The sequence below is a fragment of the Sphaeramia orbicularis genome, chromosome 5 (assembly GCF_902148855.1).
Source record: "Sphaeramia orbicularis chromosome 5, fSphaOr1.1, whole genome shotgun sequence".
NCBI classification, from domain to species: Eukaryota; Metazoa; Chordata; class Actinopteri; order Kurtiformes; family Apogonidae; genus Sphaeramia; species Sphaeramia orbicularis.
In genome coordinates this window covers 4180067-4252155 of record NC_043961.1, presented here as the reverse complement: position 1 = coordinate 4252155, position 72089 = coordinate 4180067, and the positions used below count along the sequence as shown (strand labels likewise).

Here is a 72089-nt window from a genome sequence, read left to right as displayed (position 1 = left end):
TATATGAAGGGTGGCTGTGGCTCAGCTGGTAGAGGTCCAATGACCAAAGGGTTGGCGGTTCAAATCCTGGCTCTGTCCACATGTTGAAGTGTCCTTGAGCAAGACACTGATGTCACTGTGTGTGTGTGTGTGTGTGTGTGTGTGTGTGTGTGTGTGTGTGTGTGTGTGTGTGTGTGTGAGGAGTTGTAAAGCACTTTGGGCACCATGAAAGTGTAGAAAATACACTATATAAGTTCAGTCCATTTACCATTTTTGAACTCTTGTGAGTGTTGGTAGTTAAATCAGTCAGTGTTAAGTTAACTCAGGTTTCTGAGTTAAAAAGGCAACTCTGGCATGGTGTTAAATAATTAACTCCAATGAAAATGTTAATTTAACTCTGTAAAGTGTGGACCTATAGAAACTCTGAAAAAGTTAAAATCAACTCTGTGGGAGTTGATTCAACTCTCCAGTTTTTGCTGTGCAGCATTTAGTAAATAGTGTAAATTACTGATAAAAATAATAAAATAATAAAATACTGATATAAAAAACAAAAGTACATAAGTGTGACAAACTGCAGGAGTCAGCTCTTTCTGAATTTTGTGTGATGCCCAAGATACATAAGATAGAAAACACAAGATAAAAGAGAAACTATTATTCAGATAAAACACATTTTTATATTATTTTTACATGATTTTTTAAAACTCTTTTTACTGAAATTAGAACAATGACAATATAGAAAAAGGTCCTATATAGTATCCAATATATGTGATGTCAGAACAAGAACACTACACCTGCACTCACATGTATACACACACACACACACACACACGCACACGCACACGCACACACACACACACACACACACACACGCACACGCACACGCACACACACACACACACACACACACACACACACACACACACACACACACACACAGAGTCCATTTCACTTTTAAAATATAAAACTGATATGATGTGCAGTTATGGACAAAAGTTTCAGCAGTAACTAACTAACTTTTTGAGATTTTTTTTCTCCACATGTTGCTGTGGCAATGACGACTAATTTTATGTATTTTCTAAGTCTCAAAGATCTTTATTGGCAAATATGTTTGTGTTTATGTTTATGCATTTGGCAGACGCTTTTTTCCAAAGCGACTTACAGGGGAAAACCAATCAAATCACTCAATCAATCAAATTTTATTTATATAGCACCAGATCGCAACAAAAAAGTTCTCTCATGACACTTTATATATAGAGTTGGTCAAAACCAGACTCTAAGCCAATTTACAGAAACCCAACAGAATCCTCCAGGAGTAAACACTAGTGATGGTGACAGTGGAGGGAAAACTTCCCTTTAACAGCAGAAACCTGGAGCAGAGCCAGACTGAGGAGGATGGACGTCTGCCTGGACCAGTTGGGGTTTAAGAGAGAGAGTAAAGAAGGAGAAAAGAGAGAGCGATAGAGATAGAGACTGGGGGAGAGGAAGAGAAGGGGGAGTAGGGGGAGACACATGGAGGCAGTTGAGGATAAGTGAGTGATGATGATGAAGGCAGGAGAGAGGCAGGACCACCGCAGCAGGTCCAGAGATAATCCTGGGAAAATCTGTTATAAGCCTGGGAAGAACTTTATTAAAATATTTAAAATGGAATGTCTGCCAGTGCTAGGACAGGAGGTAAATCACAGTTCTGTTAAAAGCCAAATGTCATGTTCCAAATGAACAGGAGGCGTCCAGGTCCAGTTCTGTCAGACTGTAAATACAAGTAATACTGGATCAAATGTCAGATGAACGATGGTATTGTGACTGCTTCCAGAGTCAAACCGAGGCGACTAACCAGGTTAACGGCGTCGTTCATGGGACTGACTCAGTCACACTGTACTCAGCACATGGTACTGTATGGAAATACGGCTTTCCGGGACACGCTGAGCATACAGATGCATGCATAAGTGGATTATGCTGCAGGAGTGCTTTGAGGAGTTCTTATGAGTGCTTTGATACACTTTTCTACCATGAAATGATTTTGAAATCCAGAGGTTTAGAGTGGCGTACGTTTATGTTACAGGAATGAAGCGTCACAAATCATGTCACTGTGACACAGATGAGAAGGACATTTTTAATCGTTTGCTTGTTTGATATTTTTGCTCTAATCACCTTTTAGATATGGTTTCTTCTCCATCTTTTAGTACAGTCAGGTTTAATCCAGTAAGTACAGTTTATTTAGTGTGGCTTATTTTAGAGGACAAAATCTCAAAGTGCCTGTTAAAGAGTAAAACAGACAAAATTTAGTGGAAAAAATTATATAAGCTCAACACTCATAAATACCAAGAGTCAAAAGGTCAATTACAACAGACAATTAGGGCAAAAAATGTCACTTTTGGAGCAAAAAGGTCAGAATATTAACCCATAAAGACCCAAACATCCACCAGTGACCAAAATCATTCACACATAAAAAATGTTTAATACCTGCTGATCCACTTATTCTGTTAATCCATGTAAATAATTGGTGTAAAATACAGTTCTTCATCTTTTCATGGTCATCAGATATGACCCATTTGGACGTTCAGAGGCTCTGTAGTTACCATAGAAACACCGTCATCTTCTACAACATTGATTCAACAGTAAACCCGTGGAGTTGGATCAATGACAGTGGATGGACACACTTATTTTTACATTCATTTATTAACATCTTTGCTGAAAGTCACTTTTCCTTCAGTTTTCTCTGATTTGTGATATAATAACCCTCAACTTTAATCTGAGCTTTAATGAACATCTACATGATCAGTAAATCAAACATAAGAAAATACTTGATTTACACTGAAAAATGTGAAATACACAGGATAGTGTTCTAATAAATGGTGATAAATCCATTAAGAAAGGTTAATAATCGAGAAAAGTTCATTTGGGAACTGCCACAAAAGTAGCACTGGGTCTTTATGGGTTAATGCAATATACAGTCGTGGAAAAAATTATTAGACCACCCCTTGTTTTCTTCAGTTTCTTGTTCATTTTAATGCCTGGTCCAACTAAAGGTCCATTTGTTTGGACAAATATAATGATAACAACAAAAATAGCTCATAGTAGTTTAATTTCAGAGCTGATATCGATCCATTTAACATGTTTTCTTGATAAAAACCAAAATCACTTCAGTTCTTCCATCAATATCTGTCACTGTACTGACAAAAACAGTGATTTTAGACATTCCATGTTTTCTTTTCTGTCTGTTTTAGTCACATGATACACACAGGAGTTAGGACTGGATTGCAGAACCATTGTTTTTGATGACTTTTGATGGTCTAATAATTTTTTCTGCGACTGTAAGTTCTTATATCTCACTGAAAAGTTATTATTTAGGTGATTCTGTCTTATTTTAAGTGTGATGAGATATTTTGACAAGAAATGAGAAAAATACAGGGTGGGGAAGCAAAATGTACAATGAACATTTAGTTGTTTTTTCTCAGCAGGCACTACGTCAGTTGTTTTGAACCCAAACATATACTGATGTCATAATCATACCTAACACTATTATCCATACCTTTTCACAAACTTTGGCCCATATGAGTAATCAGGAAAGCAAACGTCAAAGAGTGTGTGATTTGCTGAATGCACTCGTCACACCAAAGGAGATTTCAAAAATAGTTGGAGTGTCCATAAAGACTGTTTATAATGGAAAGAAGAGAATGACTATGAGCAAAACTATTACCAGAAAGTCTGGAAGATACTATTAAAGAAGAATGGGAGAAGATGTCACCCCAATATTTGAGGAACACTTGCGCAAGTTTCAGGAAGCGTGTGAAGGCAGTTATTGAGAAAGAAGGAGGACACATAGAATAAAAACATTTTCTATTATGGACATTTTCTTGTGGCAAATAAATTCTCATGACTTTCAATAAACTCATTGATCATACACTGTCTTTCAATCCCTGCCTCAAAATATTATAAATTTTGCTTCCCCACCCTGTACACTTGGTCAGATTTTGAGTTTTGCAGTGAAATTGTTTTAATTGGGAGAGCGCCACCAGAAAAATTATATAATTAATTAAATATAATAATTATTATTACAGAAAAAAAATATTAGACCCCTTGTTTTCTTCAATTTCATGTTCATTTCAATCCCTGGTCCAACTAAAGGTCCATTTGTTTGGACAGATATAATGATACCAACAAAAATAGCTCATAGTAGTTTAATTTCAGAGCTGATATCGATCCATTTAACATGTTTTCTTGATAAAAACCAAAATCACTTCAGTTCTTCCATCAATATCTATGTCATAGTACTGACAAAAACAGTGCTTTTAGACATTCCATGTTCTCTTTTCTGTCTGTTTTAGTCACATGATACACACAGGAGTTAGGACTGGACCATTGTTTTTGAGGACTTTTGATGGTCGAAAAAATTTTTTCCGGGACTGTATGACTGTGCTGCTGCTTTAGAGATAAGATATATAAGGGGAAATTTTCACTTACTCCAAAGAAACAGAAAAGAAAACACTCATTAGAGGTGTGATTACAAGAAAATTGCTTTAGAGTTCCGGACATAAAATAAAAGGTAGTTTTGTGTTTGAGCAGAAAGGAAAATATCACAAATGACAGCCTGAAAATAAATAAATAAATAAATAAAAATCAGTAAGTCTTGGATATTTTTCAACTACCCACTAATAATTCTACTGAAAAACTAAAACTGTGATATGTAATAAAAAAAACCACACTCTTCCTCTGACGTTTAACCCTTTCATGCATAGAGGTCACTCCAGTGGACAGTTCTTCTCCAGCTGTTCTCTTGTATATTCATGGGTTTTGTTGTTTCAGTTCCATATCAGCCAACACAGTGGATTCTTATGCATCATCCCAAACACTGCAATTCATACCATTACTGTAACACTGCTGTTCTTGATAAACTTGATCTGCAGTAACATTTCTGAAACAAAAAGGTTTTTTTTTGGTTGTTGTTTTTTGCATGTCCTCCTGAGACCCAGTAATGCATTTTGTCCTCTGTAGGGGACAAAAGTTTGACAGTTTAACTTAAAAAAAAATACTGTCCATTACAAAGGACATTCCATTAAAAAAATCAATCTATAAATAAATATCATTTTAAAATGTATCTGAAAAAAACTGTTGCATTATGCAGTTTCCAGTCAAGACAATTTTTAATGTAGAAAAGCTAAAACTGACAATTTTCTGGGTCTCAGGAAGATCTTATCTCCATGAAATGAGTAATAACTAGTATTTGAGTATGATAAAATGTGAGAAAACATCAGATTAGCTGCATTAAAAATGTTTTTGTTTCATAAATTTCCACACAGTATCACTTTCTGATGATGAGTTTTAAATACATGTTTCTTTGCTTCAAAAATTAAATGCATGGTGTCCAGCTGAGAGGACATTTTTGTAACTCTGTGAAAAATAGGTTCATAAAGAAATTTCAATTGCATTGCTTTTTTCATGCCTAAAGAGGAATAAAAACACTCAAGAAAAAAAATATTGACTAAGGTTCTCATAATTCATGCATGAAAGGGTTAATGAATTCATGATCAAGTACAGTAGATTAGTACTTTAAAACTGTACTAATTTAACCATTGTCTTTGATTACTTTTGATGGGCTAATAATTTTTTCCACGACTGTATCACAAACAGGCTACATGTTGTGTCCAAAAACTTTTTTCCACCACTGTACTGTATTTCTCTGCTGTGTTGCAGTTTCACATATTCACCACACGGTGGCAGTACTACACAGTTCAATGACCATGTGGCTGCCAGCTGGATATGACTGAATCTAACTTCACATTTTATTAGATGGGAGATGGTTTTAATCCTTCATCTTCTCATATTGTACATGTAACTGAGTGAAAAACAAACATTTACCCTTGATCTCAGTACATCTCCACTGTCCGTAACCTGAGTTTTTTTCCTTGCCGTCGTCAGGTGTGACGTTGTTATAAGATGGTGTTCGTCATCAGACGCAAAGGTGTGATGTAAACATGTCCATGAGGTTCAAGGACTCGTGCTGCTGCAGGATCCAGAATGCAGAGCCTGGACTCAAGGCTGATCCAGAAGCAAATGGTGAAGAAGAAAGGTGAGAGTCACTTCCCCGGTTACCATGGCAACATACCTGCTCCTCACTATAGCTTCATCCCTGAACACAGAAAGAGAAGTCTGTGTGATGTGAGAAACACAGAGAGAGAGAAAGAGAGTAAGAAAGAGCGAAGCATGGCATGCATTTCAACACAACAACTCCCAAACCTGATCAGAATCTGTGGTTCTGATCAGGACCTGTTCCTCCTGTTTCTCCAAATGAGACTCTGCATCTCGCTCACGAATCACCATCGAATAACTGGGATTCCAAACAAGCCCTCAGTACAAGCTACAATTTGACAGAACCATCTCGAACTCAGCACATATGTGGGTGGACCTGAAATTCAATGAGCCAAAAGTTACCCAGAGCCTCCAGAAATGAGCTGAGGTTTTCTCCAGCATATTGTTGCAATAGAAATGTGAAATATTCAAATGTAATTTCAGCTCTTCTCCGATGTTAAATATTCAGTTTGGACCTAAAAAACAAATTAAAACAAAAACAAAAAAAAAACAACACAAAACACCAAACAGCAGTCATCTGATGCTATTTTATGCTGCTCTGTTTAACACAAATAGCACATATGAATCAACAGTTTTCTTTTTTAATATAATTTAACACTTTAATAAATGAAAGTAAGCCAGATTACTTCATGATCATTTTATTATTGTTATGATTATGATTATGATTATTATTATTATCATCATCATCATCATCATCATTATTATTATCATCTGTCTATCTATCTATCTATGGAATGTGTGTTCTTTAAAGCACAGTTTTACATTACGGTACAGTCACTTATGTCTTCTATTCATAGATATAATACAGGTGTAAATGATTTTGGCATCATCACAAGGTAAAATAGATACAGGATGAAAACATTAATACGAATCATTTATACATAAGTAAGGAAGAGGTTGAAAATGAACAATGATTTACGTTAAACAGAAAACCTAACGTCACGAATACTCTCTAATTAGTTTTTTTTATTGTGATTTTCTTCTCATGCTATTTTTTAAAAATATTTTTCTGTTTCTATTCTGTAGATAAACCCTTGAAATGAAACCTACATATGTGCGCATTACTGAACCGAAATGCTGATGAGTGTCAGGACAACACAGACAATAAAAAAACAATCACTGCAGTAAAATGAGAAAGAGAAGTTGGTTTTAGGTATGTGGGTGCTTCAGTGAAACTGGGTACATTTTGGTATTTGGCACTTTTCCAGCTTTTTAGACCCAATAATAAAAAGAAATTTAGACATGTTTCCTCCCAAGATGTACCTAATGATGACCTCAGATAAATGCAAAAAAAATTATACTCTTGTTCTGAGCCATCCCAAAATTAATGAATTTTTAATCAAATATTGGGGCCAAAAATAGGACCCAAATATGGACATTAAATCTCCCTAGGTGTCAGTGCATTAGATGTGAAAACATGTCTGTAAATGGTCTTCTATAGACTCTAAAGACACTATGTTAAATGTGTCGATCCTAGTGGTTTTTCTAATCCAGACTTGTGGATGTGTCCACATGTTACACGCAGAACCTGCCCATTTAAACACAAATAAATCATGAGTGATTTTGCAACAGTGGTCATTTTTGTGAAACACTCTGCTTTATATAATTAGTTCAATTCCCAAAATGCACCTGTGAGAGAATAAAAAGATATTTTAAAAAAAATAGTAGAGCATTATTTTCGTGTCCTTTTGACCATGTTACATGCAGATTTTTGTATAAAATAATGCAAAATAACATGAATGTGTTTTATCTGAAAAATAGTTTCTCTTTTATCTCAGTAAATATTTATTTTTAAAATAGACCCAGAGTGCTTCCAAACTTGCTTCATAACATTCGTCTACATGTGGTTTGAATTTTCAGCCCGTCTGTCCTGTTTTTAGGACCAGTTTCATAGAAACACCCAAATGTACTTGGATAAAAGTGGAAACAATGAAATGTAGGCAAACGGAAAAGAAAAAGACAACCAAAAACAGTGTAATATGTCCTTTTGATCATGTCTTAATAAGTCTTCGTCGTTATGAATTATAAATAAAAACTCCTCATGCCTGATGGATAGAACATGATGCTTTCCATTCTCTTCTGAAATCACACATCTGCACAAAACATTAAGGAAAGAAATCCCTTAAATAGTGTTGAAATGCATAACTGGAGGCATTTGCATGTGTGACAATGTCAAAGGTTTGGTTCAGTTTAGACATAAAGAACTTTTTCAGCGTTAGAAAAAATCAGGAAAAGGCTGAAATAAGAAGCTGAAAATAGAAGTGTGAGTTTGTTGTTCTGTCTTATTTAACTTTATGTTTTTTTTCCTGTTTAATTTTTAATTTTCTTTCTTTCTGGAGTTATTTATACCAGTGATTCTCAACTGGTCTGATTTCAGGACCCATTATCAGCCCTCAATGACAAGACAAAACCCAAATTGATAACAGTTAAACTCAAATTTATCTAATGAATATCTACAGATGGTGTGTTTTGAACCTGAGATCAGACAGAATATCACACTATGAAAACACACAAAAGAAATTTAATGATAAAACAAACTGACCAGCAGGTGGTGATGCTGACGAGGGAAATATTCCAGACTGATCTCATGAAATCCCATTGTATGTCACGCCAGTTCTTATGGGATTTGGCGTGCTGTGCATACGCATTTTCATCCTTTCGCATGTTACTCAACGCCATTTGATTGCGTGTCAATTTACGCCAAGATCTCCAGTTCACAGATCCGTAACCGCTAACCCTAAACCTAACAATAACTGCTAATCGTTTGATATTTGACGTAGCACAAACATATGCACAGAAAGCTTATAATGCGTACAGATAACACGCCAATTAAAAGTAGCATGTGGGGCATGTGTATTTACGCATTTCATGATATCACGTTGAAATGACAGATCTTTGTTTGCAGTATTACAGAGGCGATACGCTAGCAGTTAGCATTAGCTCAACCATGACCCCTTGTGCTCATGTAGCTCTACCCATTTGTCCAAATATGGTCATTACTGCCTCCAAAAAGCTAACATGGCAGCAGGCGAAACACAAACTACTGGCTTCACTACAACAGAAACCAATGGATGACATCACAGTTCTACTGTTTAAATGTTTTACTAAATAAGGTCAGAAGTGATGATTCAGAAAAATGATTATTGTAAAAGTTGTACTCTTTTACGGACTTATTTTATTTTTCTTTTAATATGAGGATGTAGACTAGAATTACCAATTTTTGGGGAAATTTTAATTGAATGTGCAATAACCTGTTCTACCTCCCAGTACTTTCATTATTATTTTCTTTTTTTCTGATACAGTACTCTATTTTACAAGTGTGTATTTATGTCTGTCTGTGCAATAAATTTTCTTACATGTTTTAGCTTTGTTTATGTTTTGTTTCTGTTTTTGTTCGTCTTTTTTTTTTTTTTTTTAAATTCAGTTTAACACTAAATTAGGTACATTTAACCAAAAAAATGTGCACTCAGTTTAAAATTAAAGGTGCATTCAGTCACTTATTCAAGAATTCAACACACTGAGGTTTTTGCAAATGACGTTCATTTTGTCTTCTGTTTATGTAATTATACTTTTCTTTTTACCTCCGCCAGAGAGGTTCTGTTTTTGCCGGCGGTGGTTTGTCTGTCTGTCTGTCTGTCTGTCTGGGGGGGGCACTGATCTGCCTTGACAAATCTACCCACGGTTTTTGATGTTACCTGCTTGACAGTTTCGACTGTGACTCCAGTCTTCCTCAGAAGCGCCATCCGATGTGCTGCTGCAAAAAACTATACCTTGTCTGAACAAAAGGAAAAAAACAGGAAAGTATTATTACCTCCACCAAGGAGGTTATATTTTTGCCGGCGTTGGTTTATCTGTTTGTCTGTCTGTCTGTGTGCAAGATAACTCAAAAAGTTATGGACAGATTTGAATGAAAATTTCAGGAAATGTTGATACTGGCACAAGGAACACATGATTAAATTTTGATGGTGATTGGGGTGGGGGGGGGGGTGGGGGGTGGCACTGATCTGCCATGGCGGAGGTCTGCGCTCTCCGAGTGCTTTTCTAGTTATCCTGAGGTTTTTGTCCAATGGAGGTAAAACCAGATCTGATGTAGTCGTCGTCATACCTGAGTTTCACCATGATATGAGTAGAAACTTTTGGTTCTTTTTTATGCTGTGAAATGTCTGGTGTTAATTAGCATTACAGCGTGTTACCACCACCTAGTGTTGGGGAAGTGTGCATGGACAGTGCTCAGCTCCATAAAAAATAAAACACAGGATTTATTTCTCAACATTTTTTTTTCCTAGACAAAGGCCCACGACTAGGGGTGGGCAATAATGGGAATTTTGATATTGATCCGATACCAAGTTAATACAGGGCTAGTATCGCCGACACAAGTCTTTTTTTTTTTTTTTTTTTTTTGCAATTTTTATTTCTCATTTTTATCAACACAATACAGTCTCCTTAAGTTGAGGAGCAGGAAAAGAGCAAAAGAACAGAAAAACAAACAGATGAGAAGAACAGCCTGTGTTGGTGTCAGAATATTTAAGGTCCCTTAATAGATACATTTGTCTCTGAATGTCAGCCATTTTCCCCAGTTTTTTATAAAGAGATTTTCTTTTAACTTCAGCTTATATGTCAGATGTTCCATAACTAGTATATCATCTATGACTGAAGTCCATTGTTTATCAGACGGAGCATCAGTCTTAAGCCAGTCCTTTGTTATGGCCTTTTTCCTGACCACCAGGAGGATCTTAACAAGATATCTGTCTTCTTTATGCACTGATTCTTCCAAACGTCTGAGGTAAAGAACAGGACAAGAATTTGGGACTGCATATCCAAACACATCACAGAGAGCTGAGTGAACCTTCCCCCAGAAGGGTTGGATATTTGAGCATTTCCAAAACATGTGTGTGTGATCTGGATCCATGTGATTAGAAAGTCTCCAACACGGCTGTTGAGTATTCCTTTGTTTACTTTTAATTTTAGGTGTGATGAAATTATGAGACACAATACTTTTTATTTGAAATGTCAGTGGGCGGTGACGCAGCGTATGGTGTGACGTATAACTTGTGCGTCAGAAATACCCCTAGGATAGCAGCGTTGCTAACCTCTCCAGTCTTTCATCGCTCTGCAAATGTTAACACAGATAGAGTCCTCCACCCAAAGTGACAGCAGCTGGTGGATCTCAGCGTCTCCCCAGTTCCACATCTTCCTGGTGGCATTGATATGTTTGTTTACTGTACACAACCCACACTCATTTTTAAATCCCCGTGGCGTGGGGGTCGCACATGCAATACGTCATCAAAACGTCACTCCTTGGTTCCAGAATGACAGGTGTTCCTTTAACATGGCGTTCTGGAATCATGATCCCACCTTTATCAGGGCTCTGTTACTACCTCCAGAGGCGTTACAGAGGTGGAACCAAATCATCTACCATTTCTTATCCACTGACGTTGTTTTGGAGTAAAGGTGAAATATTCCCATAACAGAAGTGCTGTAGAAAAGAGGCTACAACCTGCACAATGGAATACATCTACAGTCTACTCTCGTTAAACCGCCTGCCGTTATACCGCCATTTTCGCTCACCGCCGACCAAAACCATTGCACAAAAATCCCCAATGTATTATTCCATTAGCTACCGCCATTTCCGCCTATCGCCATCCGCCAGCCCAGTTCCATGCACAAACAACACTTATACCATTGATTTCCCGACCGTTATACCGCCAGCGTGATTGCCATCGAGTACACATAAATTTTAACAATGCACTGAAACAAACGCGCCAGACGCTGATCGCGACAAGCTACGAGTAGGTCTACGGAACGGGCACCGTTCATTTATGGCAGAACACTCAGTAGGTCAGGATGTCGGGAAGAGGACGTGGGATTAAGCCAAAGCCTCAAGATGATGGGGTGTCATTTTCCGATACGGTATAATAATGCTTAAAATGTTTCCCCACTTTAAATGATCCCTTACAACATAACAGAATCAAGATTTATTTAGAAACGCAATTAGAACGGGTTAACGGAGGCAGCATAGACACCATATAGTAAAGACATGCACATTATGGACGCAACCCGTTGTAACGCCATTTTCGCTATACCGCCAATTTGGCCGTGACCGGAAGTTGGCGGTATAACGAGAGTAGACTGTACTATTCAGACTCCTACTGTACAAGGAATAAATCTGTTAACTAAATGTACTGAAATGTATGTATACGGGTCAAAACACAGTATTCGAAATCTCTCTGACAGGACATTTTAGAGACAATTTGACAGATCAGTGTTGCTAAATGACCCACATTTTTACTTCTAAATTGATTTTTGCTTCAGCTGGTCCATAAGGGATTATCCAAAACAAGGAGCTACTTAATATTGAAATAAAAGTGGGAATGGAAATCAAAGTTGGCTCTCTGATGGAATATTACTGTGTTTTGACCCAAACAAGGTGTACAATAAAACTTTAAAACATCACCCAACCACCACTTCTGTCAGTCGTTTTCTAATTTATCTGTCAGTTTGTAAGATTTAACATATTTTATCGCTGTAGCAGATAATTATTAAAAAGGGGGGAAAAAAGTAGACCGATGGAATTTCTTTTTCTACAGTGACCTGGCCAGTCGTCAGTTTCTCTAAACAGGAAATGTCTTTGGATTATAATCATATCCATGCAGTATAGATACAGTTTCAGTCTTTAAAATACCAGTGATAGTTTCATATTTACTCAGTGTAAGTAGTGCATGTTCTGAAACTCAGTTGAACAGCAGCAGATACATTCAATGATATACATTTGTTACAGCCTCAGAAAAAATACTGGGTATAAAATGTGGTGATTTATGCATGTGTCCAGGACAAAACCTGTAACTAAATGGAAACATCTCCAAATAAATAGTTAATTTGCAGTTGATGCACACAGTTTCTTCTCTTTCACTGCAAAAAGGAATATCTGACGTAGATAAACTGACTTGAATTTGGAATATTAATCTTGAAAGATACATTTTTAGATTTATTTACTTAATGAGACTTAATCTTGTTAAGATTATTTTACTTGTTCCAAGAATTTTCATCTGGAGCTACCCCACTAAGATACCGTAATTACCTGTCTATAAGCCGCTGCTTTTTTCCACACACTGTAAACCCGCGGCTCTGAAATGATGCGGCTAATTTATGTTTTCTGGGCTAACGATCGATACGGCTGACGAAGAAGGAAATGGAGCTGCTGCACGTAAGTCTGGCATCAGTGAAGCGATGGTGAGACGTTGGAGACCGGGTGAGTGCGTCTTATAGTCAGGTGCGGCTTATAGTCCGGAAAGTACGGTATTACAAGTAATTTTAAGCAATATTTATAATAAAACAAGCTCCAATTGTTTGAGGAGGAGTATAGAGGACACAAGAACTGTTTACCCTCAAGAAATTATACATATCTATTGAGTCATTACATCTTCATAAGACCATATATATTATATACCATAGTGTTATGACCCTGGGTCATAATTTATCTATTTATATGTATATGTATGTGTTTTCTGTTTAGTGTGTGTGTTCTCCCCCATCCTGTAGGTGTGCTGTGCCCTTTTGTGTCTGTCTATTGCAGGTTTCTGATTGGTGGAGCATGATTGCCCGGCCCTTTAAAGATGGCCCTGGAGCTCCCATCCTTGCTCGCTCTTGCCTCCTGTCAGCTCCCAACCCTGTGTTGGTGTGTGTGACCATCAGTCTTCGATCCTGGAAAAATCTGATTGTTTGTAGTTGTAAATAGTTTTGTTAAATTGAACCTTTTTCTGGTAGGGGAGGTCGGCTCTTTTGTTTTCACCTTTTCTCCTGTTTTTCTTAGGTAGTAGGTAAGTTTCCTGTATTTTATTTCCTGCATTTATTTTGGTTAGGTAAGTTAGTAAATTGTAAAAGAAGATATTTTGTTTGTTGTTTTAGCCGCTCCCTCCCCTAACCCTTCCTTAGTTGAACAAAATACTGATAATAAATATTGTGAATCTTAGTTTTTGACTGACGTGTGTGCTTGGGAGCTGGGAGGGGACAAAAGTTGAGCCTATTATGTTCGCCCTGGTGAACCCCTAGGCCGGGGCGTAACAATAGATTAAAAAAAAAAAAAAAAAATCTAACCCTAACCTTGTCATCATGCATGCACAACGAAGGTGGAACTGATAAGCAGAATCGTTAAGTAAGTAAGTACCGTACTTTCCGGTCTATAAGCCGCTACATTTTTCCACACATTGTGAACCTGCGGCTCTAAAATGATGCGGCTAATTTATGTTTTCTGGGCTAACTATCAATCCGGCTGACGAAGAAGGAAACAGAGCTGCTGCACGTAAGCTTGGCATCAATGAATCAATGGTGAGACGTTGGAGACAGGGTGGGTGCGGCTTATAGTCAGGTGCGGCTTATAGTCCGGAAAGTACGGTAAGTAAGTAAATTTTATTTATTGAGCACTTTTCACAGACAGGGTCACAAAGTGCTTTAACAAATAAAATCAAGTTTACAGAAACCCAACAGAATCCTTCAGGAGCAAACACTTGTGACTGGTGACAGTGGAAGGAAAAACTACCTTTAACAGCAGAAACCTGGAGCAGACCCAGATGCCTGAAGGATGGCCGTCTGCCTTGACCAGTTGGGGTTAAAGAGTGAGAATAAAGGAGAAAAGAGAGAGCGATAGAGATATAGAGAGACTGGGGGAGAGGGGAAGAGGGGAAGAGGGGGGAGATAGGGGGAGACACATGGAGTATGTGTGACACTGTAAAGTAGCAACTTTACATTGTGAAAAACGAATAAAACAGTGCAAGTAGAATACAATAGGAATACCCGTAAAACCCAGTAAAGTACCATTAAGACAGTTTAAAATATGATGAATACATGAAGTGTAATCAGTTCGTGGTGGCCCTGAGTCAGGGTTTGAACAGGAGGGTTTTGAGGTGTTTTTTAAAACTCTCTACAGAGTCCATGGACTGTAGGTGTAGAGGTAGGTCATTCCAGAGACGTGGTGCCACAGCTTTAAAGGACCTGTCACCGCAGGTGCTACAACAGCAGGCAAACGATTCCAAGGAATAGAGCTACTGTGAACCAGTTCTCAAAAAGAACCGGTTCTCGATTCCCATCCCTAGTCCTGACTTAAGAGTTCAAAAACCTGCCTGGAACACAACATAGAACCCGTCATTCCCCACAGGTCAATGCGCTAGTTTTTTTATGATAATGATAATGACCTACACGTAGTAATGTGATCACAGACTAAGCGTGTGGCCTCTTAAAGTGCAGATTAAATGGTTCAAATTACTCTGTGTACCTTTTTAACTGAGTATGTTTTAATGGACCCGTTGGAATCCCAGCTCAATAGGACGCCGTTTGATTACCGAGAAGTAATGGTTGACCACAAGTCCCATGTGGACCACGGTTCAGCGTACGATACGGAACTAAACACACCTAAACGCAGCCCGGTGGACACTCACCCACTCAACGGATTTACAGGACAAAACCTGCTGAAACATTAATGCTGCATCATTGTAAATGTTAAGTGCAACATTTAGCCTGTGATGCAGATTCAGCATGTTTGTGCAGATGGAGTGATGCTTTTTATAGCCTGTTCTCCACTGATACATAATGATTCTGTAGCGACTGCACCACTGTCACAAGCAATAAAATCCTGCCTTTAATTTGGATTTGAATATCGTTTTCTGGTTGAATGAGCCTTTAACAAACAGAAAAGAAGATTAAGTAAACACAGTACACTTATATCCATAGCATCTCATTACTACCATATATTTATTTGCATTACAGACTAAAAAATGCCATTTTTAAAAAAAGACAAGTATAGTATACCATCAATCAATCAGTCTTTTTCAGTCTCTTTTTAAGCTACTTTCATGCCCTTTTTAAATTGCCCCTTGGGGATAAATAAAGTGTGTTGAAGAGTGATGGTCGAGCGAGCAATCGACCAACTGGGGAGAGCGGCTTAGCAAGAAAAAAAGCTGTGAAATAAAAAATGTCTATATTTCCTGGTTCTATCATGACACTTTGGAAAATAAGAAATGAACACTCCCATACCTTTGCAAAACTCTACATCAGAAAAGATTGACTTGACTCACATGACTTAAATGAGCTACATGTAATATTTCTACTTTTAAAGGAGCAATATTTTGCTTTTTTAAATGGAATTATGTTTTTTCAAACATTTCTCTATGGTTTCCATAAACTGTAAATACTCTGCTCGGGTCTGAATTCTTCATTAATTCAACTCCACAGGTTCATCTTCAACACTATTTCTGAGTAATGACACCAGAAAGGTGGTTTGGAGTGCTGGCCCAGAAGTCTGGACCTTATATGTGCAAATGTCACGACGTAACTAGTTATAGACCGTAACAAATTAAGAAGGAATTGAAACAGGTTGTAGAAATCCACTTGATTTTTGCCGAAATTAATATAAAGATAGCTTTGCAGCATCTGGAGGGTTCAAATTAAACTATTAGAGTCCAAATACTCAAATAAATGACCCAAAGACTAATAAAAGTGGGTTTAGATAAACATGAGACCTTTAAACATTAAAAGAATGGCCTAAAATGATCATTATAGTGCCAAGAATAAAGAGATGTGATGTATTGCCAAAGATGCCGATGTATTGGATCATAGAGCTATGAAGTGAGTTTATTTACATTGACGGGCCAGGGGATTTATGTGACCACTAGAGGGAGTAGTGAGTCACCCTGCTGGTCTCCCATGGTGACAAAAACTAACACCACGGGGCATTTGACCAAAGCATCAGAAAGTTACCAAATGATGGTTTAGAATTTAAGAAAAAAAAAATGTCAAGGACCTCGTCTCCAAGTCATTGTGGAAGTGCCCCTTCAGGCCCCGCCCCCTCCAGGTTATTGGCTGTGCTGCTCTGTCCTGTTCAACCAACAACTGAACATTTTAGGTAATGGGCTCCAAATTTGGACATATTTAAACATTACATTTCAGTATGGACTACAACCACTGCTGCTGATAAACAATTATGTCGAACTAGACAAATGTTTGTCTGAAATCTTGACCTTATATGTGCAAATGTTGTGACGCAGCTAGTTATAAAACATAACAAATTAAGCAGGAATTCAAACAGGTTGTAGAAATCCACTCAATTTTTGCCAGAATGAATATAAAGATAGTTTTGCAGCAGCTGGAGGGTTCAAATTCAAACTGTCTGAACTATTAGGGTCCAAATCCACAAATAAATGAACCACAGACTAATAAAAGTGGGTTTAGAGAAATATGAGCCCTTTAATAGATTACACTGTCAAGACTGTAAAGTGACTTTGTGTAACAGACCTCGAGGACATTTACAGCAAAGTCTGTTGATGGAATCAAGACATTGGATCACTGTCACCAGTCAGAAGTGTTTGCTCCTGGAGGATTCTGTTGGGTTTCTGTAAATTGGCTTAAAATTTGATTTGATTTGATCTATCTCTTCTTTATGTGAAGCACTTTGTAACATGTTATTTTAAAAAGTGCTATATAAATAAACTTTACCTACTTACATTTAAGTGGAGAATCATTTCCTGTATCAGTGTCATACACACTGTTTCACAATACGCGTTCTTTCGTTCTCATGTGTTCATGAAATGTAATAAGTCACAGCCCAAGTTCTGTTCCAACTGAAAGTTCGCATAAAACCACAAACACATGGAATACCTGGATGTTGTTCTTGTCTGCTAGCTTAAACCAAGGATGCACTGGTTGGTGATTCGTGTAGACTTGGTAGGGAAAATATCCCAAGATGCACTTCGTGGTACTCTTAAATGCTACGGCGGCTTCTGTGAAAACTTAATTCAGAAATGTATTTTGACTAGATGACCTTAACGAGATGATGCGATTAGGGATCCAAATTATTGATTAATCCATTAATCATTAGTTGGTTGACCTTATCGATCGATTAATGATTACTTGATAAACGGTGATTTTCCTGAGAACCTGAATTTCTTTTTCAATACGGTCTATAAGAATAAAAGCTGCATATTGTTTCTATACTTCATGAAAAAAAGCATGTCATATTCCTTAATGATTGATGTATTGAACCACTGGATACAGTCAATGTTTCCTGTGGAATTCATCTGTTGGTGTGGCGGTGTTTAATGGGGGGGTGCACGCGAGTGCGTTTGGTCGGGGGGGGGGGGTTACTCGCCCATACGCGCACAGTTCGGCTGGGGGATGCGTGCATGTTGGTTGGTAACCATGCGCTTACATGCGTCCCTTTCCGTCCTTCTTCTAATACTATAGGGGTATGGGGCGGTGCAGTCCGTGCCACCACAGAAGTGAAAGTGAAACTTTTCGCTCATTTATCTTTTCTCCACCTCCTGAAGCTTCACAAACCTGTGGCCCGCATCAGGAGCCTGGAGGATGTTTTCAACTTCCGTCTCACTGACTGTGGACTAGACCAACCTGCAGGGAAAACACTCTGATACCGACCCTGCATTTGTGTGTGTATTTTTTCGGGTGTGCACCGCTCCCACAAACAGACGGTTGGTCTGTGTTTGGCTCCACCCACAAACAGACGGTCGGTCTGTGTTTGGCTCCACCCACAAACAGACGGTTGGTCTGTGTTTGGCTCCACCCACAGACAGACGGTCGGTCTGTGTTTGGTCCACCATGTCCATAAAGACATTCTAACTCATCAACGCCATGATCCGGTTTGATGACCGGCTATCCCAGCCGCGGCGTCGCAGCACAGACAAACCGGCAGCCTTCGGACAGGTGTGGACAGGTGGACAAGGGCAATTAACTGACAATTAATAATTTAATCAAGCAAATTCTTATCAACAATTAATTGATAGTTGATTAATTGTTTACATCCCTAGATGTGATATAATGTTAGAACACAAGCGATAGGCAGAATAGTGAGAAATACATCTTTATTATGATAATATGTGATTCAACGAAATGTATTACAGTTTAGAAAAATATACAAAATGTATAAATGACATGTAAATACTTGTACAAATATATTGAAATCAAATCGAGTGACATTGTGGTGATTAGAGGGAAATACGTTATGGAGCAGATGGTGTAAATACAGCAGAGACAGGGAAGAAAGTTCACAAGTACCAGCTGTTCAATTACAGAAAGACTGGTGTTCTTAAGAAGTCCGTTCTCTGGGACTGTTCTGACCAAGACCGCACTCGCAGAGTTCACAAAACCGTACTCTGCGTTCTTGATAATGAGAAATGACCACTTTGTAGTTTGTATTTATTTAGTTACAGGGCAGTGTGTATTGACATTAGTTGCAAAGAATAAGATGCATGCACCAGATTTAGCAAAGAAGCTAATTTCCATCTATTGTCTCGAACAAATGACCAACATAATAAAACATCACATAGATTATGAAGTACTAATATACTGGAAGAAAACCGTTAAACATGACAGATATAGAAAAGTTTGCTCAGACTGAACGGTTAGAGCCAAATACATAAAAAGGGGCTTACATTCTAGAAGTACAAGAACTTTTCCTACAATAAGAATAAGATATAAAAGAAAGAAAAAGGAGAGAAGAAGAGAGAGGAGAAAAAAAGAGAGAAGAATGATTAGATAATTAGGCTAATCATACTAAAGCAAATGGAAAAAAGTGCAAGACTAACAACTATTGAGCTAAACTGCCCCGCCCCTTTTGAATAGGGGAACATTCTGTCTCATTCATTCTAATGGGAGACATCAACCAGGTTTATAGATTTCCATCAGCTCTTTCACCCCAAAGTCAACCAAGTACAAATACGACCCATCTTTGACAGGCAGCATGTCTTCTGAATTTTCTAACTTTAAAAGGGCTCATCCTAGACACAGAGATCAGAGGAAACTTGACTCTTTTTGATGTTTGACTCTGTCTCAGCAATGAACTCTCATGAGATCTTACAACCCAAGGCCCAAAATAAGTGATAATTATGGTAAAATAATCATGTTAACCACCTGTATTAAATGTGATACTCATGTATTACTTTATTTAGACCTTTTTAATGTACTTCCATATGATGTTCCAAACCCTTCTGACCACGCCCACTCAGGAAACAGGAAGTAAACTGTTCCAACCCTTTTATTATTGGTGAATCATACTGTGAATCGTTTACATAAATGACAAATCTTTGTTTACAGCGTTAGTTAGTTAGTTAGTTAGTTAGTTAGTTAGTTAGTTAGTTAAGTTTTATTTCGAGCACATAGAATCATCAGAAAACAGAACCACACTACATGGTCAAACTAAATTTTTCGGCGCTTGAAAAGGAGTGGGAAGAAGTATAACTTAGAGACTCCACCCCCTTTTTACAAACTACTAATTAAATTAAATCTGCTTCTTTAGCTTTGTTAACACGCTGTTTTTTATAGATATATATTTACAATAACACAAAACATCTATACAAACCATTCACATACACTTTTTAGTCACTTCACACACAATCAGATTTACATAATCAACCTTTTTTTAATATAAACTACAATATTTGTAAGCACTTTAATTATTTACTAAATGTGATATCTCCTAATCATTATAGTTTGTATTAATTAATTACAATAATACCTTATTTTATATATTCTTCTATATTATAACTAGATATTTACTTATTCAGATAATGTTCTATATTTTGTTATTATAGTAGATTTATACATCCTTTTAAAAGCACAAATTGAAGAACACATTTTTAATTTTTCATCCAGATTATTCCACAGATGTACCCCTCTAACACAGATACACTGGCTTTTAATGTTTGTTCTACACTTAATTTTATTGCAGATTTCAGTTCCCCTTAAATTATAGTGCCTTTACCTCAGCTCAAACATCTCCTGTAGACTGAAGGGGTGCATATGGTTATGGGCTGTATACATAATGATAAGAGTATTTAGGTCAAGGTTACAGAGGTGATACGCTAACAGTTAGCATTAGTTCAACCATGACCTCTTGTGCTCCTGTAGCTCCACCCATTTGTCCAAATATGGTTACTTCTCCCTCTAAACGGCTAACATAGCAGCAGGAGAAATACAAACTACTGGATTCATTACAGCAGAAACCAATGGGTGACTTCACAGTTCTACTGTTTTATTTTTTACTAAATATGATCAGAAGTGATGATTCAGAAGAATGATTACTGTAAAAGTTGTGCTCTTTTACGGACTCATTTTATTTTCCTTTTAATATTAGGATGTACAGTAAAATTACCAGTTTTGGGGGGAAAACAATAGTGCAAAAGATAAAGTGCTCGTATGTATTTTTTCTACAATGGGTTTAATGTTTAGTGTCACAAATGTATGAATATTCAGGCATTTATGACTGTGATTTAGACATTCAGTTCAACATATAATAAAATGTGTGCTTCAGTTCTGTGTGCTATATGTCTACATGTTTCATTCTTTTAAGCTTTTCATACTGTTTTTGTTCCCTGTACTAATTTCAGATGTTTATGTATATTTATTGTTGTATTAAAGGCCGATTTAACACCTATGTGAGGGGCGACAGTTGAAAATGAGGCGTTTAGCAAACAGTTAACACATTTACAACTATGCTAATGAATATGCATCATCCCCAAAGGACACATAAATAAATACATTATTCACGTGGGAAAAGACACTGTTTAAATGTGCATTAACCATCTATTCATGACAAATTAGTTCATTTCATTGTGGATTTTCATACTTCGGGCATAGTGTTCTGCAAAAGTTCTGATCAAGTTCAAAATTTCATGTACAATTGTTTTGGTTCATTTTAAGATTTCTGAATATATGTGTTTATATTCTAACTGCACAATCATGAAAACAGCTATGTTTGGAAAGTTACATCCAAACATAACATGAAGTATTTGTTAAGTTTCAATCTGTAACCTGCAGAGTCTACTGTATGTTGTTATTATTTTTGTTATATATTATATTAACATACCAAACTACCTCATTCATAACATGTTTCATATTTGGCCTGTTGGGATCTGGCCATGCAACCACCAACACATTTTGACTAAAAGTGATTCAAACAATCATCTAATCTGTTAAAGCTGTCTCAAAAATGGATCAAAAAGCATCTGTGAGCTGTTTTTACTGGGTTTTCAATCATCAGAGTAAAATATTGGATATAATATTACAATGGTTTGGGAATTTCTTCTGTTTAAAATAGAGGAAGAGTGCTCTGACTGCATTAACGCTATGTGAAACACAGAGGACAGACCTCAGTTGTAAAAGGAAATCATGTTAAAGTCATAAAACAAGAACGTAAAGGACAGAGGCAGATGGAAGCAACATAAAAGACAGAAAAAATGCTGAAAAATGCAACAAAATGAAGGATTTAACAGAATGTAAATGATTTAACAAGACAAAAATAGCTTTAAAGGCACAAGAAGATGAAGATGTAAAAGTGTAAAAGATGTAACAAGGTGAAAAAGATGCAACAAGAAAAAAAAAACACATAAAAGATGCAATAAGATGAAGATGTAACAAGAACGAAACAATATGAAAGACGTAAAAAGATAAAAATTATATAAAAACTGTACCATCTGACACAGTGTTTGACAAACAAAGCTCATTCAGTCATGTGACTGTGAATATCTGAATCTGAATTGTTTCATGAATCTGTTGGTCGGTGACTGTGTTACTGTCAAATACTATTTTGACAGTAGAAGTCACTAATAACTGTAGACATTATGGCAGATCAGGCCCAGATCAAGTGAAAGTAAACATCAGTGTCAAAAATGAAAGTTTCACCGATCATTTCTCAAATAGGTTCATTTTTTAGCATAAGAACTCTATTGTATAAATAAGAACTGTTTACAAAATTTCAGTATCACTTGTAGAAAAAAAGATATAAAGATACGATCAATATAAAATGAAACCTAAAAAGGACTAAAATATGTAAATGCACTATTAACTTTAATAATAATAGTCTAATTAGGTTCATACTGTCTACTAGAACTTACACAGATTTCCTTTTCTTATTTGTCAGACAGTTGTGTTCATAAAAGCTGACCATTTAAACAGTTTTATCCAATATTGATCATAACTGTGGTTTAACATCAGAGCTAAAGCCCTATGTTTCATTTAGGTTCAAGTTTCTTATGAGAACAGCATGTTTTGTGCATTTGCATAAAGCAGAAAAAAACAATGTTACTTTTGAGTCCCTATGTCATGCAGCAGTAATTTGAATATTTTTACCCCAAAATTTTATTTCTGTAAATTCTAACATGTGTCATGTAAAAGTACTTACTGAGACCTATTCACATATGTATTAAACATGGAGATCAGTTATTGAGTTTTCAACACAGAGCTTATTGAACATGAGTTCTGACAGACTTTGGAAAAACAGCATTTTCCTTCCATGCACCATGGTCGTGGAATAATCTTCAAAAAACTGTAAAACTACACACATTCATTTCTATTAATGATTTTAAAAGTATCGTGGAGAATGAAGTGAAGGAGGAATGTCACTGTTTTTCTTGATGCCATTATGGTTGAATAGTTGTTATTGTGTTTTATTGTTCATTGTGTATCATGTATGTGTTTTGTACTGTTTGGACATTTGAATGGCTGATACCTTGGCCAGGTCTCCCTTGCAAAAGAGATTTCTAATCTCAATGGGACTTCCGGGTTAAATAAAGGTAAAATAAATAAAAATAAATAAATGTGTCCTTGTGCCACTGCTGGATCTGGCCCATCATCATACATTTGTGTCAATGTGTGTCCTGAGGAGGCTTAAAGTGTATTTTTTTAAGCCTTGAATTGAAACACTTGGCAGTCTCTGTGGTGGAGAATTTGATAAGATAGGTTTACTTGTCACATGCAGTTAGACATAAAAAAAAGCAGATTGAAATGTATTTTTGTACCCGCAGCCAATACTAAAATAGAAAAAAAGACATGCTCCACATAAGATTAAAAAAGTACTGACAAATATAAATGTATGTATAAAAGACAGCTCCAGTATATACAAACAATTTACAGTGGTGCTGATTATAATGAACACTTAAGACTGAGTGTTTTTATGATCTTATAATTCTTAATCCTGCATTGATGTGACATAAAGTAAGATGGTTTTTTGTCATAATAAAAAAAGGTAAATATGCTTCTTCAATCTATTATTAGAGGCTTCTAAATAGAAAAAAGACATGCACCACACAAAATTTAAAAAGTACTTACAAATATAAATGTATACATAAAAGGCAGCTCCAATATGTACAATTTACAGTAGTGCAGATTAGAATCAACACTTAAGATTGAGTGTTTTTATGATCTTATAATTCTTATCCCTCCATTGATGTGACATAAAGTAAGATGGTCTTTTGTCATAATAACAAAAGGTAAATGTGCTTCTTTTGTGTATTATTAGAGGCTTCTAAATAGAAAAAAAGACATGCACCACACTAGATTAAAAAAGTACATACAAATATGAATGTAAATATAAAAGGCAGCTCTAATATGTACAATTTACAATAGTGCAGATTATAATCAACATTTAAGACTGAGTGTTTTTATGATCTTATAATTCTTAATCCTGCATTGATGTGACATAAAGTAAGAGTATGCTCTTTTGTCATAATAAAAAATGGTAACTGTGCTTCTTTTATGTATTATTAGAGGCTTCTAAAAAGAAAAAAAGTCATGCACCACACAAGTACATACAAACATAAATGTATGTATAAAAGGCAGCTCCAATGTGTGCAAACAATTTACAGTAGTGCAGATTATAATTAACACTATCCTACATTGATGTGACATAAAGTAAGAGTATGCTCATTTGTCAAAATAAAAAATGGTAAATGTACTTCTTTTATGTATTATTAGAGGCTTCTAAACAGAAAGAAAGACACGCACCACACAAGATTAAAAAAGTACAAACAAATATAAATGCATGTATAAAAGGCAGCTCCAATATGTGCAATTTACAGTAGTGCAGATTATAATCAACACTTAGGACTGAGTGTTTTTATGATCTTATAATTCTTAATCCTACATTGATGTGACATAAAATAAGATTATGCTCTTTTGTCATAATAAAAAATGGTAACTGTGCTTCTTTTATGTATTATTAGAGGTTTAAACCCCTGCATTCCCCTGAAATCTATACATTTGAGGTTTTTTGGAGCCTACAGCTTCTTTCATGTGTTCATTGTCCAGCCGGAGACAAATGCTCCTCATCCCTCCAGAAATCTACACCTATGGATGTGAGCGGCTGCTACCTGCATCTCCTGCTGCAGCAGTCTGCCAGGTGAAACAGAAGAAGGCTGCTCTCAGTATCAGCAAAACCACGCTCAGTCTGACTCCTCAAACGTTATACATCGCTTCATTATCTATGCATGCTGTTTGTGTGCGCTCTAACCTATAATTGCAGTGTAGCTTTATGGTCTTTTGGGACCCCACTGAATGAATGTTTGCATCCAACCTGAGGGCCTCTTTTTGTTTTCTTAACACTGCTAACGCAACCGAGCATGCTAACGGAGGCGGGGGGACGATATGATAAAACTGCCGTGACGAGCGCGGGCGGCGTCCAATCGGGTTGGAATTCGTCGTTCAAACCAGCCAATGGGAGCCGAGGGGCGCCACGCTTCTCCTCTCCGCGTCGGAGGGGGGCGGGGCACATAACGGAGCACCCTCCCCCGTCAAGGCCGCGGGGTTTGGTTGCACACAGGCTGCAGTTTCAGTTTGTTTTATTCACCATTTTGAGTAGCTGAAGGTAAAAAAAATTAAGAATATTTGCGTTTGGAGGACACGCCGCTGCCGTACTTTTGTTTCCACGGAGTAGCTCGGACGGTGGAGTCGTGCATCAACCTCGCTCCCCCCTCGGTGTTTCGCAGAGCGGGAACCTATATTTCTTTTTTTTCCCCGTGCTTTTTTTCTTCTCCCCCCTTTCTTACATCCTTAACCTCTACAGTATTCCTGCAAAATGTCAAGACCAGTGAGGTAGGTGTGCTAAATCTGTCCTGCGTGTGTTTTCGTACGTTAATGACACCGTGCTCTGGCAAGCATCGTAGATTACATGCACGTCTCGCGACCATGTTGCGTTTTATGTACCCGGGGAATTTTTGTTGATTTCATGAAAAAATAATGGGGAATGCGTGCATGTGGATGTGTATGTGTGTGTCTTTTCGTGTGTGTGTGTGTGTGTGTGTGCACCCTCGTTTTCTAACATGGATCCCGGCGGTGTGGACGATTCGCCATGTCTTTTTAGAGATAACGCACAGCCCGCCGTCTATCACGCTTTTTTAAACGGATCCATGATGTGCATTGTCGGCCGCTATGTAGGCCAAGCGGAAAATTTTCGAGTTTGATTTGAACTAGCTACGTTTTACGGCTCGCGACAACATTTTCCCTCTCTTTACTGAGAATGAGAATATGGCTACCCCATTCATCCAGGGGAGGCTCGGACTAAAACGCTAATACCCCCCACCAGAAAAAAAAAAAAAAAAAAAAAGAAGGTGGTGGTGGTCGGCCTCTGGGTTTGATCTTGTTCACGCGCAGACTGGGTTATGTAGTCCCAACACTGACGCGCATTTATCTGCACGTAAAGCGTCTTTTGGTTGTAATAATAGAAAATCCCGTGTTACTCTTTTTTTTATGAAAATGCCGTAGTAGGTTTAGGTGAAGGAGCGATAAGGGGAGGGGTGGTAAGGGGGGGTGTGTGCAAGGAGCTGGGGTTGGGGGGGGGGGGGGGGGGGGGAGCGGATCTACATTTTCTCTGTTGGCAGTAAATTAACACTGGTGGTTGATGTCAGAGGAAGGCGGAGAACTACAAAAAGTCACCACACCCCCTTCAGTGCAAGATCCCCGCTGTGATTAGAAGGCGTGAGGTGTCTCCAGCCCCTTCAGACGCACGTTAGAAACGACCCTTTAACCTGATTACAAGCGCATTTATTCACACACATCTAATGCATGCAAGAAATTTGGGTGTTTTCTCGGCTGTGCGGCTATTGTGTGGCACCTACAGGTCATTTATAAAGTCTTTTTATGCGTGCAAGACTCACTGGTTGCAGAATAATGTGCATAATCTGATCTATTTTTCCTTTTTTTTTTTTTTTTTTTTTTTTTTAATATATACCTCATTTCTTGTTTCTGACACAATGCAATGCAGCAAAAATCACAGATAGTTATAATGTTGATCATAACCTTAATATAAGATTATGCAAATATTTAATCTGCAGTTTAAAGGGTCAGATTTCTGTAATTTAATTGCATTGTTTGGCACTTACAGGACATTCATAAAGTCTTTTTATGCGTGCAAGACTCACTGGTTGCAGAATAATGTGCATAATCTGATCTATTTTTACTTCTTTTTTAAAATATATATACATATATATATATATATATATATAATTTCTAGTTTCTGACACATTGCAATGCAGCAAAAATCACAGATAGTTATAATGTTGATCATAATCTTAATATAAGATTATGCAAATATTTAATCTGCAGTTTAAAGGGGCAGTTTTTAGGGTGATTTCTGTTATTTAATTGCATTGTTTGGCACTTACAAGTCATTCATGAAGTTTTTATGCATGCAAGACTCACTCGTTGCAAAAATCATAGATATCTACTATGGAGTTATAATGTTGATCATAATCTCATGCAAATATTTTAAAGGGGCTGATATTTAGGATGATTTTTGTAATTTAATTGCATTATTTGGCACTTACAGGTCATTTATAAAGTCTTTTTATGCGTGCAAGACTCACTGGTTGCAGAATAGTGTGCCTAATCTGATCTATTTTTAATTTATTTATTTTTTAATATTTACCTCATTTCTTGTTTCTGACACATTGCAATGCAGCAAAAATCACAGATAGTTATAATGTTGATCATAATCTTAATATAAGATTACGCAAATATTTAATCTGCAGTTTAAAGGGGCAGTTTTTAGGGTGATTTCTGTTACTTAATTGCATTGTTTGGCACTTACAGGTCATTCATAGTCTTTTTATGCATGCAAGACTCACTCGTTGCAAAAATCATAGCTATCTACTATGGGGTTATAATGTTGATCATAATCTCATGCAAATATTTTAAAGGGGCTGATATTTAGGATGATTTTTGTAATTTAATTGCATTATTTGGCACTTACAGGTCATTTATAAAGTCTTTTTATGTGTGTAAGACTCACTGGTTGCAGAATAATGTGCATAATCTGATCTATTTTTACTTTATATATATATAATATATATATATATATATATATATATATATATATACCTTAATTCTAGTTTCTGACACATTGCAATGCAGCGAAAATCACAGATAGTTATAATGTTGATCATAATCTTAATATAAGATTATGCAAATATTTAATCTGCAGTTTAAAGGGGCAGATTTTTAGGATTATGTTTGTTGTTCAATTGCATTATTTTGCACTTATAGGTCATTTTATAAAGTCTTTATGCATACAAGACTCACTCGTTACAGAACGTGCATAATATGATCTAATTCTACATTGTTGTTTTTTTGCCTTATTTGTTTCTGACACATTGCGATGCAGCAAAATCATACAAATCTACTATTGAGTTATAATGTTGATCATAATCTCAATATAAATTTATGCAGATATTTAATCAGCAGATTTTTAGGGTGATTTTTGTTATTTAATTGCATTGTTTGTCACTTGCATGTCATTTACAACGTCTTTTTATGTGTGCAAGGCTTAAAACTTGGCGAATATTGTGCATAATATGTTCTAATTTTCCTTTTTTTTGCCTTATTTCTTATCATTTATAACGTCTTTTTATGCATGCAAGGCTCACTTAAGGCTTAAAACTTGGCGAATATTGTGCATAATCTGATCTAATTTTACTTTTTTTAAAAAAAATATATACCTTATTTCTTGTTTCTGACACTTTGCAATGCAGCAAAAATAACAGATATTTATAATGTTGATCATAATCTCAATATCAGATTATGCACATATTTAATCTGTAGTTTAAAGGGGCAGTTTTCTAGGGTGATTTTTGTAATTTAATTGCATTGTTTGGCACTTGCATATCATTTACAATGTCTTTTTGTGTGCAAGGCGTACAAGTTGGAGAATATTGTGCATAGTATGTTGTAATTATACTTTTTTTTGCCTTATTTCTTATTTCTGACTCATTGCAATGCAGCAAAAATCATAGATACCTACTATAAAGTTAAAATGTTGATCATAATCTCAATATAATCTTATGCAAATATTTAATCTGCATTTTAAAGGGGCAGATTTAGGGTGATTTTTGTAATTTAATTGCATTGTTTGGCACTTACAGGCCATTTACAACATCTTTTTATGTGTGCAAGGCTTACAAGTTGCAGAATATCATGTACAATCTGTTGTAATTTGACTTTTGTCTTTTGGTTTGTTTCTGACACTTTGCAATGCAGCAAAAATCATATTTACTAAGAGTTATAATGTAGATCATAATCTTAATGTAAGATTATGCAGATATTTAATCTGCAGTTTAACGGGGCATATTTTTAGGATTATGTTTGTTGTTTAATTGCGTTATTTGGCACTTATAGGTCATTTATAAAGTCCATATGCATGCAAGATTATCTCGTCACAGAATGTGTATAATATGATCTAATTTTACTTTTTTTTTTGGCTTTATCTGTTTCTGACACATTTCAGTGCAGCAAAAATCATGTATATCTAGTAATGAGTTATAATGTTGATCATAATCTCAATATAATCTAATGCAAATATTTAATCTGCAGTTACATGGGCAGATTTTTAGGGTGATTTTTGTTATTTAATTGCATTGTTTGGCACTTGCATGTCATTTACAACGTCTTTTTATGTGTGCCAGGCTTACAAGTTGCAGAGTATTGTGCACAATCTGTTCTAATTTGACTTTTTTTGTCTTTTAGTTTGTTTCTGACCCATTGCAATGCAACAAACATCTACTAGTTATAATGTTGATCATAATCTCAATATAATCTCATGCAGATTTTTTTTTTTATTCTGCAGTTTAAAGGGTCAGATTTTCAGAGTGATTTTTGTAATTTAATGGCATTATTTGCCATTTACAGGTCATTTATAGTGTTTCTATGCATTCAAGATTCACTCCTTGCAGAATAATGCGCATAATCTGATCTAATTTAACTTTTTTTGTTATCTATCTATCTATCTATCTATCTGTCTGTCTGTCTGTCTGTCTGTCTGTCTGTCTCTATATATCTATATATATATCTTATTTCTTGTTTCTGACACATTGCAATGCAGCAGAATTCATAGATATGTACTATAGAGTTATAATGTTAATCAATCTCAAAATAAATTTATGCAAATATTTAATCTGCAGTTAATGGACAGATTTTTAGGATGATTTTTGTTATTTAATTGCATTGCTTGGCACCTACAGGTAATTTACAAAGTCTTTTTTGTGTGGAAGTCTTGCATGCTGCAGAATAAATTGCATAATGTGATCAAATTTGACTTTTTTTGGGCTTGTTTGACACATTTCTATGTAGCAAGAAACACAGATATCTAATACAGAGCTATAGTGTTGATCATAATCCCAATATAAACCTATACAAATATTTAATCTTACAGATTGCAATTTAAAGGTGTAGATTTGTGAGTTGTTTTTTTTTAATTGCATTGTTTGGCATCTTAAGTGGCACCTGCAGGTCATCTGCAAAGTTTTTTATGCATTCAAGGCTTTGAAGTTGCAGAATTTGTAATGGCTGAAATCCCCCCTTTTTTCTTGTTTCTAAAACATTGCAGTGCAGCTAGAAATTCCCACATGTCTAATATAGAGCTATAAGATTAATCATAATCACAATATCAGCCTATGCAGTTAATAAATTGTATAAACTGCAGTTTATAGGAGTAGATGTAGGAGGGTTTTCCAAAACAACCTCTTAGTCTGGTGATATTTTGGATGTGTAGTAATACTGAGCAGAGGGGGAGGTATTGTGTGAAATGTGCAAAAGGAAAGCTAGAACATGTTTTTGATGCTTTTTCAAGTTTGTTTGTTTGACTCAGTTTCTAAATGAGTAATTTGTTGATTTCCCTTGAAAACCAAGTTGGGTGACTCAAATGGAAATCGCATTATCCTCCACAGTAATCTCACTATGATATATTTAACAAATTGTGGAGGAACTGAACCACAATTTTATAAATTAGGCGTTTTTCATGATTTTTAAAATGTAAAAAATTGATTCATCTTATTAATGTAGTATATTTGCCACATTGGTAAGTATTTGTCATATTCTGAGTTAATTGTGATAATTATTAAGTATCAAATAAATTTTTATTTATTTATTTATATGAGATAAGGATTAGCTGTATCACTTAGCTTCCTTAGCAATATTGGCCACAGTTTCAGTGTAAAATGAAGTAGACATTTGTGCATTTCCTTTTGTTCCATTACACCTGAGGATAGGATTTGGAGGCTTCTCTACAGTTCTTCATTATAATAGCTTATGCACTTGCATCATAAAAATTGTAGCTCTCTTTGATTTCAATATTGTAGTTGGTCAGAATACCTTTTTTATTAAATAAATCAAGCACAAATGAAAAAAACACTCCTGCACTAGGTCATGATCTGGAAAGCACGGGCAAAAGTTCAGAAGCACCAGACATCTATGAAAAATGCAGTAATTGTATAAAGTGCTACTTTATATAGTGCAGGATTATCAGTGAAAATGATCTGTTGTAGAGGAGTCATTTAAAAGACAGCAAGATCATTTTATGCTGCAAAAAATGAACATAATACATTTTAACGTACATCCAATACTAGAGTTGGACTGATATGGGATTTTTGGGGCCGATACCGATATTGGGGGGTAAAAAAAGCTCATATCTGATATATCAGCCAATATCTGATTTATTGGTTGATAACCGATATATCGGCCAATATATGAAATAAGAACGTTGATTTACACTGGATATAATAGTCACCCCCAATCAAGAATCTAGCTCTCTAAGCCAGAAATCTTGCATGATCAAACGTGATCTCAATTCAATTCAATTTTATTTGTATAGCCCAATATCACAACAAGGTTATCTCAAAGGGCTTTACAGAGTCAGTTGGATGTAAAACAACGAAGAAGAAACATAGCATGACTGGGGAGCAGAGTCCTGTGTCGGGTCAAGTAACCTGCAAAAACATGCAGGGATGGGTAAAAAAAAAAAGAATTTTCATAGGTCCAGGCCTGGGTAAAATTAAGCGAAATGCGGGTGGGTAGCGGACAAGGAAGTAAAAAAATAAAAAATTGTGAATGACAATCATTTGCAGGACATTTAATGATGATGATCATCTAATTTGACCATGGTTGATCCACAGCCATTTTGTTTTACTGTGAAGTGAGTTTCACCTCTGTTTACATCTGACCACAGACGGCACTGAGTAGGACATATCAGAGATTTATTGATGGTGTGCATTTTAGCCATACATAAAGCCTTTAAAAGTGAGTTACTGTGTAGACAGTGTGTTTGATCACAGGTTGGGTCAGGTCAGGTCAGGTCTAAAGTATGTGGCGAGTGCGGGTTTGGAAAAGTGGACCCGTGCAGGACTCTGCTCGGGAGTCTTCGGCTTCCCCTGCCCTCCAAGATTTTTTGGCGGAAATATTGAATAAGTTTTACGATTTACGATTGGTGGCCCCAACCCATTTCAGAGCCGATTATCGGGACAAATTCACTCTTAACACACCTCAGAACACAGGATAATCTCGTATTTCCCATGCTTAGTCGGGAAGGGGGAAAATTGGGATTTAAACAGCCTGATTATTTTCAAGTATGTACCCTGCTTAAGTTTATATTAACACAATATATAAAATACACAATGTTAGCTATACTAAACTCCACCCCAGGAGTGACCAACCAAAATGACTGAAAATACCATCCTTATATTTGTTGCTTATGTGCATTATGCTCGACTGGCAGCATATTAAACAACACTATTTATATTATTTTATTTTTATCGACCCATGGCCTTTCTTAGAAACCAGCTTGCAATCGACTCCCTGTTTTTGAGGAAATATAGTAACTGTGATATGGTGATTATGTAATAATTGTAGTCTAATTGGATATTTCCGATTGTATAATGTCACAATCTAACAATGCAGTTGTTATTAATTGTGCAACTCGGATATTACCCCGTAAAACCACTATCAGATGAACCAGACACAGCCATGCTTGTTATTATCCTTGTGCCGTTTATGGATGCACAGTTGTTGTATTATTACTGCTGATTCTTTGGGTTACGTCGTGGTCTTGTTTACAGTTTTGAGGCTGATGTGAGTAACTCAGACGGTGGTGGTTTTGGCCACATGTGCTCAGAATACTGGTACTTGATAACGTTCTATTCATACCACACTGTACTGCCTTATTAAAAACAGAAATGTGCTCATATTCAGTCACTGCTGCACAATAAAAGTTAGAATCAGTGAAATAACCATAGATTTTATTTGCAGTGACACCTTGGAAATTTGGGCCAATAAAAATTTTAACGAAAAAATGAAAAATATCACTTAATCCTACAACTGAAAGACTATTTCTGTAAAGTCTGTTACATTTCCTTGAACACTGATGTTTAGAATATGGATTTAATGAACTTCTGATGTATTTACTGTCATAACACTCTGCAGCTGAATGAATTTAGAAGCAGTAAAGTAATTACACTAAAGACATTAAATGTGAATTACAATAAAGTCATCATATTAACCGTAACCTGAGGAAATACTGTCATCAAAGCCCTAAATTTAGCAATTCAGTGCCATAGTGAAATATTGGCACACATTAAGTCCAGTATGTATTTAATCAGAACAAATGTAGTGGAAAAACTCACTAAACATGCTACATTAAGTTATACTGTAACATAATGAGGTATAACTCAACAAAGCACGCAACAGAATGTGGCTGATATTATTTCACTGTTAATGCAGTAAAGGAAAAAAAATAATGCATGTCCTCGAAGCGTTGGTGTAGGAATGAAACAAGCAAGAATATATCGACCGGTTTTACATTCAGTCTGTATTTTTTTTTTTTTTTTTTTTTCAGAATCTGATTTTTACTGTCCTTTATGAGCTCAGAAATAGGAGCCCAAAAATGAAATTTGGCTCCTAATAGGGTTGTAACAATGTCATGGTGTTACGATTAATCGCGATTTTAAACGTCACTGTTAATTTATCGTCCAGGCTGCCAAAAACAGTACAGTTGATTAAGTGCGGAACCAAAAACACAGCAATATGCGCTTCCCATACGGAATGAAAACAATGTTACAGACACGCTGCATTCATTGCTTCACGAGTGAAAATGATAGAGAAAGAACAAGCTTCTAATTCAGAAATTCAGACAATTCAGAAAAAACATCATATATTTCTGAATTGTCTTGACTGTAAATATACAGTCGCGGAAAAAATTATTAGACCACCCCTTGTTTTTTTTTCAATTTCTTGTTCTTTTTAATATCTGGTACAACTAAAGGTACATTAGTTTTAGACAAATATAATGATAGCAACAAAAATAGCTCATAAGAGATTAATTTAAGAGCCATTTGCCATGTTTTTTTGTTGTGTTTTTTTTGATAATAACAAAAATCACTTCAAAATCAAGCATTTTCCAACATTTGATTTACTAAGGATGTAGATTTTCATAAAAGCTCAGAGTAACATTGAGGGTTATTGTATGAAAAACACAGAAAACTGAAGAAAAAGCGACTTTTTCAGCAAAATCTGTCATTAACTGATTATGAACCCAGTGTCTCCATCCACTGTCATTGATCCAACTCCATGGGTTTTACTGGTGAATCAATGTTGTAGAAGATGACGGTGTTTCCATGGTAACTACAAAGCCTCTGAACGTCCAGATGGGTCATATCGGATGACCATGAAAAGATGAAAAACTGCATTTTACACCAGTTATTTACATGTATTGATAGGATTAATGGATTAACAGTTAAACATTTTAGATCAGTAGGTGTTTTTTCTCGCTGGTGGTTCTTTGGGTCTTTATGGGTTGAACTTTTCTCAATAAACTTTCATAGTAAACTTTTTTTTTTAATTAAACATGATTAAAGACGTTAAAGTCAAGATTTATGGAGGAGTTGGTAATAAAGTTTGACACCAAAATTTCTACTTTTACTGTAAATGTTGATCAAATCGAATCAGTGTGAATGTAAAACCCTTCATAGCACAGGTAAATTTATATTCATAATATAATAGCTGTTCTATAAATTCATATCAATTTACATTTATGCATTTGGCAAACGCTGTTTTCCAAAGTGACTTACAGGGGGAAACAACAAAATACAAGAATAAAATACAAGAATAGATTAAAGACATAAAGCAGCTGTACAATTAAAAACAGTGTCGTACCAAAGAATAAAAAAGCAAAATGATAGACTAAAATTTAAGAATAGATTAAGAAGACATAAAAACAGCTGTATAATTAAAACAGTGAAATAAAAATACCAGGTAAAACAACAGAATAAATATAATACATTTAAAATGAATCGATGCAGCCAGAAAACAATAAGGCCTAATTGACATTATAAATTGGCCATAACGTTGAACAAAAGGTTTCATTTTTTGCCCATATTGCCCCACTCTATTGGAAGGATTTTTCATTTTCTACAAGTTGAAGAGAAATATTTAGTCATATTTTCACAAACAAATAACTGTTTCCATTACTTTGTTTGCATTATTGTGTTGGATACAATGTCAGGGTTGAACTGTTGTGTAGGTTCTGGGAGAGAAAGTGATCAGAAAGTGTGGAAATTGTTGAAATCACATTGTTATTAAACATTATCCTTATATTTTAAAAGAAAACCAGCAGCAATTACTTTAACTGGAGCCACAAGTCTTTCCCAAAGTTTGTAGAAGGTTCACAGGTGGGCAGGTTGGGGGTCTTGGTGCAAGAAAATATTTGGAATTTCAACTAAAAAAATAGTTAAAAATTGATAGAATTAGACATTTTTCATTTCACAATGCTAGAGGGAATAAAATAAATAAATAAATCATGCTTAAAAGAGAGCTTGCTAAAGAAGTCCACTGGGGACAAACTACAGCCAACATGTCTTAGAAAAGCCATTTTAGTCACATTTGACATTCATTTTGGCTAAAACTAGTGTAACCTGGTGTAGTGTAACCCCTAATGAATAGTGAGGTGGGTTTTTACTTGAATTTGCCAACTTTATTCCCAAATCTGATGTCAACGATCAATATTAATCGACTCTTTACAGGTTTTGTATGGGTGCTTGAAATCCTTGAAAATGCATAAATTTCAATGTTGTGTTTTCAGGGTCCGAAAAGTGCTTGAATTTTAGTTTAAGTGATTCAAAGTGCTTGCAATTCTAACTCTGTGATGAGATTTATTTATTTACTTTTCATATAAACTCAGTCAGGTTACATGGCAAGCTAAAGCTACTTAAAGAGAGTTGATGCCTTTTAAAAAAAATAAAACTTTGTCAAAAAAGGAAAATTTTTATCTTAATCTTTGTCTCGGTGCAAGTGTGTCTGAAGAACGCCAAGTGGCTTTCTTTTTTTTTTTTTTCATAAAACTTTGTGTTTCCCCTTTAATTTGCTATTATGAAACATAATGTTAGATGTTTATAGCATAATATAATGTACATTATTATGATAAAAAGTGAAAAAAAAAAGATCCTGTGTATATGTATTCTTGTAGATGGGCATGGTCAAGGGCGTCCCAGATGGACAGTTCACTACTTTTTGATTCATAACTTTTGAACCAGACTAGTTTAAGACAAATATTACACATAATTGTAAAGGTCTAAATGCCATCTTAAACATACTCAAAGGGCAAAATTTAGTTTCAAATATTTTTAAATAAAAAATATCAAAAACTACTGCGTCACAGATGGACAAAAAATTAACGTGTGTTTTTTGCAAGAATTTGAAAGCTCTCCAAAGTGAAGTTCCTCTGACATTTTCATCAAATGTATTCAGTGTATACCTTAAACCCTTTATTTTACAACCTAATTGGTTAGAGGAAAAAAATATTTTATCATACCTAAACAGCAAGAGTTTTGACAAATGACAGCGTCACAGATGGACAACAAAAGTGAAAATCAGATTAAACATTTTTTATTTCAATTACCAAAATTATATACTGTTTTTTTTTACAATATTTACAGCATACAAATAATATTAACATTATATTCAAATCTATTTGGCATTGATATATGCATTTATTATTTTTTAACACTATATTTAGAATATGACAAATAATATAATAGTCAAATATCAATGTATTTGGAATAGATTTAGTTTATTAAAGTTTATTAAATGAACCCAGAATGACAGCAGAAAACTTTGTCACTTTCCAAACATTCACTCTCATAAAACTCCTCAAATGTTTTTTTTTTTTTTTCCCACGTTTTTTCTCATTTCAAAATACATTTTCCTGAAAATATAAGTAATTACCTACCCAAAAATATGTTAGGTGTAGATTATTGTAATTAAATTTTTTGACCAGATGTTAACCTTCCCTTGACTTTGCCCAGATATGCATTTACCCCAGCAATAAGGTGCTGTGCAGGAAAAAGGTGAAAATGACCCTTAAAAGTACTTGAATTTAACCTTGAAGAGTGTGTATGAACTATGTACTTAAATATAACAGTAGAAAAAAGTTTTTTGGTTTTTTTTTCAAACTTTGTTTACACAGTGCCGTGTACAAAATAGATCAACAGCAGTCAACAACAGTAATAAACAATAACAGGTAATGCATAACGCTTGAGACAAGGCAGGAAGAAAGTAAATAATATAAATACATAAATAAGTAACCAAGTAAATTAAATAAATAAATAAAATAAGTTAAAGAATAAACAAGAAAAGAGGGGATAATCAAAGTTTAAAAAAAAAAAAAAGAAAAAATTACAGTTTAAATTCGTTACATAAGGCTTTAGTTTTCACAGCTTTAGAGGCTGTGCAAAATTTAAGTGTCCAAGTAGGATTTAAAGACCACAAAGTTGGGTTTCTGATTGGCAAATTTGCTAGCATGTATATGAAATTTTGCTAATAACGAAATGAGATTAACAATAAACAATTTCTTAACAGGCAAATCATTAATAAAGAAACCAAATAAAATATACTGTAGAAAAAAGTTCCTTACTGTACTGTTTGTTCTTTAATTGAACGTCCATGCTGTACTGCGACATGAGCCTCCTGAATTTACACTAAAACCTTTTTTAATTTATAATGACCAATACAGCCTCTAACAGAATAAATGTGTAGAGAAATGTCTATTCGCATAGGACTGATATTACCACAGGACCTTTGTGTTTTGTGAAATGACGTCAGTAAATTACAGTGGGTTTTTACTACATAAATTACAGACATTGCATCGCAGAGGTCCAAAGGTCTTATGGTGCTGCACTTAAGCCTTAAAATTATAGGAAACCCCGAATGCACATTAAAAAGCAAAAATGAATCATGCAGCCGACTGAAACTCTGCAGATCTTGGACTTTGAAGCACCACAAAATGACATACTTTATCGTGGATTGTATGTTGAGATTCACACGCGGTCCACGGCCTGTCGGTCACTCACTTTAATTGAGCTCAGTGGGAAAACGTTATGTGGCTCCATACAATTTTCCCAGGGGCTCGTGTTGATGTATTGGCGGGAGCGTCACCGGCTGCCGCTGCACATGTGCGAGGTGCCGAGTGGAATTTAAGCACTTGTAAAACAATTTATAGCCCAGTTGTCCTCCCCTTTTCACTCCTGCCACCACATGCAAACTCACATAAATAGAGTTATCCATGCAATGTGTGCAGTCAGGCTATAAGTGTTGACTGTGATACAAATTATCCGCTTTTAATTTTAACCCTTTAACCACTGACGTGTCTGTGGTGAGTGTTCTGAATGTATGATTTATTTTAGATATTCATAAAAATTCATCTGTTTGATCAAAAGGAAAAATTTCAAAATGTGCTGAGAGAATAGACCATACGCTTCCCACAGACATCTGAGCATGCTCAGTACACACCCCACACTGCATGGTCCAATGGGGGCCAAACCACAGAGCAATAAGGGAGACCAACTCGCTGTAAAAGTAGATGTTTAGGCTTTTTTTTGTTGTTTACACCTATCTCCGTATCATTTTTTGTTTTTACGGTTTGCTGTGTTGTCGGGATTTTCCTTCATTTTTTTTTTTATTTTTTTATTTTGTTTTTACTGAGTTTTGACTGTGTAACTGCTTTTTGGAGTTCAACCAGGTGTCAAAAAGCAGCTGGACTGCTTTTTAGAAAAAAAAAACAACAAACAAAAACTACTGAGCCCAAAATTCAAATAATTGTTGCTTATTCTATTAAGAAAAGACTTTATTGATCCCACCATGTGGAAATTTAACAGTTTACAGCAGCAATATGCAACACACCAGTGCAAAAGAAAGGCAGGCAGGAAATAAGTGTTCTTAAAACTATAAAGATTTTAAGTATAAAGTTTTTTTTTTAAATATTTACATAGTGATTGCACATATAAGTGATGTGATATGGGGGTCTTTCTTTTACTTCAGTTGCTTATTTTTTTTTAAATTTTTCTACATTTAGTTTATTTTTTTAAATTTTATTATTATTTTTATTCAATTTTGTTCAGCTTGTGGTTCATTTTCTTCATGTTACTTATTATTTAGTTGGTTCGTTGTTCCTTTTTCATTTAATTGATCACTTTGGTGGTTTTTGTTCATTTTGTTGCGTATTTTATTCTTTTTTTTTTTTTTTTTTTTTTTTTTTTTTTTTTGACCATGTAACTGCTTTTTGGATTTCAATTAGGTACCAAAAAAGAGCTGGACTGATTTAGAAAAAAAGGGCCCCAAAATCAAAACTACTGTTCCAGCTCACAGTTCATGTTCAGCATCCTTAATCTCTTATCGATGTACATTCTGAGTGCCTTATTCAGTCAAAACCTGTCAAACTTCAGTTCCTTCTTATCTTTTTCTGTTATTCCACCCTGTTTTGACCCTAAAACGACTGCCAGCTTTTATGACGCCCGTTTCATTGAAATATCTCAGGGGTTAAAGGGTTAATTTGAACGTCTTTTTTTTTTTTTTTTTTTTTTAAACTAGGAGATTCTCCCAAACCACTCTTTCTAATACTAGGTTTAATTTTTCCGCGTTAGACGTGTTACCTGAACTACAGTTGTCCGTGTCACCCGAGGCTTCTTCATACACTCTGCTAAATGAGTCCAGGAAACTGTAGAAGTGGCACCAGTGTCCAGTTCTGTGGAGCCTAACGGTGGCGTCCAATGATTCACACTGAGGTGACTTGTAGATGAATCACAGGAAAGACCCCCGCTCCCTTCCCCAAAGTACACTGACACATCGAATGAAAATGTCCGGGCAAATGTTGAAATACTATTGCATTTCCATTCATTTATTGCTCACTGAAAGCCCTGTTTACTCTATTTTTTGTTGTTTTGTTTCTCTCTGGTCCACTTTCTGTGCACGTAGTTTCTATTCTTTTCCTCTTTGCTCTGGTTTTCCACGGCGCTGTGGAATCCAGTTTTATTATGGGGCATTTTCTGTGCTGTCACTTTGTCCTGTCAGTATGTAACCTGACACAACGTGTGTTCTTCCTCCACAGGAACAGGAAAGTGGTGAACTACTCACAATTCAACGAGTCTGACGATGCAGGTAAATGTCTATGTGCTAACAGATGTGGGCGGTGTCTCTTTTCACCTTGTATCATATTCTATATCACAATATCAATATGCTGTATACATTATTCAGTTGGATTTCATTGAATTTAGCCCAGCATCATCAACTGGTTTCACAATCCATGTAATATACGACAGCTGTCTATTGATGCTGGGTTGAGTAAGATAAATACCCTTTAAAGGGCTCATATTTTGCTAAACCCACTTTTATTAGTCTTTGGTTCATTCATTTGTGTATTTGGACCCTAATAGTTCATACAGTTTGAATTTGAACCCTCCTCCTCCTCCTCCAACCCCGTTTCAATTCCTGCTTAATTTGTTACATTTTATAGCTAGTTACGTCACGACATTTGCACATGTAAGGTCCAGACTTCCGACGAACATTTCTCAGAGTACGACATAATTGTTTATCATCAGCAGCGGTTGTAGTCCAAACTGAAAATATGTCCAAACTTTGAGCCGATTACCTAAAATGTTCAGTTGTTGGTTGAACGGGACAGAGCAGCACAGTCAACAACCTGGAGGGGGCGGGGCCTGAAGTGTCTCCTGTGCATTTAAAGGGCCAGCGCTCCAAACCACCTTTCTGGTGTCATTACTCAGAAATAGGGTTGAAGATGGACCTGTGGAGTTGAATGAATGAAGAATTCAGAGCCAAGCAGAGCCTTTACAGTTTATGCAGAGTACAGGGAAATGTTTGAAAAAGTATATTCCATTTAAAAAAAAAAAAAAAAAAAAAAAGCAAAATATCACTCCTTTAACAGGAAGGGAAAACGTACATGGTGATATACATGAAATTCAAAACACAAAGACAGAATCCAGCCCATTAAATACATGACCCTTCCAGTACTTGCATTAAATATTACCACATATCAGTCAATATCAAAACAATTTCTGTGTAATCATGAAATTCTGTTGCAACCAATAATGTAACAAGTTTACTTGGTGGTGACACACACACACACACAAAAAAAAAAAATCAGTCAAAATCTATAAATCATGTTCTCCCGTTAGAATTGATGGGATTGGATCTGTCAGTACAATAATAATGATAATAATAATAAGTGGTTCCAGGCACAACAAACCCCGCCCCTCGCACGCATTGTATCTTATTTTGGCATCGATACAGCTGATGTCACATCTATGTATGTGCTGATGTCAGCATATCAACTGCCTCTATATATGTGCCAAGTTTGAAGTAAATTGAAACAAAACTGATCTTTTTATAGACATTTGAGATGTCGCCCATTATAAGTAAATGGGAGGGGAAAAAAAGATTTAAAAAACTTAAAAAAAAAACTTAAACTTAAAAACTTAAAATTTAAAAACAACCAGATACACTTAACAGTAATGAGTGATAGAATATTTCTCCATAATTGAAATGATGAATTTACATATCTATGCAAATAAAATTCCACTACCAAAACCCATCCACTATACCTATTTTTGATGAGCAAACTGCAAAAAAAAATCTTTACTGTCGAAGAAAAGCAGTCCTTTTTATGTACTATTGCATTATTGGCTGCAGTAATTACATTTTTAAAGGATTTTCTTAATGTGAAGCCATTCACGTAATTAGTAGCCAAGTTATTGCCTCACACATTTTATTATAATATTGCCAAGTTATAATATTATTGGACTCATTGCAATTTAAATGGGCAAAATTGTAACATTATTGGCAGGTATTATGTTCTTGGTTTCTACAAAGCTTCTACAGATAATAAATAACAAAAAGCTAACATGTAATATAGCTAGACATAATTGTTAAAACACTGTGACAAAGTGGTGAAAAGTCACCATTTGTCATAAATGTGATATTGTAAATCTGTCGGGGGGTTCATTGTGTAGAAATATGAGTCACAATATTCTGTCAAAACACATGAAATGCTGGTTTTACAAAACCGACAATAACAACTTCAGTTTCCAACAAGTAACACATGCTGTCACATCACGAGCAAAAGCATTTAATTTGAAAAACACAGTATCATACAATGGATTTCTGTAGAAAGTCACAGGTGGTCGAATTGTTTCCAAAGCAGAGCATTTGCAAAGTCAAAACCACCAGATGAATTTGTACCAGCCTGTTGCTATGTGGGAGGGATACTGTCAAAATGACCAGTTTAAAAAAAAAAAAAGACTTAAATTATTCAGCAAAAAAAAGTGTTTATTAATACAGTATGTTTCATACATGATGGAAAATCATTGTGTTTTACATAAATGGAAATAAACCAAAAAGCTTGAACCAAAAAAGAGTAAAATATTACATGTAATTGTAACAGGGAAGAAAATGCATAAAAATCATAATATAGGGTGTGGATCCTTAAAAAGTGACTCAATTAAGGCCTTGATTATCCATAAAATTGGAAATTCCTCCTTAAATGGGAAACTTCAAATTTGACCAAAGATGCCTTGAAAAATGTCATAAATTAAGCTTCATTAGACCTGCAGATACCCCGTTTGTATATTTAGCATATCATTTGTATATTTTTAGGCATTTTTGTGTATTTTAGCATATATTTGGTTTATTTTAGCAAATTTTAGTGTTAATTTTTAGTGTATTTTACTGCATTTTTACGTGTTTTTTTTTTTTGTGTAGTTTTTGTGCATGTTGGCGTATAATAACTCCAACAGTCATTCATGGGTGGAGGGGTTCAGGTATGAGCTTTAGCAGTTTGAACATCAGTAGCAGAAACATTAGTCATGGACAAATGGAAATGTAACATTAGTGGATTGAAGCATGGCTAAGACTGGTTCAACATAATAACTATGAGGCCTGTTGAACTGTTATTTATCTGAATGGAAGGTCTGAACTTTGACCAAAGACGCCTTAAAAAGTGTCTTAAAATGTCATAAATTCAGCTTCATCAGACCTGCAGATACTGGTTATAGAGCTCATTATAGACAAATAAAAGTAGAATTATTTCAACCTGTATTTAAAAACATCCACATTCGGGGTAAATCTAAACTCTACTGGCTGTTTGTTGTAGTTTTTAAATGCCCCTTCTCTGTTTTCAGTCTGGACTGTACTATGAAAAGTCTTTCTTAAAGCTCAAGATAACGTCCTCAAATGTCATATTTGATCCAAAGCCAAAGATTTTCCATGTACTGTCACAGGGGAGGAAAGGAGGAAATACTTGGCCAATAGGGACATAAAAAAAATGACAGTTCTTCTTCTTTTCATTTCTTTGTTTTCTTTTTATCATTTACTTCCTTCATAGCAAAGAAATCTCCATTATAAATATTAAAATAGTTTTTTTGAACACTTTCAGTGCCATGGGCCGATTACATCGGCTTTACGAAAACAACCTGTAAAGTGCCACGGGCCGATCAGATCGGCTTTGGAGAACACGCCACATTTGTGTACAAACAAACCATCCACCCCCATTTCTTTCTCACATTTCGATGACGTTCTTTCTGTGTCCCCCTTTTGAGACCAAGCAGACGGGAATTTGAGGTCACGCGACCGAATAATATTTTTATATCTTTTTAATGTTTCTTATTCTCCGGTGTTTCATCAGAGGGAGCCCTCCATGCCGGGGGGCGGCTGTGGACTCCGGGGGCTGTGGCGCCTTCTCTCACTGGGGTCCGCTCCTTTTTGGTGGGTGGGGGTCCCAGTTGGCCCTCTCCCACTAGTTGGGATGCGGGGCTGTGTTGCTGGTGCCTGGTCGCCGGGGTCGGCGGCTGCCTCCTGGTGCGGATGGCTCCCTGAGACAGCACCTCCTAAACTGATGTTTTACTTTTACTTGTACATTTTTGTTCTGGTCTACCCGTGCTCAGTCAGTCTTCTTAAGTATGTGTGAGCTTGTGGGTTTGCATGTATGTGTGTGTGTGTGTGTGTGTGTGTGTGCGTGTGTGTGTGCGGGTGGGTGTGGGTGGGGGGCGGTACTGATTTTTAAACTGATATGTAAAGCACTTTGTGCTACAGTTTTTAATGTATGAAAAGCGCTATATAAATAAAAATTATTATTATTATTAATTATGCAAATTACGATCAATAATGAATCGGCTGCGTCCGGTGCGTTTTGAATCTAATTAGCAATCGGTCGGATGTTACCAAGCGGTTTCCTGCAGGATTCTTCAAATATTATAAAAACGACGCGAAATACTGAAAAACGGCCAAATTCTGTGGCACTTTTAAGGCTTATTAGCCCCTTAACTGTCTGGCACTTAAAGAGTTAATCTGTACAAACACCGATATAAAAATGGCTAATTTCTGAAAAAATCCATAATATTACACAGATATATATCTACCACAACCATTAATGAAAATGAACCTTATATATACAATATCTGACTGATGTTATCTGTGTGTTCCTAGTGGAAAGACGCAAAATATTGACATTTAAGATGCTGGAATCCCTGAAATTATACTTCTGCTTAAAAAATACTCAGTGTGGTTATCAAAATAGCTGTGGATTAATTTAACAGTTGACAACTAATCATCTCTATTGAAAATAAGTAGCTGCAATTACGTTTATTTTGACAAGAACAATACATGTGGACATTATTATATGACTAAAAGTAAACAGATATACTTTAATGCAGTCTGATACAGGTCGACTAATGAGTCTAATTGTCCTTTTACGATTTTTGCTGCATATTAATAGTCAGATGGGATAAGTCTACTAGTGTAGATGAGTGTAAGTGATGGAACAGAAGCATTAGAATGCGCTGCTCCATATGGAAAGACCTGGTGTATGAGGAACACTGGTCTTCTTGTCTCCGCTGTGTGTTCTGTTGGTCCAAACCCGGGTAGGCGGCGGCGGCGGCCTGATGTCAGCAGACAAAGGAGTAGGAAGAGTCCGGACAAGGCCTAGCATTTTTCTCCTGTTTCTGTGGTCACGTTACTTAAAAACATGTTTATTTTTCTATTTGACACAGTCGCAGAAAAAATGATTAGACCATCAAAAGTCATCAGAAACAATGGTTATGCAATCAAGTACTAACTCCTGTGTGTACCATGCGACTAAAACAGACAGAAAAGAAAACATGGAATACCTGAAAGCACTGTTTTTGTCAGTTAATGCCATAGATATTGATCTGAGAACTGAAGTGATTTGGGTTATTGTCAAGAAAACATGTTAAATGGATAGATATCAGCTCTGAAATTAAACTACTGTGAACTATTTTTTGTTATCATTATATTTGTCCAAACACATGTACCTTTAGTTGTACCAGGCTTTAAAAAGAACAAGAAATTGAAGAAAACAAGGGGTGGTCTAATAATTTTTTCCACGACTGTATAATATCCACAGCAGTATGACTGATACAAGAGTTATTTTCTAATTGTCAAGTACAGGGGTGTCAAACATACGGCTCGTGAGCCAAAACCGGGCTGACAAAGGGTCCAGTCTGACCCGTAGGATCATGGGATTTGGGGCTCCTTGTGATTTCTTGTTTTTATTTTTTTAGGCTCTTTTAGATTTTTCACGGCTTTATAAATTACATTTTATTACCATGGGTGCAAGAAAATATCGGTTCTGCAATACATTGCGATATTTCATTTCACAATACTGTATCGGTATTAAAAAGTACTGTATCGATATTTTTAGGTATTTATTCAGATGTAGATATTGTGGAGGTTCATTTTAGTTTTTTGTTTTTCTTTTTTGTTTATATTTTATTTATTATTATTTAGCACTCTTTTCTTAAATAATGTTAGTTCCTTTGTTGGGATTGAACAAAAATAATGTTATGATGTTCGTTCTGAACTAATAGAATATGAACATTTGAACAGGATCTTAAATGATATTTTACAGACATTACAGTTTAAGTTTGAACACAGGAACATTTTGTGATATAGCATTAGATCCTGTTGGGATCAAATAAAAATGTGTTTAGTATTTGTGCAGATTTCTGGTGAAATTCAATTCTTCAAGGAAATAATCATTTAAAAAAAAAAAAAAAAAGGCCTTTTTAACAGTATCATGATACATCGTGATATATCGTATCGTGATCCTAGTATTGTGATTTATATCGTATCGCATCGCCAGATTCTTGCCAATACCCTATTATATACCCTACACTATTTATTACCCCGCCCCCCGAAGGGGAGGCAAGGGGTATTGTTTTTGGTTCGGTTTGTATGTTTTACACTCTAGCAGCAAAACTATTGGTTGAATTCATACCAAATTGGGTTTGTCAGTGACCCTTAATAGATGTCAATACATTTTAGGAAAAGTAAGTTCAAGTTTTTAATGAATTTCTTTAAATCTTTTTTTTTTCTCCATTCACTTGTAATGGGTGAAATTTCAAATGTCTATAAAAACATCAATTTTGCTTCAATTTACTTCAAACTTGCCACATATATAGAGGCAAATGATACACTGACATCAGCACATGCATAGACGTGATGACATCAGCTGGATTGATGCCAAACTAAGATACAATTCATGTGAGGGGCGGAGTTTGTTGTGCCTGGAACCTATTATTATTATTATTATTATTATTATTATTATTATTATTGTTGTAGTGACAGATCCAATCCCATCAAGTCTAACGGGAGAACATGATTTATAGATTTCAACTGATTTTTAATTTATTTTTTGTGTGTGTGTGTGTCACCACCAAGTAAAAATTGGACCCATTTTAATGCGCCACGTCTCTTCTGAATATTCTGACATTAAAATGACATTTCACAGATGCATGGATTGTGAGAAAACTGACTTTATTTGAGCCCTGTCTCTGACTCTGCAATGAACTCTCACAAGAATTTGCAACACAAATCCCATCTGAAGGAGACAGAAATAAACAGAAAATTGAAGCAAATGATTATGATAAAATAATGTTAGTTTCCTGAAAAAAGTAAATAGTTTCATATCATTGGTGAAGCGTGTAATGCACTGTCCTTCTAAATATTTTTTTGCCTCAAGTTTGTAGAAGATGTAGATGCTTTTAAGACAATTATTATTACCTTAATTATCATATTAATGAACAGAAATGTGAAAAAGCTCAATTGGGTTATCAACAACATAAAGCAATTCAAACTTTTATTCTGTCAAATCAAGAAAAGTTATTAAGTTTTGATGCTAGTTTGATTCTGCATTGATTTCATTTTAATTTGTTTTCATTAGTGTCCAAAGATTTACAAAGCATTTTATTTTTTTTTTTTAACCATTATAACATTTAGGGGCCGTTTACACGGCGTAGGATTCAGTCGACTCTGGGAAGATTTCATCGCGGATTAGCCTTCTGTTAACATGGAAACGGTGCCTAGAGTGCCTGAATCCGGAAACTTTTGATACCAGGGTCCAGGGTGGAATGTTATCGATACGCTCCGCATTTCAGCTCCGTGTTAACGCGAATCGGAGCGTTCCGGGGTTAAATATGACGTCACCGCATGCGCGCGCAGCCAAGAACCGCCAGTTAACTCACTCCAGGCCAGTTGGTGGCGGTAATGCGCCTCCAAGCTGGTTTGCCAGCCTGTATGACACAAACCTGCAGAAAAAGAAGGAACAACCACAACAACAATGGCCGGTTTCAGAACAACATGCGTGCTGCTAACTGTGCTCAGCTCATCTGTCCAGACAAAGAAGTCCTGCGTCTTTGTACGACCACTCGCCATTGTTGTTTGTAAATAGTGTTGTCCGCCTCTTCTTCTTCTTCTCCTCATTTAGAGGCTGTCTAAACCGGAAATCGTTTGTGCGCAGGCGCGTGTTTTACCGCCACTGTTTCACTACAGCTCTACATTGCCAGCTACTGGTCTGGCATGGCCACTACAGCGTATTCAGCCGTCCTCGCGGACTCATGTTAACGCAGATCGTTATCATAGCGGCTTCGTCTTAACGCGGAATGATTTTATAACGCAAAGGAGAAATCTTTGCGGAGTATTGCCGTGTAAACGTACCCTTAGACACAACCTAAGTCATTTCTGGAACCAGTTAAGGTGAAATCCGTGTAGAAAGCGTCAAAAATTAAGTAAAAACTTTTTTTCCCAGATGCAGGGATTTCAGTCGGTTTAGTGGAGTTTACTTTTAAAGCTTTTTGGAATTTCTGGAGACCTTCTAAAATGTATCTACACATTAGCAATAAAAAATGTGTAAAATAAGCTGAAGTGTTCATATTTCTTAAATGAAAGGAGTGATATTTAGCTTTTTTTAAATGGAACTGTAAATGCTCTGCTTGGGTCTGAATTCTTCATTAATTCAACTCCACAGCCTATTTAACCCTATTTCTGAGTAATGACACCAGAAAGGTGGTTTGGAGCGCTGGCCCTTTAAATGCACATGACCCCACCCCCTCCAGGTTGTTGACTGTGTGCTCTTTCCCGTTCAGCCATTTGTGTTCATTAATACAACCAACAACTGAACATTTTTGGTAATCTGCTCGAAGTTTGGACATATTTTCAGTATGGATTACTGCTGCTGATAAACAATGATGTCATACTCTGAGAAATGTTCGTCGGATGTCTGGACCGTATATGTGCAAATGTTTTGACATAGCTAGTTATTAAGCTGGAACTAAAACAGGTTGTAGAAATCCACTCGATTTTTGCCATAATGAATATAAAGATGGCTTTGCAGCACCTGGAGGGTTCAAATTCAAACTTTATTAACTATTAGAGTCCAAATACACAAATAAATGAACCACAGACTAATAAAAGTGGGTTTAGAGAAATATGAGCCCTTTAAAAACATTAAACAACCTTGTGGAAGGAGTACCAGACACTAACTCTTCCACAAACACCTCCATCTAAACAGGGAAAACCCTCCACACATTAGTCATCAACCAGTGTGTTGTCAGAGCGTGGACACGCACTGACCGCAGTGTTTTGACTGTGAAGAGCCTCTCAGTGCAGGTCAGAACAGCACAGGGAAGGCAAAGATTTCCAGGAATAAAATGACAACTTTGATTGGATTTTTCCTCAAAGCAGGTGCATCTCTAAAAACCTGACATGTGTCTTTTCCTCCAGATGAGGAGTATGGTGACAGTAAGCCGAAGAAGGTGCGCACAGCCCCTCGGGAGCCCAAGCACAAGCGCTCAAAGAACTCACAGGATGACAGGTGAGTAACAGGAATTACAAATGCGAAAATAACGAAATTACAAATGTGTTGTGCGTAGTGAAATGAAAAATGCCCTTTCACACAGTTTATCATGACCTGCTACTTGGACAAAAGAGTTTTGGTCATGTTTGTTCATCTGCTACTGTATTTATTTTTTCAAGGTCAAATTTATTTATAGAGCACATTTAAAACAACACAAAGTTCTGTACAAAGTTGTGGTTACAAATACAATATATACTAAAACTAGTAAAATAAGAATAAACACAAGATATACTAAAACTGATAAAATAAGAATAAATACGAGATATTACTAAAACCGATAAAAACAGATACACAGTAGTAGAATAAATAGCATCTAAAACACAAGCAGAAGATAAAACAATTAAAATCCACATGCTTGTATTAAAAGCCAGTGCAAACAAGTGTCTTTAACCCATAAAGACCCAAACATCCACCACCGATCAAAATCATCTACTGATCTAAACTGTTTAATACCTGTTGATCCACTAATCCTATCAATACATGTAAATAATCGGTGTAAAATGCAGTTCTTCATCTTCTCATGGTCATCAGATATGACCCATTTGGACGTTCAGAGGCTCCGTAGTTACCATGGAAACACGGTCATCTTCCACAACAATAATTCACCAGTAAAACCCATGGAGTTGGATCAATGACAGTGGATGGACACACTTGTTTTTAGTTCAGTTATTGATATCTTTGCTGAAAAAGTTTTTTACATACATCCATAAAATGAGTCCAGGGTGCTCCAAAGCTAAAACATTTGTTCCACCTGCTACATGTTCTATCCTGAAGAACAAATCCCATGACCCCCCTGGCAAGCCTTCACGCCTGATATTGAAACACATGTTCTATGTCGACAGTGCCTTGCACCTGTTGCCACAACGAGAGGAAACACAACTAATTAGTTTGACCATTTACATCGGCACCACACAGCTATTATATCCTCCTGAATATTTTTTCATATCGCAATATATATCACAGGGTTTTAAAAAAAAAATCGCAATGTCGTTTTTTTCTAATATCGTGCAGCCTTGTTTTGAGGATTGTTTTTTGTAAAGTTTTTGGCAAATTATGTATACTATAAATGTTCAACATCATCAGCTAACAGCAGCAGAACATTAATAAAAGCACCGTTTATCATTCGCCGTGAATAATTTGTTGCTCTCCGCCATTTTTCAAAGGTTATTTTCATCTCAGCAGCTCCTGAATAAAATTTTTTCCCCAGTTCTCCAGTAGAAAAAAAAACAGCGTGTGGGTGCGTTCATGTGCAATTTAGCATTTAAATCTAGCATTTACCATCATTCCCATAGCATGTGAAGGCAGGATAAGTTCCTGATAAAGAGGTTAATTATAATCGCCTGCTGGAAGGCACGACTCACTGATGGGAGCTGATAAAAGTCAGAGGCTTCTGTAGAAAAACACTTAAACACTGAAGCAGGGTTTGACCGTAAGTAAGACTGCGCCGAACTGATACAGACGGCAGCTATTGATCCAGTATCGACTCTTTAATAGTGACGGGAACTTCAAATTAAAAACACTATGTAAGAAGTAGTTGATTATTTGATTTTTAGGGGCATTCATCTCTGTCCTCTATTATATCAGCTGATGTTGTGGTTATAAAGTAAAGATTTTTAGCATGGCTTAGAAGTGGCTGCTGGGTAATATGCAGTACGTTTAAGCCACAGCTAAGTAACTATTGAGCAAAGAACAGCAAAAAACGGCATTTAACCATGTGATGCACATACATACAACAGGAAAAGACACAATGTAGGTGCATCATTGAGCCTGCTTACACGACCATAAAAATTATAAAATTGAATTAGACCATTGTAACAATCAGATCTGACACATTTACATGCTCTGCAGAAATGGTATAATAGGAAAAACCCTATGTTAACCCCACAAACATAATAAACCGCAAATGTAATAAAAATTTGCAGCTTTTAACGTAATAATCCCACAAACATGATAATAGTTGCCCACCATAAACGTAATACCTCATTTCCCACAAACGTAATAATTTTAGAGAATAACATAATTTATTTATTTATTTTTTGGTGAGAATTACATTTGTGGAACAGCAAAAATCTTCAGTTCCCAAAATTGTAATAACTTCCCACAAATGTAATAAATTAGTACATCATATACATTTAAGTAATGCGTGCATGAATATTCATTCATCTTTCTTTTTCTTCTCATTTATTCTGTCCTTTGGATACTTGCCTTTTTAGAATGATCAGATGTTGCAGTTACATCACATGGTACTAATTCGAGATTGATAGGTGTTTAATTATAAATACAAGTGGAAGAACAAAACAGAATGGGCAAAAATGTTGTAAAGGTTTTGTTATAAAAGCTTCAGTATGAACTGGATATTTTTTATTCTCATTAAGTTTAATAGAAACCTATGTCTGAACCATGTAAATAAAATGTCTGGATAAGATTATAACAATCGAGAAGGTAGGAGCACACTGGAAAAATTAGGTATTTCGCTTGTGGTAGGCGACTGTTATTACATTTGTGGGATTATTATGATAAAAGCTGTAAATTTTTATTATGTTTGTGGTTTATTATGTTTGTGGGGTTAACACCCTGTTTCAGACGTTTCAGCCCATTATTGGATTTCATTTGTTATATGTAGTCTTGTAGATTCAAACATCCTGTTGTCGTCTTCTGCTCACATTTGACTAGTAAAATTATCTTCAACATCAGGATTTCTTTGTCATTCTGCATACACCAAGGATGCAGTACAGATTTAAAAAATCATCCATGGTTCTCTCTAAAAAATAATAGGCACATACAGGGTTCCTGTGGTGTCTTAAAAAGTCTTAAGTCTTGAATTTATAAATCTGCATTTAATACCTTAAAATGTCTTTAAAAGATATTACATTTCACATGGTACGACTTAAGTTATGTTGCCATAAACTTGTTCACTATATTGTGTTTAAATGTGTTTAGGAAATGTCTAAGCTTCAAAGAAAGTATCGTTCTGCTCAGTTCCACCTGTTCCAACCTGACAATTTATATTGAAATTAGGAACCAATTATTGTGAACGTTGCAGCCCCCGGTGAGAAATGATCATCGAACATTCAGCCCAACACACATGCAGCTGTTAGTCACGTGCACGTCGCCCAAGAAAGCTAACTTTGTATGGTCAAGGGCATTAGATTCTGTTCTGAGTAGTCTCATAAAGGTCTTAAATTTAACTTGTAGGAACCCTGTGCATATTAAAAACTTAATAATGTAGTGCAATCACAGGATTACACCATAAGTTACAGCAGTGTCTTTTAAATATACAAACATGTGCAAATTTTTCAGTAGATTTATCTCTCACCATTTATAGTCATTCATATATTTTCTGAGGTTTGGTCCCATGTGGCTCAGTGGAAAGGGGCGGGACTTGTCTTTGTAAACAACATAGCAGGGTTGAGCTGGATCCACATGAGGCAATAGGCCTGTTGTTATGTCAAGGCTCAGGTGCATCGTGGGAGTAAGCAGGGTTCATACAGGTCATTGAAAATGCTTGAATTGCAATGTTGTGTTTTCAAGGTCAGGAAAGTGCTTGGATTGTAGTTGAAGTGCTTGAAAATGTTTGCAATTCTAACTCTGTGTTGTGATTTATTTATTTATTTTTAATTTTAACTCTGCCAGGTTAGATTTCAAGCCAAAGCTACTTGCAGAAAGTTGACAGATTTTGAAAAAAAAAACTTTGTCAAAAAAATAAATTGGCAGGTGTTCTCAGGTCGACGCCAGGTACATTTTTTTCTTAATCTTTGGCTTGGTGCTCAGAAGAATGCTCAAACACCAAGTTTTTCTGTTCTCTTTTAATTTGTAAACTTTTTTGCCATTATGAAACATAATTTTAGGTGTTTAAAGCATAATACAATGTACATCATTTGCATAAAAAGTGGGAAAAAAAATCCTAAGTGTAAATTGTGTATAAAATTGCTGGAAAAATGTGAAAATGACCCTTATAAGGGCTTGAATTTGACCTTGAAAAATGTGTACGAACCCAGAGTAAAGGGGTTCAGACTTGGTGCAGGGTGGTCTTAATTGACGAGAGAAAAGGGAAAGAGACTGAAAATGAAATCCATGAAGAGAAGGAGGCCAAGTGTGCTGAAGCTGAGTGAGACAGAGCTGACACATCAGTGAGTGGGAGGATGCTGCATTCACTTCATCTTAGTCAATGAGCAGGTTCAACGCCAGATTCACCATCATAGTAAAGCCAGCAGTTCGACAACACTTAACTGGCATGAGTGTAATTATACCGCTTTGTGTATTTGCTGCTTACTGAAACGTGCTTATTATCACGCCAAACTCCTGAAATTTTGCAAATAGAAGATGCTTGATTTGACGTTAGCTCCCATCGCTAATATTCTCTCTCCTCGTTTCTCGCCTCCAGTGAGGACTCTGATGAGAAGCTCACCAAACCCAAAAATGACTCAGCAGGTAAGTGTGTCTTCTGTCTGATTAAGACGAAAAGGTTTTGCTCTGACGTCGTGCGAAACAGCTGGCTCACCGGCTCTCCTTTATATACGGCTGCAGATGACTTTGGCAGCGATGAAGAAGATAATGACTTCGGAGAGGAGGAGGACGAAGACGGAGGAAGTGACTATGAAGAAAAACGAGGAAAAAAGGGAAAAAAAGCCAAGGTGGAGAAGCCCACCAAGAGGACGCCGAAGAGGAAACGGGCTGCAGGTAACGGTCCATGTGCTACTCGCTCTTTTGACGCATTGTTTAGGAGATTAGACCAACAGCCAGCGCCAAACCCAATAGTCCCTTTTCCATCGGACATCTGCGCAAAACTTTACTAAAGTTGAAAAAACAGAAGTGCGTAATGTCGGTTTTTCCATTAAATCACAAATGTGATGATTAGTTTATTTACGAGAAGTCATTCCATAAACATGCTGACAAATGTAAAAATTTTTTTGATTTACAGAAGCGATCATTATTATTATTATATATTACCCATCTATCCCGTACTAAATTAAAAAATGATTGGGTTTCCTCTAGGGGTGTAAGAAAATATCAGTTCTGCAATATATCGTGATATTTCATTTCACAATACTGTATCGATATTAAAAAAGTACTGTATCGATATTTTTAGGTATTTATTCAAATGCAGATATTGTGGAGGTTCAGTTTTGTTTTTCTTTTTTGTTTATATTTTATTTATTATTATTTAACACTCTTATTGAATTATGTTAGTTCCTCTGTTGGGATTGCACAAAAATAATGTTCTGATGTTATAGCTGAACTAATAGAATATGAACATTTGAACAGGATCTTAAACTGTAATGTCTGTAAAACAGAATTTAAGTTTTAACGCAGGAACATTTTGTGATATAATATTAGATCCTGTTCTGATCAAATAAAAATACGTTTAGTATTTGTGTGTATTTCTGGTGTAATTCAATTCTTCAAGGAAATAATCATTTTAAAAAAAAAGAAAACTAAAAATTGCCTTTTTAACAGTACCATCATATATCGTACCGTGATCCTACTGTTGTGATTTGTATTGTATCGCCAGATTCTTGCCAATACACACCCCTAGTTTCCTTGTGTGTCCACACATACCATGCCATGTTTCATTTAAAACTTTTCTTCTTCTCTTGTTGTAACATTCGTCAATATCCGTTTTTTTGGTGGGCTGGTTTTGGCTCACGGGCCACATGATTGACACCTGTGCCATAGGGAGTCAGAGGCTAAAGAGCCAGAGTTTAAAGGCAGGTACAATAGTCATGTAATAAATACTTTTATTCTAACTGTGTTGTTACTGCAGTGACATTGGATTCTTTTTCAGATATCCCTATAGAATTAACAGCCACCTCAGTCAGAATGAGAGGGCTACTAACCTCTGATATTTTATTTGATTCAACTTGTCATTGCACATGTCACAAGTACAAAGCAACAAAATGCAGTCTGCATCTAACCAGAAGTGCTTAAGCAGTGATTAAATATTATATGTTACAAAATAAAATGGCATATGATATCGTATTTTACATATTATACAGTGTATACAGGAAGTGTGGTATGAATGCTATATAGTGTATGTCTACCTGAATATCTACTATGTACAGTAGTAGTGCAAATGGGATAATTACAAAATATACAGTATATGTACAGAATGTATATTTACACACAGAATATCCACAGAGAAGGGGCATTATCCGATAACAATTAGGAAATATTACCGATGTAAACACTTGTAACTTGTCATTTGTCAGGATTAAATTGAGGCAGTGTCTAAAATATTTTGTGGATTGAATTGTCGTGTATTGTTTTAGACCCACAGTCATAGAATGTCTTATATATCAGTCATCAAGAAGGGAAATGCACCATCTCTCCGGACAGGGGTGGTTTGGATCCTGAAACCCTTCTCGGACCGCTACTCGTATACTTAGAATTTTTGTGGCCGAAGGAGTAAAGCAAAGGTTTACAATCCTTACTGATTTTCCATTATGTCCTTCATATTCTAGCCAGTATGGCCGTGAAGCTGGCATTAAATTTCACTCTTAAGTGATATTAAAAAGTCATAAATATAACTCGTAGAAGCCCGGGGGGACCCTGTTTTTGTTGCTCTGGCTATATAATTTGTAGCAGAGCACATCAAGAAAGGACATGTTGGACATTTTCAGTGTTTCTATGTGAGGGTAGATCTTAGATTGGTGAGAAACAAAGGTTGTAAAATGAGATGTTTGTCTTTTACCGAATGAATTGAGTTCTGAACTGGAGCCTGAACCAACACGTTTGACCTCAAATGTTTAAATGCATCTGTTTAAGAGCGTTTTGACTCCCATTTGTTCTGTGTTTTGCATAAATGAGAGTTTATAATATACTAAGGCAGCATGATACAACCAGGTCATATCCTGAGCCTGGCCACAGTTCTGTCTGCGTTGCCATGGTAATGCTATGTGATGCTTGTGGCAATATAATGTACACATTCTATACATCCACATAACCAGAAGAATATCAGTCAAAACAGAATGCAACTCAAATAACAAGCATTTATGTGGGCAAATATCAAAAAGAAGCGAACATACCAAGACCAGCGTATGTCATGAATAATTTAATAAAATAGACAAATTTTGTAGCGCTAAGCAGATCCAATAGTACAAGTATTATTTCTCTGCTGCTAACACTCACTGAGTGAGACAAAGAAGAGTAAAAATAAAGGTCACAATATGAAGCGATGATAACGTATTAATAGGGCTGGGCGATAAAATGATAACTATATATATGTCGAGGCCCAAAACGGAATCTGTCGCAATTCAGAATCGGGCCAGAATGGAATTCCATTCTGGGCCAGGTTGAGTTAGGATTCCATTAAATTTCACTCTTAAGTGGTATTAAAAAGTCATACATTTAACTCGTAGAAGCTTGGGGGGGTCCTGTTTTTGTTGCTCTGGCTATATAATTTGTAGCAGAGCACATCAAGAAAGGACATGTTGGACATTTTCAGTGTTTCTATGTGAGGGTAGATCTTAGATTGGTGAGAAACAAAGGTTGTAAAATGAGCCCATTCTGGGCTGGCCCAGAATGGAATCCTATAGAGATTCCATTCTAGGCTGGCCTAGAATAGAATTCCATTCTGGGCCGGCCCGATTCTGAATCAGGACAGATTCCGTTTTGGGCCTCGACATACATATATATATATATATATATATATATATATATATATATATATATATATATCGCAAAATAACTTTTTACTTTAGGGGTGGCTGTGGCTCAGGTGGTAGAGCGGGTTGTCCAATAGCTGAAGGGTTGGCAGTTCGAATCCCGCTCTGTCCTAGTCAGTCCGCTGTGTCCTTGGGCAAGACACTTCACCCTCCTTGCCTCCAGTGCCACTCACACTGGTGTATGAATGTTTGGTGGTGGTCGGAGGGGCCGTAGGCGCAAATTGGCAGCCACGCTTCTGTCAGCCTGTCCCAGGGCAGTTGTGGATACAGATGTAGTTTACCACCACCAGAGTGTGAATGTGAGAGCAAATGAATAATGGGTTAATAATGTAAAGCGCTTTGGGTGTCTAGAAAAGCGCTGTAGAAATCCAATCCATTATTATTATTATTATTATTATTATTATTATTGTTTTCCTTGATAGAAATATGAGATATGCTTGACATAATTTCGATAGAATTCATTCATTCATGTCGTTTTGACAGACATAAGAACAGTCATTCATAATTAAGTAGCGCTGCACCGAACCAATCACGCTAGAGCCACGTCATGTTAGGTTGACCCACACAGCACAGACGTAAAAGCAGCGGCAGCACACGCTAATGTTTGGGCTGCAGCGGGAGATAAGGAGTGTTCCCTCAGAAAATGTGACAGAACTCGGGCGACCAGGTTAAAAGTAGGGTTGTAACAATGCACTTGTTTGTACCAAATGCTTTCGGTTCGCGGCCTTGATTACAGGGTTATTCAAAAAGAATGAATCGATTTCACAATATTTTAAAAAGGAAAAGCAATAGAAAACTCCAGCCAAGTCACAAGTATTCTACTCGCAATCAGTTTTTATTTCCTGTTTTACAAGTGTTCAATGTTGTCACCACCTGCAGCACGGGCAGCATCAGTTTCGATAAGAGATATCGCCCAGCCCTATGTGTTAAGCTATTTTTTGACTAACTTGGTTTTATATGAATGAAGCTTCTGCTGTCAGCTAATCCATTGTTTTGTGTTCCATTGAATTGATTCCAACAGGAAATAAATGGCCCAGGGTTTAACAAGTAATAGAAGTTTTCCACTCATACCTATGTATAAATGTATATGTGTAAATTCAATGATTTAATGATAAAATGACCATGTGGAAAGTTCTGTTTCTCTTTATTTATACACATCTTTATAACATTATGTATTAGCTGAAGTTATTTGTTTCATAGCCATGTCTTCTACCCAGTTTGATTAAACTCATCTAGGTAGTCTTAATGTGATCCTCCAGACTAGAACTGCATAAATCAAACATCAGTCTGTGCAGTTTAAAGATCTGATGTGTGTCTGCATTCAGGTGAACTGTGTAGAAGGTAAATACTTAATTCTTTTGATGAATTTATTTTTGTCTGGTTCAAGTTGTATGTTTGTATAGAGTTAAACATCTTAGGGTTTAAATACACATTTCAAAATAACCAGTAATATGTGCTTTTATTCCTGAAGACTATGATTGTGGACTGAAATCACAGTATTCTTCACAATAATCCCCATTTTATACCTTTTTCACCAAATCACCCGACACTAGTCCTGACAGACATTAACAAAAGCATAACCTCTTTGGCAGAGGTAATGCTATACTCCACAAATAAAAGCTGCTCACTCTAATTTAATTGTTTAAACCAGAAGTAGACCTGAGCTCCTCTTTTGTCTCGCCTGGTTGGAGTCAGAATTACCCGCTGTGTCACGTTCAATTACCTCAGTTTGTTTGTGTTGCCTACATGTAAATTTTCTTCCGTCTGTGTGAAAGAACACAACGCATCATCCAAATAATCTGTTATTGATATGAAGAGTGTGATATGAGCTAAACAGTAGAGCATAATATGAAACGCGTCACACTTTTGTGTTGTAACATCACACAGCCCACATTTAAATCCATGGTTATGATGACGAGTCATGTGGTGTCGAGCCTGTTCTGCCCTCATTATGTGGGTTTCCTCCAGTTTACTATGTGGTAAGGTTGGTGTCAAAATATTCGTGTGCATATGATAGAAATGCATGGATATTAGTCTATAGTTGTGCGACAAATATTTGTAAACTCTTGAATGAGTTCAGTCATACATAAAATGTATTGTGTGTATTTTATCCCATCAGAATATTATTGAATACGTTTTAACAACAAGAATTACAAACACAAAATGCAACTTTATGATTGTGCTTCCTGTGAAGGTAGATTTGTTTCTTTATTATTCAATCAAAAGAATAGTCACCTTAACAAAAAAATTCAATTAAACAAAAACTTCACTTCAATCAAAAAACCTTTTCCATCAAAGAAAAAAAGTGTTTGAATGCAAAAAATATTTGAGACTCAAAAATTTGCATTTGAACACTTAAAAAACAAAACAAAAAAACACTTCAAAACTTTTTTCAGTTGAAGGAAAAAATGTGTTCTGATGTAATTTTTTGGGTCTCAGATATTTTTTTGCATTCAAATACTTTTTTGAATGCAAAATTTTTTTTTATTTTTTTTGCAATTTTTTATTTTTTTGCATTCAAATACTTTTTTTCTTTGAAGTGAAGTTTTTTTTTGATTGAAGTGAAATTTTTTTGATTGAAAATATATATTTTTTTTTTACTTGACGGGTTATTTTTTTTTTTGGGATTGAATAATAAAGGCACAAATATCCTACCCATAATATGGCCCAAATACAAAAAAGATGACTTCAATCCGGGTGGGGGGGTTGTTATGTAAAGATATGCATTTATGTCAAATATTTGAGTATAGTTTTAATTTATTACAATTTTAATTTTATATACCTAATATTTGGAACCAATATTCACTTTTAAAGACTTTGAAAAGGTTCATTAAGCATCTTTGTGTTATTTATGCAATAAATTAAATTAATTTTTCAAAACAGATTAGATATTTTTTGTGTTTTTTGGCCTTTTGTGTTGATATAATAGGTTAAAGTGGAAAAAATAATAGGCAGATGAGATAGATGAAGTTGTGCTGAAAAAAAAGATAACAAACACGGGTATAGTAAATATTTCTTTATATAGTATATAAAGGCAAAATCAAATGTACTCAAAAACGGCCAAAATAGGCTCAGACCCCTAAGGGTTAATAATTGTGTCAATAATTGTTTTGGAAACCCCGTCCCAACTAACACGCATCTACGCCTTCAGAAAACCCTGATTATGGCCAATTCGATGCAGCTTGTCTACTTCCTTTTTGCATATTTGCCATAAATCGGTGCCAAAATGAAGTGAATGAGTCTAACACTACCCAACCCAACGCATCTGACAACAGCAGTGAAGTGAGTACGAAGCTGCGAGTCGTCAGAAGTCTGTTTGTGGAGCTTCAGTATGAGGCGTTAAATAGATTGCCCGTGTCTGGTTTGAGCTCATTACTGAACAAAATAGTGAAATGCTCAGACAGGTGGTGCCGCTTCACGCTGTATTGCCAGATGCTTTATTCTAGAGACGACGGTCCGCTGGGGGAGTCTGCCATGTTTTGGAAGGACAGACAGCGTTCCTCCCTAAATGAGTCCTGCAATGACGGGGAGAGGTGACATTGATGCTTTCACATAAAACTCAGCAGACCAGCAGCGTCGCATGTGTTTATTCCTCCCACATCCCCCTCATTTCTCTGACGCGCCACTTTGGCTTCTGGGAAATGGAGGGATGATGGATACGCCTGATCAGTTGAGACCGATCAATTCAAATGTGACCAGTTTAGCAAATGGATAAAGTTTTGAACAAGCTCCTCACTGTTGATGCATCACTCCATACCAGATGAATAATGAAGCGCTCCACTCAGTACGTTTACATGCACGGCTTAGTCGAGCTACAACTGAACTGTTTACGTGGACTGTTGTCTTCGACCCAGTCAACATGCACGGACTGTAAATGGAGGTTCAGGGTTCTTTCAGTCGCATTATCTGTGTCTCTTAGTCTGACTATTAAGGAAGTCATATGTCTCTAAACCCACTGTTCTTAGTCTGTGGTTCATTTATTTGTGTATTTGGACCCTAATAGTTCATACAGTTTGAATTTGAACCCTCCAGCTGCTGCAAAGCTATCTTTATATTCATTTTGGCAAAAATCCAGTGGATTTCTACAACCTGTTTTAATTCCTGCTTTAGTTGTTACGTTTTATAACTAGTTATGTCACAACATTTGTACATATAAGGTCCAGACTTCCGATGAACATTTCTCAGAGTATGACATAACTGTTTATCAGCAGCAGTGGTTGTAATCCATAGTGAAAATATGTCCAAACTTTGAGCTGATTACCTAAAATATTCAGTTGTTGGTTGAACTGGACAGAGCAGCACGGTCAGCAACTTGGAGGGGGCGGGGCCTGAAGGGCCAGTGCTCCAAACCACCTTTCTGGTGTCATTCCTCAGAAATAGCTTTGAAGATGGATCTGTGGAGTTGAATGAATGAAGAATTCAGACAGGCAGAGCATTTACAGTTTATGTAGACCACAGGGAAATGTTTGAAAATGCACAATTCCATTTAAAAAAGCAAAATGTCACTCCTTTAAAACTTAAAGGTAGGGTACGAGATGTTTTCCTGGAGCATTTTTTACTATATTTCTTAAAATCCCCTTCACACCCCGATTGCAACCAATTAATTAAATGCTCTAACACAAAAATAACAAATTTTAGTCACCTGTGAAATGGACAGGACCAAAAAAACACCATCCAATCATTTTAACTGGCCCATTGAAATGATTGAATGGTGATATGTGTATCAAACTCAACTGCCATTTGTCCCTCCCCCCTCTACAAGTACAATCCGGTACTCTGGAGGCGTGGCTTCGGGGGGGGGAAGTCTGAAGAAAGGGGTTTGGATTGTGTATTTTCAAAATGTAGCTTGCTCGAATCGTTATCCAGGATCTCCTACCCTACCTTTAAATTTTAGTCGAGTTAACACCTGTATAACACAATATTTCTGGGTTTGTTTGGTTTTTTTTTTGTTAAAGTATCATCTAAACCCACTGAGTGTGTGAGTGCAACATTTGGGTTGTTGAGCATTGTGTAAATTGGGTGTGTGTGTGTTTGTAGATGACAGTGATGACGACAGGGAAGTGAGTCGAAAGCGTACAGTGCGCCAGGCGGCCTCCAAGGCGGTGTCCAAACAGAGGGAGATCCTGCTGGGCGATGGAGGCAGCGAGGACGAGGAGCACGAAGACCAAGAGGAATCCTACCTGGACCGTACGTACAACAACCAAAGTCATAAAGCACCGGTTCATTTCTTTAGTCCCGCACCACGGCGCTAAACGGATAACCCTTGACCTGTGTTCGCAGCTGACGAGTCGGGCAGCGATGAGGACTTCATGGTGGAGGACGATGATGACAGCGACTACGGTCACTCCAAGAAGAGAGGCAAGAAGGTGATTCGACGGGGACGGACAGACAAGAAGGAGAAGAAATCCCCCAAACCCCGACTAAAGGCCACAGGTGAGACGACCCCACGCTCTGCTGCTGACGCCTCACACTGTAAGTGAAGGAAAACCAAACAAAGCCTTGAGATGTGGATCATGCATCAGGAGATGTCAAAATGTAAAAAAAAAACAAAAAAAACAACAACAAAAAACACATATTTATTGAGTCTTAAATCGTATTGGAAAAGTGCAGCTAAACATATTTCACATTTGATACACAGTAAGTCACAGGTAAAGCCTGGTTTTAATTAACTTATCAGCTCGCTTTGTAATGAAATATCCTTTAAAATGGGTAAGAACACAACAAAAATATTAGATTTAGATTTAAATTTTAGATTTAATGATTTATTCCGAACATGCAATGAAATTTGACATACGTGAACAAGTAAAACAGAAATAATAATAATAATACAAAAATCAACAATCAAGACAATCTTTAACAGAAAAACAGCTCAATAGTTTCATGTACATGCCCGAAAAGGGGTGGGAAGAAGTGCAACGATGTCCGAACAAAAAGTAGATGCTGCTATTTTTGACTTGGGTGGCCTTAGCCTCGTATGGCCTTCAGGTTTAGGCTTTATACCAGGCTTTTTTTCTTTTTTTTTTTTTTTTTTGCATGTATAGTATTTAATTCATACTTGTACAACATACATACTCTCTGATTTCCTGTGTCCAACTGCTCAGACAGGCAACATGTTACCAAATATTTGGTGTATTTGTAGATCCACTGTGATCTGTCAGTTATAATCTACATATATAAATAATAAGATGAAGCGTAATATTGTTAAGAAATTGCAGGTGGTTCATGAATGTTCATTTCACTTTTTTATTTCTTCTGGGAAAGAATAATTTGTAAATAAACATTTTTATTATATAATTTTACTTTTTCGCACTCAAACAAAGAGAAAAATTTTGAGTTCTCATCATTTATCGGTTATTATGTTATTTTTCCAGTCCGGCCTGTTTGAGATTACATTGGGCTTGATGGCCCTGAACTAAAATGAGTTTTCCACCCGTGGTTTATTCATGAAGTTAATGGAAGCGTTTCTCATGTCACTAATCCCCAGCTTCCCCCTTTTGTCCAAATATATCGTATTTCTGGCTCTTAAACCTCTAGAACGTAACACTAATATTCTAAACTCCAGATTTAATAGTAGATCTCAAAACACTGGTGATTTTAACCCACTTCTGTTGCACAGTCTGTGTCCATATCACTGGTGTCTGGTTGACTCTAGTGTCCACTGCTTGTGCTTCTTGTAATCTGCACAGGTGCATTAGAGTCTGAGGCCACAGGTAACAGGTGTTTTAAGACTAACAAACATGGTTCTGGGTGTTTGTATCACAGGTGTCAAACATTAGATGTCACTTTTTGCAGCGTACTTTAATTTTAAAACACATACACAACATACAGTGTGCGATATAAAGTGTATAACTGATGCACATAGAATAGGGGTGTCAATTATACAGCCCGCCAATACGGTCCAGTCTGGCCTGTGGAATGAATTTGTAAAATACAAAAATTACAATGAAGATATTACCAATTGAGGATTTTAAAATCATTTTAGTTCAGGGGCCAGATACAGATCAATGTGATCAGTAAAATATGATCATATAACAGTTCCAAGTTTTTCTTTTTTGTTTTAGACTAAAAAAAAAGGAAAATTACATGGAAATATTTACATTTGGGTGTTTCTATGAAACTGGTCCTGAAAACAAGACATAGGGGCTAAAAATTCACACCAAATGTAGACTAACGCTATGAAGCAAGTTTGGAAGCACTTTGAATCTATTTTAAAGATAAATATTTACTGAGATAAAAGGTAATCTAGTTTTCAGATAAAACGCATTTTTATATTTTAAAATATTTTTTTAATACAAAAATCCATGTGTAACACAATAAAAAGGACAAAAATTACGTGCTACTATTTTTTTTGAAAATATTTTTAGTCTCCCACAAGTACATTTTTGGAATTGAACTAATTATTCAAGGCAGAGTGTTTGACAAAAATGACCGCTGTTGAAAAATCACTCACGATTTATTTGTGTTTAAATGGGCAGGTTCTGCATGTAACACCAGTGGACACAATGGTTCCACACCAAACGTGGAATGAGACTGAGATTCATGAAAAACCTTTATGTCTGGATTAGAAAAACCACTGGGCTCATCAAATTTCACACAGTGTCTTTATTTATAGTCTATAGAAGACCATTTACAGACATGTTTTCAGATCTAATGCACTGACACCTAGGTAGCTTTAATGTCCATATTTGGGTCCTATTTTTGGCCCAAATATTTGATTAAAAATTCATCAATTATGGGATGGCTCAGAGCAAGAGTATACATTTTTTTTTGCATTTATCTGAGGTCATCATTAGGTCCATCCTGGGGAGAAATATGTCTACATTTAACTTTTATTATTGGGTCTATAACGATACCAAAATGAACCCAGTTTCATAGAAGCACCCATATGTAAACATTTTCATCGTGTAATTGCACTTTTTTTATTGTTATTATTTTACTGGTCCGGCCCACTTGAGATCACATTGGGCTGTACGTGGCCCCTGAACTAGAATGCGTAGGACAGCCCTGGTTTATATGTTTAATAATGACAGTAGTTTGTGTGTCACAGTGCAGTCAGGACACATAATAAAGGCTGGTAGGTTATCAGGTCGACGCAGCATCAGCGTTTGAAGTGATCGTCTGTGAATCCAAGTCAAAACCATTCCATCAGATGCATCATAGACGTGTAGTTTGACAACCCTTCCCCTCCCCTCCTCCCCTCCCAGTGACCCCCAGCCCAGTGAAAGGAAAGGGGAAGGGCCGTCCCAGCGCCAAGGCCCTGGAGAAGAGCTCACCCAAAGAGGAGGAGGAGGACGAGCCCGAGAGCCCCCTGGAGGAGGAAGAGGAGGAGCCCGAGAAGAAGGAGAGCTCCCCGCCCCCCAAGAAGAAGAAGGAGGCGGCGGGCGGCGAGGAAGAGGAGGAGGACGAAGAGGAGGAGGACGGCTCGGAAGAGGAGGCGCCTTCTGGAGAAGACTAGACGATGCGCTGCCACCGCCGAAGCCCATCCTCCACGTCTCTCTCTCTGTCTCTTCTCAGATTTTTTTGTTTTCTTTTGTTGCTCTGCGTTTAGAGTTTTTTTTTTTTTTTTGTTTTTTTTTTTCTTTCTTTGTTTTGTTGGTTTTTTTTTTTCTCATCCTGGTGGCCTGGCTCAACGGTTTGGACTTGGTGTGCTTCTGTTTTTTTGTGCGCGTTGTGTTTTGTTTGTTTCCCACCCTCCCCTCGAAGCACCGCTGCTGCTCTGCCGCTACACCCATCACGACCCCCCACGTTACTTTTATGAGTACCACTTTACAATAAAAACCACCCTTTAATATCTACACCTTTACTAATCGGTTGTCCTTGATAACGGTTATTAAGTCGTGATACACAAATGATTTAGGGCTCAGTATCAGGTCACTGCTCTCATCTTGTTACTACTTATTAACCGTCTGTTCTGTTGCATCTCAGATCCAACTATTTGCTGGCGTTGCTTTATCTTGTCTTTTTTCTCAATCGGCACGTTAAACCTTTTACTAATTAGTTACTATTGTTTATAACCTGCAAAAAGGAGCCTTATATTAAAGATGAAGTCGACTGGTTTAATGCTGGCTGATGGAGAGAGGACAAAACCAAGGAATGCGATCTGAGGTTTAACAGTTAATTTAACTGCAGTTTTGGCGATTTGGCCTTTTTTACTATTGCGTTATTGTGGATTTTTGATGATTTACAACCTCGTTACAAAGGTGTTTGTCATCAGCTGTGTTTCTGCAAAATATCTGGCGACTTCGAGGCAAACTATGCGATGTTTTCGAATAAACGATGCGGCGTGGCGTCGTCAGAAGGGGGCGCTATAGCTGCTGACGTAAACAGATGAAGAAGAAGAACAGCGTCTGATTTTTCACAGATGAAACTGAATAACGACACTACTCATCACTACAAACAGCCTTATGGGAATATTTGCGACACTGAGCCATCACGAATTCAACGTTCAGTATGTCCAAACGTATCCTGTCTTAAAGTTCGATGCAAAATTGAGGGGTTTTTTCCTCAAATTTTGCCTTTTTTCGTAAACGTCGCTTACAAGAAACACGACGCTTGTAAAGTGGTACTGGTTCTTTTCTACTCTCGTCATGACACTAGAGCACGCTCCTGTATATTTTCTGTATTCTAGTGTACATTCTGACAGTGCCGTTAGTGAACATCCGTCCCGAGTCGTCACCGAAACCGACTTTTTCGTGTCTTTCTACTAATGGGAAATCAGCGAGCGCACACACAGGACCGCAGCCTCTTTTCTTCTCTTTGGTACTTTGTGCTTTCTTAAAAAAAAAATAAAGGAGCATGTTTTTACAGGGCGTCTGTGTTCTGAAAACGGTTCATTCACTTTCTAAACTTTCTCCTTGAGAATGGTGCAGACTGTGTCCGCGGCCTGTCTGTTCTGTGGGCTGAAGAGATGAAACAAATGCGTTTTTTTTGTTTTGTTTGTTTTCTGGAAGGTTTTTCCACCTGCATCCACCGATCAGTGGGTGTTTTTCTTTTCCTTGTTTTTTCTGATACTGTAGACTGAAGGAGGGCCAGGTCAGCGCTGAGTGTGTGCAGGAATTTCACTATCTGAGGTGTCGCTGTGTGTTTTTACGTTTCTTGTGTGGGTATATTTTCTTTTTTTTTTTTGTTTTTTTGTTTTTTCCTCCTCGTAAGCTGCACATGTGAAGCGGTTTCCATTGTACGTTGGGCTTTTAAATTATGCTACGTGAAGCAAAAAGAGAAAAGGAAAAAAAAAAAACCTGGCTCCGCCCCTTTTTCCTGCATCTGCATGGCCTCAGCATCTTAACATCTCAACCCTTTGTGCCAGGCGACCCTAAACTTTTTTGTTGTTGTTTTGTTATTTTTTTTTTTTTAAGAATTGCAAGAAGAGATGTCTGTTTTTTTTTTTTTCCTTTTTTTTTTTTTTTTTCCTTTTTTTTTTTTTTGAGAGTCCAAAAAAAAAATGATTGTTGTTTTTCTCCTGTTGGTTCATTGTTCTAATTCTCTATTCAGATTTTTTTTGTAATGTTTGTTTTTTAAGAAAAGAAATAAAAATGTATCTTGATTTTAAAGAAAAAGCCGACCCTATCCAGTCTGTTCTGCCTGACGACCGGCCTGCGAGGGGGCCGGCCGTCACCCCCCCCACCCACCTACCCACCTTTTCCCTCCCTCATGTCTTTTTCTTTGAGGCCCCCCCCCAATCCCTTTTCCTCCCTCCCAGTCCAATCTGCTCGATGGTCAATTTTGTTTCTCTGAGCTTTCTGTTGCCCATATTTAGAGATATTCCATATATGTAGGGGTGTAGTCGTACCGAGGCTCAGAAAAGATTCAAAAGACGAGGCGGCCATCTTCGTATATATACCCAGAGATCAGCTCTAGGCATTCATTTGTCTATTAATGCCTTAATTTTCATTGAGTTCCTGTTTCAGTAGTGCTCTGATATCATCGTTCGGAGGCCTGAGAATGTAATCTGTCCTCATGTTTAGGTCTCTGCTACAAGCTCAAAAAAAAAAAAAAAACAGAAGAAAAAGTTTGGCTTAGAATCACAATTTGTAAGACGAGCAGACCATCCGAAGCCATAAACGATCTCAAAACTAGTGATTTGGAGATCAGGTGCAGCACTTGTGAGATTGTCCTTCTTTTTGTGATAAACAGTGTTTGATGTCAAAGCAAAAAAGACAAAAAAAAAGAAAAAGAACAAAAAGCTGGAATTGTACGGAGCCCCTAAAAAATCATGTACGAAGAAGATAAACAAATTCGTCTTGTTTGTACAGGTTTTTCTTGCTCGAACAAGAAAATAAAGTATCACCTTTAGGGGCTCCATAGTATTGTGATCTTGGGAAATTAATTTTTAACACCTCCTTTTGATCAATCCCAAGGCTGCAATATAAAGTAACTGTCCTGGACTTTCACAGGTCAGGACACAAAATGAACCTAGTCTTTGGTTCGGAAGCACATTTGATTGTTTTATGACTCCTTAGTAGCAGGTTAGTGTGTTTTTTCTACGTTCAGGTCTCGGAAGGAGAAAAAAAAAATTGACTCCCGAACTTAAACTGTCATTTTAGGAACGATTGGATAATTTAAGGAAAAATAAATGTGTTTGTACAAATCTAAAAAAGCTGTGTTCGCAGTAGGAACAGATACTGTCAGCACCGAGGGCTTCATTCACAGGAGGCACATGGCAAAAGGCTGTGAATTTCTCCTTGTTTTCATCCATTTCTGATTTCTTCTGTTGTACTGTTTTGACTTTGTTTTCTATATATACCTTCAGTTGTACTGGCAAATGTAAATGTAAGCCAACTTTGTGATTCCTGCAGGAGACGCAGTGGAGAAGCTTTTTGTCAGTAGTGTGGAAAAAGGAACGCTGAACTCTTGAATCTTTTTGCATGTTGTGGAAAAAGGTGCGAAGCGATGATGATGATGATGATGATGATGATGCTGGCAATGGCAATATTGTGGTCTTACAAAAAAAAAAGTATTAACGACGATGTTGATAATGTTTTGGTTTCCCAGCTTCTAATAAAGGCAACCTACTTTTTATACGGATTTAACTACTTGTTTTGTGACGTTGAGCTCTGTGTGCTGTACATTTACACGGAAAATGTCTCACTTTTTAACTAATGTCTATGCAGTATTCATTCTCTGCCACTGGGGGGAGCTGTTTGCAACAACAAGCTGCATTTTTATAGTCAGATAACTCCTGAAATTATGTCATTCCCTTAATCACAGCTAATATCGTACAAAACACTGCATAATACAAGACTTCATTCTGTCATTGGTATTGAACAGATACTGATGGCGACACCAGACTCTATTTAGACCTGAAACGGTAAATAAGTTAAATGAAATGCACTAATTTTTTTCAAGTTTTTGTCCATTAGAGGTGCAGTAGACTATCTACAAACATGCAAAGCTCACATATTCATCAGAATACATGAATCATTCTAAAGTAGCTTTTTTTTAAAACAGCTATTAATGCAAAGATATCTGTTTTATAATGGGTTTAGACATAATTTACTGTCCATAGTCATGAGGGAAAGGAAAAAAAAAAAGCAGTGTTGAAGGAAAATCTGGAACATGGTCTACCCGGGTTTCTGCAGGTCGTTAAAAAGCATTAAGTCATTAAGTAGACTTTGTGAAAATGAAGGCCTTAAATTGCATTAAAAAGCATTAAGTTCAATGTCCAGAGGCATTAAAACATTAAATATGGGGGAAAAAAAGCATTATTATATAAACTTTTAATAATTTTGATCAAAAGTATAGTGTGATGATTGACAGGCGGAACCCTTTAATTGACTAATGGCCGATACAGTCACAACAGTGGATACTTGGAATGTAACTGCTGTGAGCGTGCTCATGCTGTGATGAAAGAGCGAAGGGAATATTAGCAAGTGTTGGAAAAATGGGAAAATCCAAGTTTCAGCAGAAGTGATTGGAGGAACTATTCAGAACCTGATTAAAGCCTGTCGACAGTAAAGTGTTAAAAAATATATATATATATAAAACTTTATCTGCAGTTGGACATGGACATTAAATTTGTTTAAAGTGGCATTAAAAAGCATTAAATTAGATTTGCCGATACGTGCAGAAACCCTGTGTACGTTAAAAAAGTTAAAGCTTTAAAATAAAACTCCATGCATTTAAAGAGATAAAAGAATATACAAGTAAATGATAATGAATAGATGACTAGCATGAATAGATGACGAACCGTGGGCTCAGCTAGGTTTATTTTCATAACACTTGTGTATGTCATCAGATTATAAGATACAAGATGGTGGGAAAATGGGTAACAAAAAAAGAAAAATGATAAAAATCCTGCTGTTGCATAGAAACAGATAACTAGCGGTGCCAGACACAACAAACCCTGCCCCTCACACATATTGCATCTTATTTTAGCATCGATCCAGCTGATGTCATCATGTCTATGCATGTGCAGATGTCAGCATATCAGTTGCCTCTATATATGTGCCAAATTTGGAGTAAATTGAAACAAAATAGATGTTTTTATAGACATTTGAAATTTCGCCCATTATAAGTAAATGGGAGAAAAAAGATTTTAAAAAATTCATAAAAAAAAACAAACAAACTTTGACCTACTTTTCCCAAAATGTAATCTCATCTATTCTGGATCACTGGCAATCTATAAACCCAATTTGGTATGAATTCAATCTATAGTTTTGCTGCTAAAGTGTTAAAGAAATAAACTGAACCAAAAACAATATCCCTTGCCTCCCTTTCAAGGGGCGGAGTAATAAAAGTTGCAGCTAGATTGGAACTACAGATTTCTATGGGATCTAATATGAACATCTTAAAACTGTTCATGTTTTTAGCTTACCGACAGGCCGTAAGCTACTGTCGTCATGCGGCGTCTGTCGTCTGTTACAAAAATTCCAATCGTCATCTTCTCTGAAACTACAATTCCTATTGACTTCAAACTTGGTATACAGCTTCTTTATGATGATGTCAACACAAGGTATTGAAATTATTTCAATCCAGATCTGATTCTGGATTTGGTGCCACTTTGAAAAATGTCCCCATTATAAGAGATAGGAAGTGGATGGATGCAATAACTCAGTAAATATAAATGATCTCCAGTGTAAATGTCTCCAGTCCAGCCCTGATGGGGAGATGACCCAAACATAATGTCCACATGCTGATCAGGATCTTCTTCTGGATCTGGAACTGATGCAAAATTTAACATGGGCTCTTATGGGGAAAAGATTTCAATCATCTTTTTCTCTGAAACTCCAGTTCTGATTGACTTCAAACTTGGTATACTTGGTCATCCATCCATCCATCCATCTCCATCCATCCATCCATCCATCCATCCAATGTAGAAACATGGAAAATTTAACATGGGCTCTTATGGGGAAAACATTTCAATCGCCTTTTTCTCCCAAACTCCAGTTCTGATTGACTTCAAACTTGGTATACAGCTTCTGTATGATGATGTCAACACAAGGTATTGAAATTATTTCAATCCAGATCTGATTCTGGATTTGGTGCAACTTTGAAAAATGTTCCCATTATAACAGATAGGAAGTGGATTGATCCAGTAAATCAGTATCAATGATATCAAGTTGGAATTTGAATTTTTAACAGATCTGATTGGAATATGACCAAAACTTGGGCTATTTCTGTAACAGAATAAATACACAGAACTGGGTGAGAATAAATGGCATCTGGATATATTTCCTAAAGCTTTTAATTTGGCCGCTAAGCTACAGGGCCATTGGTGCTGTTTTTAACCAGTGGTGCCAGGCACAACAAACCTCGACCGGAAGTAAAAGGGAGGGTTT

General features: G+C 36.4%; 1 protein-coding gene across 1 annotated transcript; it reads left to right on the top strand.

Moving 5' to 3' along the window:
* The first annotated feature begins 25628 nt into the window (after window positions 1-25628).
* On the top strand, window positions 25629-69330 carry nucks1a (nuclear casein kinase and cyclin-dependent kinase substrate 1a). The gene is made up of 8 exons (XM_030134363.1): window positions 25629-25932; window positions 40535-40584; window positions 49516-49606; window positions 54033-54079; window positions 54176-54328; window positions 62350-62499; window positions 62593-62745; window positions 65517-69330. The coding sequence occupies exons 1-8, from the start codon at window positions 25916-25918 to the stop codon at window positions 65765-65767; spliced, it is 912 nt and encodes a 303-aa protein (XP_029990223.1). The 5' UTR covers window positions 25629-25915; the 3' UTR covers window positions 65768-69330.
* Window positions 69331-72089: the final 2759 nt, after the last annotated feature.

Excerpts from the sequence above, each read along its gene's own strand:
- nucks1a (XM_030134363.1), top strand. Across the intron at positions 40,585-49,515 it reads CAACGAGTCTGACGATGCAG|ATGAGGAGTATGGTGACAGT; the intron begins GTAAATGTCTAT and ends CTTTTCCTCCAG. Across the intron at positions 49,607-54,032 it reads AAGAACTCACAGGATGACAG|TGAGGACTCTGATGAGAAGC; the intron begins GTGAGTAACAGG and ends TCTCGCCTCCAG.